Source organism: Dermacentor andersoni, chromosome 8 (genome assembly GCF_023375885.2).
Source record: "Dermacentor andersoni chromosome 8, qqDerAnde1_hic_scaffold, whole genome shotgun sequence".
Taxonomy (NCBI): domain Eukaryota; kingdom Metazoa; phylum Arthropoda; class Arachnida; order Ixodida; family Ixodidae; genus Dermacentor; species Dermacentor andersoni.
The window spans coordinates 33,319,515-33,380,462 of record NC_092821.1 but is presented as its reverse complement, the minus strand read 5'-3'; the positions used below and the strand labels follow the sequence as shown (position 1 = coordinate 33,380,462).

Below are 60,948 nucleotides of genomic sequence, written 5' to 3'. Positions count from 1 at the left end.
GACCCGCCGCGGAGGTGACACAGGCGTTAAGCACTCCCCATACGTGGGCCAATCCCGAAGATATGCAGTACCGTGCCCACCCGCGGTAGAGGTGAAGCAGACATTATGAACACCCCATACGTGGGACGATGCCGAAGACAGTTCAATGCCGGGCCGACCCCCGTTGGAGGTGTGGTCCGCTATTAAGGGGCGCACGTAAAGGGTACCCTTCGCTGGTCATCCTTCTTTACAGAGTGGAAGGGCACTTACTCCTTTCATCAGAGTTCACCCTTTTTATCTATCTTCTAATCAATTTTGTAGACTTTAGTTCGTGATAAATTTCAAGATTTTTTATCTCGTCCGATGTCAACGGCATGTTCTGAAGTCTGTGACTGAAACTTTCCACTTGTCCTTCGCAGTGTTCCTTGATTATATTCAAAAGTGAGAGTGAGGCATTGTTTAATGTTGTGTGCCAGTGTGCACGATGGTGTGCTTGCTTGAGCTGGTGTAGCCTTCAGTTTTAGTCCTTTAATTATTATATTGGTTTGTGTGCAGTGCGTGTACGTCTTCCGATGGAAGGTGCAACTCGCACGTTTTTTAGGAAGTGCTGTAGCCTGTAGAAATTCGATGCTTAGTGGCTGAGAAGGGTTGTTAACTTGCGATGGCTGTCGTTTATTTGGCTTTGGCAGGTAGATTGGCGTGGGTTGTGTTTATGTTGCTCTACAAGTGAAGTATAAATAATGTTTTACAAAGTCACTGTAATATATACCGTGTGTCCCAGCTATCGTTAGCCAACCTGTTCAACAAGAACGGAAATAAATTTAAAGACAATAAAAGAACAATTATAACACTTATGGAGCTTCATCTTAAGAGCTCTGACCACGCAACCCAATAGGCCTGAAATTGCGAATTGCACCATAATTTTTTAATCATTACTTTGACGAACAGCTTGTCTAACGTTAGGTGAGGACACCATGCATATGCAAATAGTTGCCTTCCTTTACTCTATGATCTCTGTTTTGCCCTCTCACTGTCCTCTTTCTTCCCTACACAAAATCTGCCAACTGCTGACTCCAGTTATAGTGTCAGTAGAGTGCGCCAGACAGAGACAATGTGGTCATCTGCAATTTACTTCCGTTCCCGTTTCCTTATATCTTCATTCGTTTATTTTAATAAGCAAACATTTCTATTATGCTACTTCATGACGTTAACAAGAGACTCAACTGATTTTTTGAATGTTTGAAGTTTACTTTCAGAAGCTTATGCGATGCCATTGACACAAGCGTGGTAAATGAGGCTTGCTGGTTTGATTTAGCCGTTTTCACTGAAGATCTAATCTCGCGATTCTTCGTTCCATTACTCGAAGTGCAGTCGTTCATTTTTTTTCAAGCTTCTTTGTTAGCGCCCAAGTTTCTGCTCCATCGTCAAATAATTCATCATCCTAGTCTGCACTAGTTGCGTCAACCCAGCCCAAATGTTTACGGGATGAGAGTATTCCCCTTCTATTCATGAATATTAACAGCATTATCCCTAAATCCCCTGCCTTATCATACCTCATTGCTTCATGTTCAGCATCCCCAGCCGTGCTCACACAAACCTGTCTGGATGACTCAGTTCCCGATAAGCTTATTTTGTGTAGTGGGCCTGAATGTAATTTTTTTCGTTGTGGCCATGAGCACAACTAGGGCGGTGGTGTTTTAGTGGCTCTTAAGAAAGCGTCAAATGCCGCATATTGTCCAATTAATACATTTTTAGTACATATGGGTCACGGTGAAATGTGATTTCAGTTTCTTTCTAGTTTGTGCATTCTATAGATCCACTAATAAGACAAGCTCATTTTCAGACGAATTTCAGAGAGCACTCAGCCTTGTTGTCCGTTGCTTTTCGAATGGAGCCTTGCTTATTTTCGGAAATTTCACCTTTCAGGATATTGGCGGACCGATGTTACCTGTTGCACCAACTGAACAGAAGAACACCATTTTCTTAAATATAGTCTAAACTTTTGTTTAACCCAGCTTATCACTTGTCCTACACGAACAGTGGCTTCATCTGCGGACATTCTGGATCTCAAATTAAAGAATAATCTCGACTCTTGCGCTAACTTGATTCACATTGATGGTCTGTCTGACTATTGCGTCATTACCGGTAACCTTGCTATCTCAACAAGTAGTCGCGAAATCATGAAGTAGATAAGATGTTACAGGAGAGCGATCTTTGTCAGAATAAACTTGCAGCTCTCACCTTTGTCTACCCAATTTTTTTAGGGTCATTTACGTAGATCAGTTCTAAAAATTGGATGTGACTCAAAACTACGCTCATTAATCCAATTCACACGCACATCCTTGTCATCAAAATAAGTCATCATCCCTGCCTCATCAATAAGAAAAAGCGATTCTATAGGAATGCGGATAACAAGCGTCTTTTTAGTTCCTGGCAACGCTACAGATTGTGAGAAAATCACTAGAATCTTTGCTAAAAAGTACGAGACGAAAGTTTTTTTAAGCGACGTTTCTTCTCTGCTTGTTACAAATCCACGAGAATTTGGCTCGTACTAAACTCAAGCAGCCATCCTGACATCGTAATTACTAACGCGAACGGTGACGTGCGGTCCGATCTAGAAAGCCCTGTCATCGAAATTCGCAGTGATATAGCGATGTACGAAATCATTATTACAGAAGCAGGAATTTACTCATTATTAAGCACTATAATGTTACCTTCGGCATCTGATCAGCTCAGGTCCCTCACGAAAATGGGTTCGACCTTTCAGTAACTCACAGTCACCCACCAGTCACTACCTCATTTGTGGTTAGTCGTGGGCTCCCAAAACTGGCTCACCAACCTGTGATTAATTTATAACCCCAGCAATGCATGCGATTCTAGGCAAAGAATGGCATTTGCGAACATCAGCGCCAGCATCATGACTCTTTTTCCAGATTACACGCGCCTCCTCATACTTACTGTGATCCCGAAGTGTCCTGTGTTTCATTATTGCTGCATTCCGCTTATCCTTATTTTCGGACAATCTTGGTGAGTGCTTGAGTCAGTCTTTCTTTAATTTATTTATACGCCGAGGTATCTATATGGCTTGACTCTGGGTATGACTTGCTATTGAATTGTTACCACGTAGTTACTCGTCTCTTCATTAAATATCATAATTCCCAATTTCTCTATGCTAAACATAAGTCATAGATTTGTCGTTGCGTTGTGATACATATTGGCCAGTGTCTGTAAATCTCTTGCACTGCCCGCTACTGGCACTATGTCGTCCGCATACATCATTGCGGGGACCTTCTGTTGCACCATTTGCCCATTACGTGTGTATGGTAAACCAAATCTGCATTGACTGTTTTCCAGTTGAATTTCTATGCCGTTAACGTAAAACGTGAAAAACAATGAAGACAGAGAACATCCTTGCTTCAGTCCTTGTTGAATTTCTACCACTTCATTGCAATGCTGGCATTCCCATACAATTTTTACTCCGTTGTCTCTTTATATCTCCCTCTGCAGCTCCACAAAATCGTCATGTCTACGCATTTGCGCTTGAAAATATCCTACAACATCTCCCTGTCTAAGTTGTCGCAGGCTCCCTTAATATCTAGAAATTCTGTCCATAAAGGTCCATTCTGAGGTGCAGAAATCTCTATGCACTGAGTAACAACAAAAATCATATCTTCTAAGCAGCTGCCTGGTCTGAACCCATTCTGTATTTCCTCCAGCATATCATTTTTTTTTCAACCCATTCCGACCGTTATAATTTTATGACCTGCATTGTCATTCTATATACCACCGATGATACTGTAACTGGCCGGTACGAGCTCGTCCAATATTTATATAGCACGTAACTGTGGGTATGTAACTGCTACATGGTGTGTCACCTGGCGTAATAATATGCAACTGCAATGCAAAGGGTGCACCTATACACGCTATGCGGCGCGCATTTCATATTGCAAGATAAGTGGCACATATGATGCTAATGATGGTGCTGATTATCTTTTAGTATCCCCTTTGAAAGGCGGTGGTGACAGTCACCTAGCCCGCTGGATTTAATGAGGTATACAATATATATGCTTTTTTCTGGCATTCTTGTATACATCTCCTTAAATTTCTTTTTCTTCATCAAACTTCTCTACCTCATACCGCTACCCGTGCATCTGCTACATGGCATTCTACCTGGCCTAATAATATGCAACTGCAATGCAAATTGTGCACGTACCGAGGCTACGTGGCACGCAAGACATCGCAACACAAGCTTCACGTTATGATGCTTATGAAGGTGGTGATGATGTTGATTTATTGGCATCCCCTTTCCACTGCGGCTGTCACATGGTCACCCAACCAGTTTGACTTAATCAGGCACACAATATATATACACTGTGTTTCAGCGAAGACTTTCGAAATGTTTTAAATGTCGCCTGTGGCAGATAGCTCAATTCTAGTTTGTGAGCCGGTTTACACAAAGCGGCGGACACCACTTGCCCAACAAATTTAAATGCAAATTCGACTAATTAACATGAATTCACAAATTAAATTTTTAGCTAATTATCTTGTGACCCATATTGCAATTTACAAATTCTAGCAGCGCTATTCAACAATGACAGTGCTAAACCAGAGCGTCGACGCGTCTTCTCGTTCGTGCGCTGTGAACCGGAGAACCTCGTATTAGACGAGTGACTCAGCTGGCATCTGTGCTGTCCGGACTTGCAGCTACCAGAGTACTTAGGTGAGCTGTCTAAGTGATACCAGGTTCGGGTGATACGGACAAAACATTTCATCGTTTAGTGGTTGCTCAATAACTTCTGGAGCGATAAGTGGCACTCGTACGGGCAGACATGTATGCACACACAAATGTACTCGGACCCACACATTATTATCGCCGGGCTCTTGACGAGGTGATTTCCTTCAACACGTTCTCCATGTCGACAGCCGTGGTAGCGGTGAGTGTTGTCTAGGTAATCAGCTAGGTAATCAGCTGTACGTTTCCTTGCCAGGTACATAGATATCGCGCCTTTGGCAAGTAAAACAGCTGAATTTATTATTTTATCTTAACAGATATGTGAGGGAGAGAAACTAGCTTTCGCTTTGCCGCAGTAATGGAACCGATTGGAGATGCACGTATATGTACTCACCAGTTTCAATGGAGCACGGGGTATAGCACAAAGAGACATGATTCTACAGCTGGCCGCTGTGACGATAATTTAGGGGAGATGACCTACATACAACAAACGTGTAAGCTAAGAAACAGATACTCGCTAACGATATGATTTCATTTCAATTAAAAACTTTGTCGCTGTAATATTGTTATGGTAATATAAAAGAGTATTTCTCTTCGTGGTGTAGTTTGGACATCACAAAGAGCGGATGCGAAGCAAATTGCTTACATGTGGCGGACGGAAAACAGGTAGAGAGGTTAAAAGGCAAAGAGCTTAACCATATTAAGTGTACGATTGGCTACTCTGCACATTGGTATGGGAGAAGGCCAGGAAAGGTGGGAAAACAAGCGAAGATTAAAATAGTCGCAGTTTCGCGCGAAAGGCGAAGCGTTAATTGCGATAGCAAATTAGTAGACAGTTATACGAAGCAAGGATAGTAGTTTTATCGGTCTTGTAAACTAGGAGACGTTCGCTTACTAACTGAATTAACAAGCGTGGTGTCAGTGCTCAAAGGCAAACATGAACACATCGCACTACATGAACTTACACATTCGCCGTCAAAACACTGGCGTGAGCAAGCGTGGCAGCAGCAGCGAGTGAAGTAACCTTCGTACTGTCTATGGCTTCAACGCAAACCGCGGCGAGAAAACAACACACACAAAGCCATGAGCCGTCTGCAGGTCATTTCAATATACAGCACGCGCGGCCTTGCGCCGCCGCGCAGTGTACACAGTTGCTAGCGGAGTAGAAGCCCCCCTTCCTCCCGCGTTGCCTCCCTACTTTCCTCCGTGTCGCGCCCGCGATGGAGTCGCGATCGTCAGTTCTCCTTGCACATGGTCGCGAAATACGCAGTTGCTGCCAGAGCCCAGCGCCGCCCCTCCCTGCCGTCCCCCCCCACGGCCTTTCGTGCGACGGAAGACGGCGCCCTTGCTCTCCGCCTTATTACCTCGCGCGCGCTAGATTGAGCCGCGATCGTTGGCTCCCCTTGCGTGCTTTCACTTGCACAGAAAGCATACGGCGCGTGGTGATTTTGTTATCGCCCTTAGACTTTATACGGAATGTCACGGTGACAACAAGGGCAACGACAAAATGCGCGTGCAGTGTCCATATAATTGCTGTGGCATTAAAAGGAACGCATCAGTTCCCGCATTTTATTGTTTTTCAATGAGCCCCACTTCCTTTAAAAAGCACACCGGCCCTTTTAAAACCGTTCAGGCCGACATCGTCTGCGACCAGGATCCAATGATTCTGCTTTCCTTGAGGAGACGGTTATCAATCTTGCCGAGCGTAGTGCTGAGGACTTTGCTTTGTTATTTGAAACGACCACAATCACACAGAAGGTGCGCTGTCGTCTGTCTGCACCTGAAAATTTCACATTCTGGGCTTGTGGCCATTTCGTTAAGGTAGAAGAACGTAAAAAGAAAAGCTACTTCAAACCATAGGCAACAATTCAGAGTTACCTCCTGTCGTGGTAAGCCATGTGGAAGGTGGAGGTTCCGGTGAGAATGGAGGGAACGACGATGCCGGTTATTAGAGTCTACCGAGTTTGACCGGACTAACGTAAGCTCGCATGCGAGCGCATGGTGCTTTCCCGCTGCATCTGATCTTGACATCGGGGTAGCGATGCAATCGCCACTGCTATATGAAGATCGAGCTGCTGCATCTGCTTGTTCGTTCCCAAGGATACCCCAATGACTTCGGAAATATTGAAGTACGATATTATGTCCTTTCCCAACGGCCCGATGGCAAATTTTCTGTGTTTTGGTGAGAAGTGCACGGCGTAATGCAGAGGGCACACTCTGGAAGGCGACCTTCGAATCGCTGAAGATGAGCCATTTCTGAGGCCTTTCCTGATTGATCAATTGAATTGCTGCACGCAGAGCCGCAAGTTTGCAGCCGTGATGATGTCAAGTGCGATGTTATGAATTTTATCACTGTACATTTTTCTGGGAGAAATACTGCAGCTGCTGAACTGGAGCACATGACCGCCCTATAGGTGCAAACATGTAAGCAGTCACTGCGGACTTCATATACTAGCAATAATGCTACCTCTTTCAATGATGCTGACGGAAATTTGTGCCTTCTTCTTGAAGCCTGGAATTGTAAGGCATACTCGAGGTGAATGCAGAGACCACACTGGAAGCGAAGGCCATGCTGCTGAGACGTAATTCGATGGTACTGATGCTCCATGGAGTTGTTATGAGACGGTTCATAATCGTGTGCGGCATAGTTGTTACCAGGCAAGCAAGGTAATAAAAGGATATCCTTGGCGACATGTCAAATATGTACTCTTAGAGCGTCAACTGCAACGTACATTGCTATATGGGGTCACGCGCTATGGCTATTGCGGCTGTTGTGGATGCACACTTAGGGAGGCTGAAGCACGTCCGTAGAACTTGGACTTGTACCTGTACACTCTGTAGTGTGCGCCTGTTAGTTTTATAGGTGTTACCCAGCACGGGCAGGCTGTGCCTTGCGAATCTCATTATTATTACATGATATAGCTGCATTACAGAATGCGCGGGGGCACCCCAATACTTTTCACCGACAAATTTAAACACATCGATTATCGCAGTCAACCTCTTCTTCATATATGGAATATGTGGCGTCCAAGAGAAATTACGGTTGATGATCATTCCAAGCAAACGGTGCCATGTTTCGTAGTCAATTACTTGTCGATTTATGCGTATAACACATAGAATATTTGTTTTGTGTGTAAATGCTATTAATGGGCACTTTTCTGAGGATAATTCGATGCCTTTCATATGCAGGTTAGAAGGCGTTTATATGACCGCCTTCTGTAATCTCGCTCATATCCGCGGACGCCTCATGGCAGACGCCCAGATACAGATGTCATCTCCGTAGATATATATGTGAAGCGTCCTTGGTAATGATCCAACAATGCCCAAGAGCGCTACGTTGAAGAGCGTCGGGCTTAGCCTTCACCTTTCGGCACACTTTTGCTGGTTAGATGATGGGATGTCATTGAATCCTCGGTAAGAACGAAGTAGGATCTATCCTCCAAATAACTATGGATCTAGCGCAGTGCACAGCCACCAATGCCCACCTCATTCAAAGCATCTAGGATTGCATGGTATGCTACACTATATGTTTCTTTGACAACGAGAAACATCGGCACCGTTAATTGTTTCATGCTATTTTTATGTTTAATAGATGTATCTAAATCAAACATGCAATGGACTGATGACGGACCGTGCCCGAATCACGCCATTGCATGCGGATGTACCTCATTATCTTTTAAGAACCACTAAAGGCACGACAACATCATATTTTCCTTTCATTTCCGAACGCAACTGGTAAGACCGAAAGGACGGTACGATCCCATGTCTAAAGGAAGTTAAAACTTGTCAGTAAATGGTACTACGTGATTGATCTTCCATTGCCAAGGAATAAATGCTTCACGCCAACATTCGTAGTATTTCTCCAAGAGTACACTGTGGGCTTTTTGGCGAAGGTTTCCAAGTGCCTTGTACGTTGAAGAGCGTCGGGCTTAGCCTTCACCTTTCGGCACACTTTTGCTGGTTAGATGATGGGATGTCATTGAATCCTCGGTAAGAACGAAGTAGGATCTATCCTCCAAATAACTATGGATCTAGCGCAGTGCACAGCCACCAATGCCCACCTCATTCAAAGCATCTAGGATTGCATGGTATGCTACACTATTTGTTTCTTTGACAACGAGAAACATCGGCACCGTTAATTGTTTCATGCTATTTTTATGTTTAATAGATGTATCTAAATCAAACATGCAATGGACTGATGACGGACCGTGCCCGAATCACGCCATTGCATGCGGATGTACCTCATTATCTTTTAAGAACCACTAAAGGCACGACAACATCATATTTTCCTTTCATTTCCGAACGCAACTGGTAAGACCGAAAGGACGGTACGATCCCATGTCTAAAGGAAGTTAAAACTTGTCAGTAAATGGTACTACGTGATTGATCTTCCATTGCCAAGGAATAAATGCTTCACGCCAACATTCGTAGTATTTCTCCAAGAGTACACTGTGGGCTTTTTGGCGAAGGTTTCCAAGTGCCTTGTATGTGACTTGCTACAAGTCGCCACCGCTGCTTCTAGCTCCTCAATAGAAAACATACGATTCATGCGAGAGTCCGTGGATGCCGCAACATCATGTGATCCATATACAATTAATGACGGCAGGCTACAATACTTGCGCAGATGTGCTCAGCAACATCACGCTCACGTCGTCTTTGTTGCAGCGCAAGAGACTTAAAAGGTTGCCGCTGTTGCGGAGACGATTGCAGGCAACGGAGAGTTCTTCATAAATGGGACAGAGACTTACGGGGATTCAAGGACTCGCAAAATGATTTCAACTTTAGATATTGTAACTTATGGATGCGGCACTGGATTTTCTTTTAGATCCACCTCACCTGCCTCAGATCATGAATACCTATGGTGCGCAGGTATCATCTTTCGGCTGTTTAGCGAATCGCACGAAGCTTTTCCAATTCACCTTTATATTCTGTATACTTTGGAACCGGTCTGAATCTGATTCTCTAGGAATAACAGGTGGCCTTTTTGATTGTCTTTCGTAAGCTACCTGAACTTCATCCAGCCTGTTCTACGGAGGGCAGTAGATAGAGAGATGACCACTCCGTTGATCTTCAGATAGACAGGAACGTGATCACTTCCGTGGGTTTCTATGTCTGAGAACCACTTTACACTGCTTCGAAGATACCGAGAGACCAAATTCAAGTACAGACAGCTGCTGCAGGTCAGTCCCCATAAGTACGTCGGGCTGCTGTCATTGTGGCGACAAAACCTTTCGTCTGAGGCAAACGCTACTAATTTTCTTTCCTTGGAGTATATCTTCGAACTCCCCCAGAACAGTTGGTGTGCGTTAAAATCGCGACTAAGAATCCAATGGCTATGTGTCGCAGAACAAAGCACCCAGTTGTTGCGTGTCAAAACGAATGGTTGGAGAAATATATGGAGCGACGAGAGTGAATGTCGATTTCCTTGTTTTTACAGTTAAACATACGTATTGGTCGTCTTCGTCAGGGAAAACTCAATGTAGCGCGCGAGTGAGTTTACACCAAGCATAAACGATGACCTTGCTGTGGAGATTTCACCTTGCGGATAAGAAAGCTTCATTGCCCTATAGCTGATTGTAGTTTGAAGATTTGGTTCACAGAGGAGGATGATAGTAAATTCGTTCGACAAAATGATTGGTTGAGAATCCGAAATTCTCGATCTGAGGCCTCAAGCATTCTACTGAAAAAATTATGCTTCCTTGACATCTTCATAGAACGAAAGCGGTGAATGAGTCATGATGCTATTGAATTACCAAATTCATCGTGTCCAGTACTTTAAGTACGCTGCGAGCATTCGGGACTGTATAAGTTTGTCAATAATGTACGCAAGTTCCTCAATAATCTACACTTAACATTCGTGACTGACCACAGCATGGCGAGCACTTGCAAGTCCTGACCTTGCAAGTCCTCCTGACCGGGTTTCCGCAGAACTACTACGTCAAGTCCTGACCTTCTGGGCGAGCTACCGCCGGGCCATACGTAGTTGGGGGTCGAGTTGTGTCTCGTGGTTGGGCGAGTTCGCGTGACCTCGGCCGAGGTGGCCATGCTTCACTTTAAGCAGTGACAGCGGGTGTCCCTCTCTCATCTGCGCTGGTAATGCAAGACATCAGCGGTTGGCAACCAGTCTTCGCCGTGCTGGGCACTACCTCAGAACTACCAGTGTAATTTTTGGACTTGCGGAGCCGGGAACGTCGGCGTCTCACTTTAATTGCGGCTTCTTTATGTGTCGAATGATCTCTAACCATCTGCCTCAAGACTGTCTGTTCAGTTTGTGAACCGAAACGCGCAATCTTCGGTAGTCGTATCGTGCGCACCATTGCAATTGGAGCACTTGAAACTCGTCGCACAACAAATGGCAGAGCTATGTGACTCGGAAAACCGTGGGCATATGCCTGGGTTCATGCACACAGCATCACGTGTCCAATTCCCTGACAATTCCGACATTGTAGGGACTTTGGGACGAAAGGTCGCCCAGTATGTCGAAAATTGCCGGCCTTCCCGTACGATGATAGACAATCACCTTTCAATAGGAGTGTCACGCAAGTTAGTTTAGCAATACGACGAATGTATTGGGGCGGCGCTGTCTGTCATTGTTATGATCAAATAGGGACATCACTGTCACAGATTGAGACACTGATGTTGTGACCACGCCTCCAGGTGTTTCCAAGGTCTGTGGAATGTGGCAGCGCACTTTGATGCTATCCAATTGCGTAACCTTCATCAACGGATGCAAGGCACCTCGGTTAGTAACATTGATATTGAGGACATTCTTGCATTTTTATTTTTGACTTCTATTATCTCACCTAGAACGAGAGCCTCCAGATAAACAGAGATGGCCTGTCAATTGAGCCGGGTGCGATTGTCCGTAGGCGTCGCGGGAACAAAGATAATTGCTTGTTCGAGAGCTCCCCGTGTAGGAGTCAGAGTCAACGTTTGTAGACATTGAAGCATTCGTGGTCTGAAGTGGCATCGCTCAAAGTAGAAGAGCACAGCTCGGTGTCATCGTTGTCGGCTTGGCTCTGAAGGGAGTTCCTCTTCCTTGGAGGAGCTCACGCAGACGCTGGCAGGTCTGGACGGTGCTCGACCAATTCCGCTTTCATCGACGGAAAGGGGAGGGGCGCCCCCAGCGGAACCGGTGAAAATCTATCATATTCCAGAGACATCAAAGACCGTCATGTGTACAACAACCACTCCCCAACGTTTCAAATCGGCCAATATTTTCCAACAGAAAGCACCTGAATCGAAATGTCAAAAGAAAAGAATTGTTTGGCACTGCATGCATAACCGATGAGCTATTCCTCTTCATTTGTTAGCTAATTAATTCAGAAATTAAAAAATACAAGATCAGCAGCACTACTAAATAGCATCATGAATGCGTTTCCAAAATTGAAAATGATAGAGCTCACCTACATGTAAACATACATTTAGGGGATCTCTATCACTAAAAGTGTTGAATAGTTTATATCTGTGTGAAGCAGCTTTATTAGAAGTAGTCTGTGTGCGTTATATCCATTACAGGAAGCAAACTTTTTTATGTTAGATGATGGCTTCGGTCATGTGTTCGGAACATACTAACCTTCGCTGGATTGTAGAGGAGTTAAATGTTCTTCCTACGCATGGACGCGCCCTTCCTTGCACAGAGACCTATGAGGACTGTTGCCGTATAATTAAGCACTATTCCACAGAAACGTCATAACTATGAGCGCGAGGTCTACTCTAACAGTGGTGTTCGATAGTGACGCTGTGGCAGCGAGACAAAGATAAAAAGCAAAAAATTCCACGGCCACTCAGGTAAGTGCGGCAGAATAGAACTACGGCGGCGCAAAACTACCCAACGACGCCATCGAGCCTGCAGCACCTAATTATGTCATGCATTTGAGGAAGCCCGGTGGCAGCATTTACATGCCTTGATCATACCTCAAAGCTCCTTGAAGCAAAAAGCACTCTTTCTTTCCAGCACGTGACAGAGCTGAAAATTATCTCATTGTCCCTATCGATTTGATCGCCTCGGTGGCTCAAGAAACGTCTTCGCGAAATTCAGCATCACCAAAGCGACGAGAAGGAGTACTGTCATTAGCTGTCCACGCGTTAGAGATTTGGCTTAATAGATGGTTTGCCGAGACAATGAGCGCTTGTGAGTGCTCTAAAACCTGCATCGTTGGGCCGGCTGAATGTCGAATGCTCTGACTGGCCTACACAGCGAGCTGCAGCCAGCAGAAAATGCCCCCGAGCAGATTTTCCTCTATGTTGCCCAGAACAACATACGCGAATCACGTGTCTTTCTTCGGCGTATGCATGTTAGAAAACGAGAGGATAGAAAAAAATAGCAACTTTCTTTAAAAAGCAAAATAAGAGGTGCAACCAGGGCGAGATGGAATGCTTTCAATACTGAGCAGAATAAGTAGAGACACAGAGCCAGAAATATTTAGAGATGGTGGAATAGTAACTGTTTAAACAACAATTCAGTACGATAAGCAAGTATCGATTGCAGAATCGATTATTGCGTAGTCTAACACAAACGTCTACCAACAAAGCAGGCATATTGACACGCACACTTGTCTTTATTGGGGTGATCGAATTTCACTGCTTAATAAATATTAGAAGTTACCGCTCAGCGCAAGAAGCATCTTTCTTTGTGCTAGATATTTCTCGAATGATATCGCAGGTTCTGTCCATTGTAAATTTATGTAACCAGATTGTATGCTAGACACGAAATGTGTAGCACTTTCTGAAAGGCAATCTAAGCTCACGGGTGTGTTTTGCTTTTTTTGCATTTCACCGCCATCGAGATGCGACCACCGTGACCGGGATTAGATCCGGCGGCCTCGTGCATTGGCAGTATGATTTTGTCATTGCCTGCGCAGCAGTGAGCAACTTAAACGCGATGCTCGGACCGTATGGCGTCTTGCACATTTTGCGCCACCGCAGAGCTCCGGTTGATTGCCGAGGGGACCCTGAATCCCGCCACAATTCATCGCAAAGGCACCCGCTTTCACTTGATACGAAAATGCATCAGATCGGCGCAAAAGTGTATCGGCAACCACGCTCCTGTGATAACGTGTTTCAATCGCTTAGCATTGTACACAAATGCTCAACACTCTGCAACTCCCAATGCAGGTGGAGGTAGTCTCGCCGAAAGCAAATGTCGTTATCAGCTCTATGAGAATGCTGCACCCTTGTGCTCAGCTTAGCGGGTATGATAAAGACAATCAGCAGCCAACAGCGACGGTAGTGTTATATTCGGTTTTTCATGGTATAGGCAGTGAAATAACCGGCGCATAATGTATGCTTGAGATAAGAGTCAAGCGCCGCGCGCCCTTCATTGATAGCTGAAGCATTTTCTCCGGCAAGGGTACGTCGTAGAATGACTTACTGCTTAGTACGGCTTTCATTCCCGCATTTCTTTCCCATGAGTCTAGTGGTCGCCGGGACATAGGCTTCTATTTGCGCCACGGCTTTTTGTGCCAGCGCCATTGGGTAGCGATGTTGAGCATTGGCGGCGCCCTGCTTGTCGTAGTGGCCATCTTTCTTTGTCAGAGCCTTGTACGATGGGGGGGGGGGGGGGGGGGGTGATCAAGTGAGAATTTTTCTGGTGTTGTTGCAGCGCTACGTGGGGTTGGCGTTCGAGTTTATATGACCCGCTGAGACCCGGCCAACACATTCGTATACGCGACTTCTTTTTGCTAGTTCAGTCCAGTGGTGCCAAGTAAATATGCATGCGAACAATATCTGAACATAACTATGATACTGTATAAATGGCCGCCACTGCCTTAGGAGCATTAAAGATAGAAATTCGTTTAAAATTCAATGACCCAAGAAAGTCGATTGGGAAACGGTGCCGCGGTAGTTCAATTGGCAGTGCATCGCACGCGAAATGCGAAGGTTGTGGCATCTTTCCCCACCTGTGGCAAGTTATGTGTTCGTCCACTTTCATTTCCATTAATTTATCGTTTCTTTATTTCATTTATTAGGCACAATTAATTTTCCCTATGTTGTCCTTGGTGTCAATGTTTGTTGGCTTCTTATGATATGACTAATAAAAATCGGACCTCTCGGTTAACCTCTTTTCGGTTAACTTCTTCTCGTTTATTACATAACGAGGGTGTCAAATCCTGCAACATTGATGCCTTCAGGTAACATGTGTGGGTTTATTGACCAGTTGCCTTCACCCAAAATGATCACGTTCTCGTGAGCTTTCAACTCGCACTGCTACGAGTCGCCAGAAGTGTGTGCCCCCGACGCGCGTCAGGACAAAGCCCATGAAATTCTGTAACAGCTTTAGCGAAGCAGCCGCGCTCCTGTAGTTTTGTGTGGAACGTTAATGAAAACGATGAAGACCCGCGCCGTGATTCTTGTGTGTCTGTTGCTGCTTGACACACACACGTACCCAAAACACAACTGTCAAGCTCATACACACCACGATCAAAACTCAGCTTGTCTCACGAGCAGAATGTGCTTCGAGAAAGGCACGGGCCATAATATCTCATCTCACTTTTTAGAGGCATAGAGCAGCAGGAGTTCAGGAGCGCACTTGCTAAGGCAACGTTGACGTTCGACGAACCAGTCCGAGTGCTCCTTTGCGAGAAACAGCATGTGACTTCAGCCGCACTTTCTCCAATGCGTCTGTGCTGGCCGGGGCCTCTCCTACGTTTTGTTTCCTCCATGCGTATTCCGAATTTTTGTCGCGTTTTGCGCTGTTTGCTTACAATGATGTTTATTTAAGAGCCGCACATTCTCTTCTTTCTTGTAGTCTAGCGCACTAATTTCTTGAACTTTAGTGTCTTTGCTCCAATATTAAAGAACGCGAAGTTTTCTTCATTTTATTTATGCGCTAAGTTGCTTACCCTATAGGCAATATTGCCGTGAGAAAGTCACACCGAGTACGCATTTTCGTTTATTTTTACAGTCAGCGTCGTAAATGCTTCGACGCTTTCGATGGCATGGGAGTGCCAACCATGCCGCTCCGGAGCCTCATCAGCGGCAATGCGAATGAATTCTGGGAACCCGTAAGTACAACATATGTGCTAACATTGTGGAACGCGTGCTTTTTGTGAAGGGTTTATTCAACGCATGTGAAATGACATTCGGAAAACGCTTGTTTTCGATGGGTATGATTACGCTTTGTTCTGCTATTGCTCTATTAGCACCACTTCATTTACATTATATTTAGTTCCATAACATCTGTTTGCAAGTGGGATTACAGACGAGGTGAGTACGCTGAATAAACACCAAAACACAGAAGCAAACAATAGCACTATTTATGTTAGATTATTACGGGTAATAAATGTGGAAGTATTCGGGAACAGCATTCTTTATGATGCGCGTTGAAAAAATAAAGCTTGAATTGCCGCTTACTAACACGATTCAACTGAAACCGTACTTATAGGCTAGCTCCGTCGGCAGATCTTAAACTACCGCGACTGCTACATTTACGGCGCCATAACCTAACGTCATGAGCTTAAATATCTTGCCAATGAAGCAAGTAAAGCGAAACAGCCTAAATCGATTACGTATTGTTGAGTTAATCGTGTTACGTACGAACCAAAAGTGATTGCGTCGAACGCTTTCTTGTTCCAGACAGTCATCGAAAGGCTCGATGAATGGGTGAAAAGATACGGCAGCGTTTTTGGGTCAGTACTTTTGCACAGCAATATGTGCTCACGCCACGTGTAAATATGAGGAATATTACATGGTTTACTTATGCACAGCTGCTTGCGTCGCTTCAGGAGGCAGAAATTTGCTTGAGCAATAGAATCACTCTCTGTAAACATAACTTCTGTGTAAGCTCCTTGATTTAAGGAATCTACACGATTGTAACTGCACTCCATGCTTTGGGCTATGAGGCACGTCGGAAAATTCGAAGCTCTTAAAAGTGGCAATACTTGTTCAGCAAGGAGGTGCGAGCATTGATGTGAAGTGTTTACTTGACGGCCATAATCATGGGGATGCAGCACCGTGAAACCAGCATCTCTTGCTCGGTGTGCTGAACGAAAGATAGCTACTGTTGTACGTCGTCTCTAAAACATATCGTCCATGACGTGTTTCCATGTTGCCCAATTGCTTAGGTTGCGTGAATTCAGCAAGAACTTTGCCTTTGACATCTGTTTAGTTACCCAGGAAGAGAGAGAGAGAGAGCCGTCCTTGTGATATGGATTTGGAGGCCATCTAATAACTGTCCCAGGAATTGCGAGTTTCCTTGTGTAACTGGGTCTTTAAGCGCTGTTAATACACGCTGAGGTCTTCAGATATTTGTGTGCAGAGCACGGATGATTTATCATGAGGTACCGCTGCGGTGTCGTCTTGTGATTAGAGCGAGAAACACGGTAAACAGAGCGATCCAACCGCTGCTGAGAAAGATGAAACCTATTTTCTCTTGGTGGAATCTGTCGAAAACTTGTTGGATGTGTTTTTGGTACAAGTGGTAGTAGGACCAATCTGTAGGCTTCTGTGCTTACGTGCTTCCCAAGAAGTGCTTCATGCACGCGGAGTCGGTTCGTTGCCACGTACAAATGTTGATATTTTTGTAGTTTTCTTGTTCGAACACTTGAACCATTGATTCGTGAATGCGCTTCCCAGATTCTTCATTGGTGATACGCCATTCATGGTGGTCAAGGATCTCGACATGATAAACGAAATATTCATCAAGGAGGCGAACAATTTTTCAAGTCGTGGTGTAAGTAAAACGTCTGCTAATATCGAGGCACTTCGTCTTTTGACTTGCCATCAGCTTTAAGCCAGAAAAGACAGAATAGAGAGATATGCTCGGTTCATTTTCTCGGAATGGATCTAATCAGCATCTTCCTTTTTTATTTCGCTAAATTGCGCGCCGCGATTCGCGTGAAGTAAAGTTTTTTATACACGAAGCTTAGGAGATGTAAGTGCCCTAAATGCGTGCGGCCGGCCCCTTGCCAAGCACAAATGCACATAATGAAGCCCACAGGTAGGAAAAAGTGCCTAAGAACACACTCATACTTAAAGTCAACTCATATAAATAAGTGAAGCACTGCGCATTTAAGTCATTTCACGTAAAAAACAGGAAGAGAAAACAGAAACATAAAGTGTAGTTATAGTGTATAACTAGAATAAAGCCTTGGCGCACATTTAAAGGCAGATAAAGTTCACACGAAGACACGTGAATCCAGGCATAGAATGCAACAAAGGCAGGCCGAATTAAACAATAATCAAGCAGAGTGCAATTACAACACCCGATAAATAGTCTGCCCACTACTTTCCGAAAAGTAATGACCCCAAATAGTGCTACAGAGAACAGTGTCCTTTTCTTATCAGCACCTGTGGCTTGAAATACTGAACAAATCACACGGCGCTTGCGTTATGCATTTGCACAGCCAAGCCCTTGAATATATTACTGCTCACTAAGTTAAACGCCGTTGACCATAAATTTTTTCAGCGAACGTTGTTTGAAGGAATGCGAAATACTGCACAGGCTTTGTGCGCCAGTTACGAAGGCCTCAGTATGAGATTTCGTTTATGTTGCTAGTGAATGTGAATTTAGTCTTCGCATTTGCTTTAGCACCTTTTTAATAATTTGCGAGCAACATGTTATATGAACGTGTTCTAAAACTGTTTAAAACCCTTTCTTCTAAGCGCATGTTTCACATCTACGAGCAAGACCCGCTCTTCGCCAAGTACCTTGTCTTCTCCAAGGGTTCTGTGTGGAAGCGCTCTCGACACTGCATGTCGCAGTTCTTTACGTCGTCGAAGCTCAGAGCGGTAAGTGATCCCACAGGAGGAGCGCTGATGAGGGGCTCTGAGGTGGTGTCACTATTACAGCTTACTGTTATTGCCGCGAACAACAAAATTCGAAATAGAAAGCGGCCTGGTTAGGCAATAACTTGACGCCACTAAAGGTTCGTTTTTAAACCGTTCCAGTGTGTCTTTCTGTCGTATACAACTGTACTTAGGTAATTGGATGACTTGTAGAGCTGGTTAGCACTTCGTTATTCGTAAACACGAGTGCTAAGACGACACGACAGGGCAGAGTGACACAAATACAAGCCCTAATTTTGAGCATTCCTATGGTATATGTCCTCTTTGTACGTCGTGATCCCAGCTCGTTATCAATGTATACACGTAGCAGGCTTTTAAACGTTTAGCAACAAATATTTTCTCTACAGAAAAGCATTATGGTATCCTCCAATGACATTATGTGCATTCTGTTTAGAAAAGCAACAAAGTCACAGAAATTACTTCTCTTAAAGACATAGCTCCTTTAGCACCCCTCAATATATGGAATTATATCTTTTTTTGTTATGCACATGAGTGGTTAGTACGCAGGTGCATAATTATCACCCAGTGTATTTTTTTAGCGACAACAAATTTTGTTGCGAAAATACCCATGAGCACGTCTTTAACGCAACGCTTCCAGATCCTTCGCGAACCTTCGTCATACTTTACGCGGATTATACGCTGCTTTTTGCATTATGCATAAATAATCACCCGCCGAGATTTGATTCTGTTCGGGTTTATCGATGGCCGAATATGCTCGGCGCTATGGGTCTTAGTGTATCGTTGCTTGTTCTTTTGGTACAAGTTGGACCAAAAAAATTTTGTTTTTCGCTCCTTAATAGCAGTGTTGCTGCTTACATATCTGAATTTTGCATGCTTACGTATATAAACATATGCAGACACAAACTCACATTCTTATATATGTATTTTGAAGATTTACAGACTACGTTGAGTCCGCTGTTCTTTCGTAGCCTTTAAAAGTCCCGCAGATTTAGTGCCCAAATACAAATGCATCTCCTAAGTCCCAAACGCAAGAATGTGAGCTTCTTAAAGGCCTCTCATTTAGAGTATTCTGCGCGGACCTTTGCGAAGAAGAGCCAAGAACAAAGTAGTATGAACAGATTGTTTGCAAGGCGAAAGCCTTTCTACAGCTCATTGTCAAGTTTGTGTCAGCAGACCTGACCGCCGGAGTGTCCGCCGAATCGTCATGACGCCATATGGAGACAGATTAAAGACAGATTAAAGAATGAAAAATTATTAATAGTGGTAGTTAGTGAAGGACAACGTTATAATATGGATTGGTAGAGGGTAATGATGACTAGTATTTACTAATTATGACTACTAATGATTTATAAAGACTACTAATGATACCGAAATGAACAATATGTCTAACGACGGCTTGTAATAGACCACAATTGATTACAAATGACTGAATATGCTTACTAATTAGCAGTAATGACTAATAATGACTGACATGACTTGTAATGACTAGTAATGACTATGAAATGACCAGTCTGTCTAACGACAACTTGTAATGACCACAATTGATTACAAATGACTCAAAACGCTTCCCAGTTAGCAGTAGTAACTAATAATGACTAAAATAACTTGTAATGACTAGTAATGACTATGAAATGAAAAAAATATGTCTAACGACTACAATTGATTATAAATATCTAAAAATGCTTAGTAATGACCAGTAGTCACTAATGATGACTGAAATGACTTGCAATGACTATTAATGGACACTAAAGACCACTATGTCTAACGACAGATTATAACGGATACAACTGATTACAAATGACTAAAAATGCTTACTAATGAGGCGAATGATAAGAGGAGGAAGAATAGGTTTTCGCCGTTCACCTCTCAACAGATATCTTAAGAGACCCTGTAATTTTTACAGTATGAACTTTGGCAACACAACTTGTGGAATGAAGTAAGCGTAGCGCGTAGTCGAAAGGCTTTCTTAGTTTTCTCAAAGTTCGTAATTAGGAGGCCAACATAAAATCGTCAGAAAATATTATTTTCGCAAGGTTACTAAATGCGCAGTGTACATGTACAGAGAGGGCAATTTTGCGCTAAGGTTTTGCTTAATATCTCTCAATTACCAAAACGTCAGATCAAGCCAGATGCAGTAATACGCAGGCAATCGAGCTATGCAGCTAAATATAACAACATATATTTCGATGCCTGCTGATTTATTACTTGCCATGGAGGGAGGAAAAATCGAGAACATTATTGAAGGGGGTGATATTGGAAGCTTTTCAAGCAGGCGTGATAAACATAATCTATTTATTATTCAAACAAAATTAATCTAGTAGGTGTTGTCGAAAACATTGTAGTTCCTCAAGTGGCGCAGGAGCAGCAATTAATTTTGCAACATGTAGATAAGGTGACCAGAACAAGGACAATGAACAAGGCTATGTAGCCTGATAAGTGATATAGAAAAAAATCAGATATTTTTTTCCGGAAACGTTTTAGATACGATGTGAAAAGTTCCAAGTATCGTGGCTGTGTTAGTTCATTGCAAAGTTTCATGTTTCTGTAAGAACCAAGGAATCTTTCATGAATATCAACTCAGGGAACGCGGCATGCGCCTTCTCAATCCCTAACGCCATGCTCTGCCAGTGCCAACTAGTTTAAGTTTACTTTCCTATAACTGTTGTCAAATAGAACAGTTTACCAGAAAAAAAAGTCTTAATTCTGTATAGGTAACTGAAACTCATACGTTATAAAATTAGTGTTCGTTACTTCCGTTTCATAAACTTTTTTACAAAATCGTGATTTTTCTTTTTGTTTTCTTCGCATTCCCATATTTTCTCGTGTGTATCCCACCTATTCCGTATTTGGCAAAACGTTTCTTTGTTATGCACTTTGCCCCTCATGCTCGTGCCTTTGTGCCTGCACTATTTAAAGAAAAGGTAAATAAATACGTTACCAACAACATTGTTTGAATGTCTAACTACCAAGAAATTGGTGAAAATTAGGCATTGACAAAGTCAAGAAATTCGCATACCTCGCAGATACGTTAGCGTGTAGTTAAAAGACACTGTATCAATCTTGAACAGAAGAGGGCTGTCGGTGCTGCATTGTCCAATGCTACGAGCGTCTTTCAGTGATCTAACAAACGCGTTATAGAAAGCACGCTTATCGAGACGCTGGCGTATTTAAAGTGATGCGGGTATGCCCTTATTCATGCCCCAGCTGATGCCGTCATTGCTGCACGCCCAGAAGCAGTTCATCGGTGTTCTGGGCGAGCACGCTGACCGCGGCGTTGACGTGGACATCAACAGCCTCTGCGAGCGCTTCACCTTCGACGTGATTGGCAAGGCAGCGTACGGCATCGACACGGGCGTGCAACGGAATCCTGACCACCCATTGTTTAAGAGCGCCCTCGCAGTCCTCACGAATCTGACTTCGGGCTTCTTTTACCACCTTGGCCGTGAGTAAAAACAATGAGGGGAATCGGCGAGCAAAACTTGAGTGACATAAGCCATGGTAGAAATAGGAAAATGATGCCAATTAACCGATCACAACTGAACTCATATTTTCTTTTGAAGTGGCAGCTTTTATGACTACCATGGTAGCATGATACCATGGCTACCACCCATGAGTGATGCGTGGTAGCCAACGCCATCTGGTGGTGTTCTAGAGAACCGATCGGCGCGTCACGTGACTGAGCTCTCCACGACAGGGGAGAGGTCAGCAGTGGACGTGCGCGCGTCATCGCGTCCACGTGAGAATAATAATTTTGGAGATGGAATCGAATGCGTGTGTAGAATAGTGGCACAAAAAAATGGAATCGAGTTGTTTTTGATAGCTTTTCAATATTGAAGTGCCTTTCGCGGCAATAATATAAAACTATCTTCACGTCCTGTATATTCACAACGTTATCAACGTCCTGCCGTTACGTTGTACTTCATGAAGCGTTATTCATTAAATGCACGAATCGAGCATTATAGGAGCTCCATTCTTCGCATGCTCAGGGACGGCTTGAACGAACATTTAATAACGAAAATATTTACGAATTTAAGAACGCGTTCTTAAGTGTTCCATAGACAACGCCTACTCCGCACAAGAACGCGTTCTTAAATACGTTGTTATTTTCATTATTAAATCTTCGTGCAAGCCATCCCCGGACTCAACGGGGAAGGCGAATGGCCGAAGTCTAGCCGTAAAATTGTGGCTCACTCAGCAATGTAAGGTGCGGCACTGCGCAGGTACTCTTGTTTTAAGCCTGCTATCCCCTCGGCCATAAAGTTTGTTCCGTACGTGGAGCATGTTTATGCTTAATTGCGGGCAGCTGGAGATTGGAAACATACAAATCTTTAACGGAAAATATTCGTATTTACACCTCGTTACTATTCGATACGAGGACCGAATAAAATATTTATATTCTTGGTTGGTTATTCGAAAGAATGCAATATTCGCAGTCCCCTAATCACGTACCGACGCGCAGGAGCCGGCAGCGACGCGATTTTGGCGTGACCATACCCCGTCGCTGCATGTCAATCGAGCAATAAATCGCATCGTGCTCTTCCATCTTAACACACCTGATGTAGGGCTGGTAATATCGACGAACGATTAATAGATTAAATGTATCCCCGAAAACGACTAATCTTCATCGATGTCTACCTTTCATTTAATCGGCCTCATCGATTATACTTGTTCGATTAATCGTTTTCGAGAGTTTGACTGGAGTGGCGCGAAAATTTTGAAAGTCGTACTGGAATGGCGGCACACGAGCAGTGACTGTGTGGCGGTACTGTGCCTATCATCGGCATGTGTACGACACGTGTTATCATCACCGGCCGCCACACTCCTGTCCTCTTCACCGTGATTGCTCATTACCCCGCACCTCCACCAGAATGTTATGTGTAGAAAGCCACAGACGAAAGAGGCTATTTACAGGCTATTTACACTGGACTGCAGCCAGAGCGTCAGGCCGACATTCAGACCCACTTCGTCGTAGTTCTCGCGGCGGCTCGTCCCTTGTGCATCGCTCGATGATATCGTAATAATAATTAACTGGGCCGTGGTCGCCTCTGATCATGCCTTAGGTTATGTCACTCAATTATCATGGGTATCTCTTATCAGCGATACAACCTTCTGGAAGACCAAATACTGCATTCGTCAAAATCGAAAGCGATGGCGTTGTCACCTCAACTGCCAACTTGCTGATATAGGTTATATAATAATATACAAGCGAAAGAAACTTATCTTGAACCCGCCATGATTGCTCCGTGGCCATGGTATTGGGCTGCTGAGCACGAGGTCGCAGGATCGAACCCAGCCGCGGCGACCGCATTTCAATTGGGGCGAAATGCGAAAACACCCGTGTACTTAGATTTAAGTGCAAGTTAAAAAACTCCAGGTGGTCGAAATTTCCGGGTTCCTCCACTACGGCATGCCTCACAATCAGAAAGTGGTCTTGGCATGTAAAACCCTATAATATAATTTTTAAAATTTAGATTGTCAAAAACAGCCATGCTTTATTTCTCCTTGGAGGTTATTAACTGTTATGGGAGGCTTTTCTTCTATGCTTTCATCTATGTATTCGTACTGCGATCCCCAGCAAAATAATGCGGTACTTATAAAAAATACCCACAGAAGTGCCGACAGTAAGGCACTGGCTCCCTTCAGCACGTGGAGCCCCTCTGCATGAGGACCACTATACATACGAGCCAGCCGTTGTCCACTTACGAACTGGTTTAAAGATTGGGTAGGCCATGATCTAATGGCACAGGAGCACTTACGGAAAATATGTTTTTCTGTGTGAATGCGGATTCGCAGCTAGTACTGACCCTATTAGCAGCTGTGCAGGCACCACTTACGGCAGATAATGTTTGTGAATATGGGCTCTGTTGTTCACGCTCTTATGAGTTGATGACAGACATTATATAGTACGAAGTCTGTGTCAGGAGTTCATGCAGTGAGTCAGCAAAATAACGGGGAGAGAATGAAGTGCCATCGATCTTGCTTTCTCTACTCAGTGGGGCCTGGTTGACATATACTACGAGCGGTACTGCTCTATGTGAAACGAGAGCACTTTAAGGTGTACTTTTTGTACAACACATATCTAGCTTTTTATCTAAATGTACAGTCACGTGCAATATGACCTGCAACACCAGTACCCGTGGTCGAAGGGGCTCCAAGACTGTACGGCTGCGCAGACACAGGGTAAGTTACAGACCTAAACACAGCTGCAATTAAAGGTATTAAAACGCTATTTCGCACGTCAGAGCCGCCGTCCAGCCCTGGAGCCTTTCGACCACGAACAAGGGTGTTTCAAGTCATATTGCACATAACTGTACATTCGCAAACACACAGAACAAAGGATCAGTAAATTATTTCTAGTGAAGCAGCGAAACAAAGAGCTGAAATTCTACAAAACATGCAACAGGCCTATGAAAACAATGCCCTAAAATAACGAATTGTGTTTAACTGAGTGCAACCTTGTCGTGAAATCCGTGAAGACGCCAACAGTGACAGAGAATTAAAACATCCATCGTGTGTGTTCCTTTAGGCTCAGCGACGGCTCAATGGCTGTTAGAGTAAAAGCAGACGCACTTACTTTGCGAAAGTTGTCCACTCACCACATTTTCAATTAGAATTTGAATATTACAAGGATTTGCGCCAAGATTATGCTGTAATCATGACTTGCGAGCTAAACATCCGAAAAATGTAATGTTGCATTCATTGGAAAGAATACGACTGCGATAAAGAGGGTCATCACCGGTAACGAGCGCTTTATTTACGAATGCGACGTCCACGTCGAAAAAAGAGAGCCTAAGTAAAAAAAAAAAAAAATGGGGCGATGAACAAAGCAAAAGTAAAACACAATTTCTTAGTGTTTTATGACTGCCACGTAATCAAGCTCAAAGTATTTCCATCGCAATATGAAATTGTAAATACAGCTTTCTACGACGTGTTGAATCATCTAAAGGATATCGTGCAAGGTGCCCAACCAAATTTGTCGAAAGAGTTACGCTTGATTATGCACCACGATAACGCTCATGCGCAGTCTGTTTTGATATTGCGTGAGTTCTTGGACCGCAGTTCCCCATCACTGTGCTTGAACACCGTTCCAACTCGCCGGAGTTAGCCCCTGGCTGCTATTTCTTGTTCCCCAAATGGAAACAGGTCCTCCAGAGATGGCGGCTATCGGAAATGTGAAAAGGTAACGGCAACGCTTCTGAAGAGCTTAACAGAAGAGGACTTGTAAGGGTGCTTCCACCAGTCAAAAAAAAAAGGTGCAACCGTTTTAACTGAATGTTCGTTAAATTAATTTTTTTCTAAACATACCGCACCAAAGTTTGGGATGTACTTCGTACCTCGCTAAGGCAGAGATTACCTGGGTCATTCCTATAATTTGTCTAGTTGAGTTCAGCTTAAATAGAAGGCACATAGCCTAACGCAATGTTTCTGAACGCACACTAATACTTATTTATGTTGCAAAAAGAGCACACTTTTGCTAAAAAGCTGTCGTTTTCAAGTAACTGCGGCAACTTTCAGCCGAAGTTATTCCTACACAAATCGGAGACTCACAGTCGCGGTAGTATCTAAACATTCGTGTTTTTTTTTTACCTTTTCAGCAACCATGTACTTTTTTCCTAAGTTTGAACACATGCATTCTAACGAAAACAAGATAATAGTAGACTCCGCCCATTCAACCTATTTGCTTGAGGCAGTTTTTATCTATGCTGCCTCACATGTATTTGACATAGAATTTGCATGGTTCGCTGATCATTGGCACAAACATTTTGCTGAAAATAACAATCTATAGGAACTGGCATATGACCTTTTTCAGAGAACCTGTACCACTCGGAATGGCTCCTGAAATTGGCGTTCAAGGTCATCGGCGCTATCAGCAGCAATCCCCTTGCAGAAATGACCAAAAAAGTCACAGAAGTCATTCGATACCGACGAAAAAATCCGCAGGTGCGTAATCTAACCTAACTTGGAATATGGTAGTGTGTATCAGTTGTACAAGTAGATAGCAATTCTGAATCACTGCTAGATGTGACGTCTCTCGGAAGCCTAAATTTCTCCACAGAGATTTCATCGGTTTAGAGCCAGTGACATTCACCAGGTAAAACCTAATTATGCTCAATTTATATTTCTTTATATTCCTGTGATTATTCTGGTATACAGAGCCTAATGCGTACCAAGCAGACTTGTACACAATCAATCAGATGTAATTATTTACTTGTACTCAATTACGTTTCGCAATACCTTTGTAATTTATTAATAAGCTGGTGTACTCATTAACGCTAGCTGTATTTCAATTATATTTTAAGTAACCAATTGCATGTAACGAGTTACATTTCTGATAAAACAATTTCTGCCACGTAGCGCATCTGGGAACAGGTAAATTGTCTGCAGAGTGCGAAGGGATCAAATAATGTAAATTGCTTAATTACTACCTATGCACATCTAACGTCCTGCAGCTACACCTCAGTCACCTGAACATGGAATGCTTTCAGCCTGCAGATTAGGATTATTCTGTAGGTAGTCTAGCGCCTGAGTTTTTCTCTTATAATACCGTTCTCTCCCTCTCTCCCGAAATTGCTGACAGACGGCCCTCATAGGCGGTAAGAGCTGCGTCTCCATCGGTCTTGGATTAGTGCAGTCTATGAGATCTCTGACATAGGTAAAATTTTTTTATCATTAAACCCATATTTTTTTACCTGTGTTATATTATATGACCCACATGCATATATTTTTCTTAGATTTTATGACACAGACATACTTTTAAGGCTGTACAATATGCACCATTATATTGTTACGGAGCGATCGATGGTTGGATGAATACGCAAAGACGACGATGAGGACGATTGCACGCGGGCCGGATCAGACATCTTACCTTGCCCTAGCTTTCTTTGTAAATATTTTGTAAATATATGTTTCGCCCACATCTTGCCTCGGTCACACATTGGTGGAAGTGCTGGGTACGTCGCGCCTCACAACGGAAATCCGCAGCGGCCATGGTGTTGGATATCTGTCTGGAAGGGTGGAAGACGCAGCGCCTACACCCGAGCCCGCCACTGCAACGGTCGCTCTGGGCCTAACTTTTGGGCAAGGAGGCTCGTGTGAGAGTCTTGTAAGTGACTTGTCATTGTCAGGGCAATTGACGAAGGGAGGTCCCTTTGTCGATACGTTGGCTCCAATGAAATTCATTGTTTGAGCATTGTTCATCACTTCGATTTTGTTCGTGTCTTTCGGCTCTTGTTACGCTTCACTGTGTGTGGTGATGAAGGAAACGGATGCCAAGACACGACATGCCTAATCGTCGTCTCCCTTGTCAACATGAAAAACTTGTCCACCGGGCGTGAGCGGCGGGATTACGCGCCGGTGCAAATGCTACTCTCCTTTAATCTACTTTCATCCCCTCTACGCCACGGAGTGGTTTCTCTCCGAATTCCTGCGTACGGGCTGGCCTGTGTGTCGACCCAGCGTTACCTACGCTCCCCACACTTACGCAAGCCAGTAGGTTTTCTCGGTATTCCTTTGTGTGAACTGACCAGTGTGCTCACAAGGCCTTCACCCAAGAAGCAAGAGAGAAAAGCGTTGCCCTGATGGTGCAAGGCAGAAGGCCAGCGAGAGCCACGGACACATCTCTGCCCATTCCTGCAGGAACACGCACGCTGAACGTTTTTGTACTTTTTCGCTTGGAGCGCACCGCTCACCCGCAACGGTGCATTAAACTTCTGTTATTGTCTTCACGTCGTCTTGTCTTCCCTGCTGAACCCTTTCCGATGGTCAATCTGATTCAGTCTCCAAGCAAACGCTGTTAAAGGTCGCCGAAATAGCTGCCCCGTAACAACTGGTGATACCAGCTGTAACCACTGGTGGCAGCCGTAACACTCTGTTCTTCTTTGTAAAACGCTCTCTACCGGAATCTACTAATTTTTGCTGCATTGTGGTGGCAAGACTACGCCAATACTCTTGCACCTGCAGTCGGTAGTCGTAAATGCATGAGACGAATGGTCAGCTCTACAAATGCTCTCTTAGCTTGTCGCTTACCGCCAAGGCGTCGGTGTAGAGAGAGCTGTATATTAACCGGGTGAGTACAAATACTGGAATTACGAAATTTAATGTTTGGCTATTTAGGCCCACTATTGCGAATATAAAAGATAATTTAGGAAACTACTTTAACTATACTGTAATCTAGCTTATCTATTAGTCTTGTTGACAATGCGATGACCGCCTGCCTTCAGCGCTACATAAGGGCTGTGTATGACACAGATTTTACGTTTAAGCGTAAAAATACACGTCTACGTTTCTTATTTAGCCGCCTTAAGTCGAACGACGCGAATATGGAACATCGAGAACTCATACAGCGCATCGCTGAAGCAATAAATAAAGATGCTTGTTTAAGAAATCAAAAGTGGGTAAAATGAAACGATATCCAGAAATTGTTTGCCCATGAGTGCAGCGGTGGTAAGGAATTGCCTTAGCGTAATCATCTCGGTAACATGGAGAGATTAAAGAGCTTGTGCGTCTGTAGATGCAGATATTTAGTGATAACCATTATTTCCGGAAGACTGTGTCGAAATGTGCCTTCTACTCTATTCCTTTTTTCAGGCGAGAGTACCGGACATGGCACAAATTCTTCTGGACGGTCTTGTAGAGGGAGAAGTTTCCGAAGTCGGGATGTATGACGTCAGTGTAGACAACACAGGTATCACGTCAACTGTTGACCTAACCTACTGGACGAAACTTCTTATTAGAAATAAGGTAAATAACATAGAAATGTGCGAGAAAGAGAACAAGACGTCATCATGTCCACGGAAAGAAGATATTGAGATTGCTGAAAACTCATTCCTAACCCTGATACGTTTTGGATGCCCAGCCCACTCTTTGAAGGAGGTCGCAAGCAGCAGGTTTTACAAGGTTGAAGCATCATTTATAAAGCCACATTAACAACTTCATACAGGTGTGTATAGCACATCGAAAATACCTCTTTGACCGTACTTTATGTTCGCTTTAGCAACACCTACTTTGGGCGCATTCGACGGTCCAAAATTTTCTGCATATTTTATACCTTTATTAAGCTCACTTTTTCGCAACAGGCTCAGCGTAGTGATAAGAACTAGCTGAATTCTTATCATGTGCTCACCTTATCATGGTACCAGACTATAGCTACAGCACGTGACAAACTACGCGGCAAGAAACCGTTCAAAGGCCTGATTGCATTTATATGATATTATGCGCTGACGTCGGCCTCTGCATTCGTGCTGCTCCCACACCAACGCCTGCAAGCGCGTACATCTTTAACGTTATCTGTTGGTAATTAATGACTATTGGTTAACACCAGGCATATTCAAGGGAAGCACCACAATATATATGGGCCTTCAACAAACCTACACAGCTTGTATAGGCAGAATGTTTCATAGAGCTATTTCGACTAGTGCGTTTGCAACGACAGTTCTTATATGGCAAACACAGTATTGTGCTCTAATTCGCTATGCAAGATGCCAAATACATAAATTATGATAGCCTATCCTCATCACTGTAGTCAACTTCTAAAAAGGAGTATGACGTGTACAGATTTTCCTGCTCTATTTACTCAAAAATACCAGTCAGTTTATTGTGGGAACCATACAAATTAATCTTGTTGGCACTCATTGTATACCAAGCCTCACTCAAGATATACCAAGCACCAGCTAATTCATTTTAGGCAATAGCCGATTTAGTCAAAACACTATGAATCTACTCCAAGTGTAGTAAAGTTCACGAACCTTAACATTACAGGTCAAGCGAAATTTTTTTCATTTTTTATTTTTCAATGTTAGGGGATCCCATTTCTCGTTCGAAACGAGAGGGCAAGATGCGCGTACGGCAGCTTCTTCGCACCTGACTACCGACATCATTTGGGAATTATGTCTCAGACTTTTTTCCGAGATTTACGCAGCACACGCCAACTCACGCAAGCGGTTGAAAGCGACATTGACACAGAGGAGCCATTTGTCGAATCCGGCATGCTCGACTTGTTTCTATTCTGGAAACCTTAACGATAGCAATTTTGACGGGTTGTGGTATTGACTCCTATATGAAGTGTCCCACGCAACTTGAGGCAATACCTAAAGATATGCAAATGCCAAGTAGCTGGACATAATTAGGGTAATGTTGTTTCTCGTCTCTTACAGGCACTCAGATTATTTTTGCATCCCACTTAAACACGTAATTCGTATATTTGTCAGCTTATCAAAAGTTATAAATAGCTGAAAAGTGTCAAAGAAAGAATTCTAGAGCAACATTAAAGAAACCCGATACAGCTTTCTGTTGCTCATTACGTGCTACGTAAAAGTGTTTTCCAAGCATGAAGGAAGCCCGCGAATAAGCACGAAATGCCGCGAGAGGCCAGTCGCCTGGCAATTTTGCGTGTATTCGTGGGCTTCTCTCATGCTTGGAATAGCAGCCGTGCATGGGAATCTGCTTTATTACGAAGCAAAGCAGCCCGAAAAGAGCGAGGAGAAGGCTTATGTTGAAAGGGAGCGTTTTGGAAACAAGGTGAGTTCGCGCTACGCTTGCGAGCTCCATGCGACGCACACGACGCCAAAATTTAGCTGAGACGTTCACAGCAGCATATGCTATCCGCAGAATGCGTGTTTTTGCCAAGCCTGAGTGGTGTCTCAAGGTCCGTTTAATGCTAGCGGATAAGCCTTACTCGTTTGTAATCACCAGCAATTGTTCTCCGTTGCATGTTCTATTTTCCTGAACATCGAATGGGCATGGTTGACTGGATCGCTACACCTAAAGTGCGCTCGCGTCGACATGACATGAGTGACAGATCGACTGAACCAACCACAGAAACGATGCAGGTTTTTTTTAGGCTGCATTGTGGCCATAGAGGTAATCAGATTTTGCTCTTAACTGCACAATAAAGCACCTGCTATACAATATTTTTTTATTTACCGGCCCTTGCTTAACAACCAGTATCATTCAAATCACGTGGAGGACGTTTTATTAACTCCACGATGACGCAAGCAAGGATTACACTTTTCAATGCCATTTGAAGTTTTGATTGTGAACATTACTGAAAAAAAAATTATTTCGGCTTTTGTCCTTTCTGGCAGAAAAAACCCAAAATGTACGAAGATGTGAATGTCAATCGCTTTTGGGGAAATAATCTCTGGCACAGCTCACTAGGTTATAGTTTTACGAAATGTTTAACGGGCAAAACAACACACTGAGAAATTATTGCTTGTGCTCAAATCTCCTCGTAAGCTGCTTTATATTAACACAGATGTAGCGCCCAGTTTTTTAAAGTAATTTCTTATTGTGTTTGTTTAATGTATCTTTCTAGCTACATTACAGGAAAACAAATAAAGTGTGATTAAGCATCAAGGTTCAAGCTGACAACGCGCGTTATAACTGCACCGAATGCTAAAATTATATATTTCTTTACATTTTCTAACCTCGGTCATGCTTTCTCCAAAGCACCCCGCCCTCCAGAGACGCTAAACCAGCTGTCTTCAAACTGCATGGCCATTTTTATTGGAGGGTAAGCATCGCTGTCACTCTAATAGGAGTGCGGAAATATTAGGCAAATACGGTGTCTCTTTTTAATTGCAGATACGATACCACAAGGATGACTTTGACTTTCTGGTTTTATCTGATGGGGAGGTATCCGGAGGTGCAGGAGAAAATGCGTCAGGAGGTCCTTGACGCTTTCGATACAGAGGTTAGCTCGTATTTTGAATATTTTGTTCGCTAGATAATTATCATGTTTCTAATTTGTCTTAGCGGTATGTACTCACCCGTTGAATGTAGGAACAAAAAATGCGCTTGCTTCAGTTGAGGAGTTGGCGAAACTTCTCTAAAGCGTTCAGAAACAGCACCAATCTCAGTTGATCATTTCAGTTTGTGTCCCGAAAGCAGCAAAACGGTGCCGCGAGATGACGGGACGGAGGCTTTCTTAACAATTTTTTCCCACCATGGGACCCAGGGCACAATGCTCGGCGCAAGAGTGATTCTACAAGGTTCTTTCGTGGTAGTCGACAGACACCATATTATGTAAAACAAGTTGTACTGTACTGTGGCTCACATTACTAGACCAAATAAGACCATACCAGGATTCGGGATACAATACCTGTATAAGACAAAATTTGAAAAATATAAACACAACCATCTCAAGGTCGTGATAAAAAAATCACGATAGTTCTGTCTCAGTTCTCGATGACTGACATCTGCATGGACGTAAAGCCGCGTGGACAGCTGACCGTTGCTGGTTCAATACTGAACTCTTTCACTCTTCAAAACGTTTTAGTGTTAAATAAAAGTTGCAGTTTCTCGTCATGTTCCAGCATAATGGCTAAGGTACGGGCAGTCACTGGAATCTGCAGCGTGTCCCTTGTCTTATTCCGCTATTTCGTGTCGATTGTTTATAAAAGCTTCGCGTAGACCAGTTCACACAGTAATTGGGACCTGCATCATTTCTTTATCGATTTTTATACTTCTACTTTTCTGTCAGCTACACGTGACTTCTGCATTAGAGTGATGGGCTCCCCAAGCAGCTGGTACTTAACCCTGGCATGCTGTCGATAAAATCTTGTCAGTTATTCATCGAGGCAAGGTTATTTCTTTACCGCAAATACAATTTTTTCAACACGTGGTCACCTCAATGAGCGGCACAGAAGAATGTGTGACCCTGTCGGTAAAATACGAGGCATAAGAAGTGGCGTTGCTCTTTCCTCAACCTACAACATGTGTTTAGAGACTCGAGGCCTAAAGAACAAGTTCCCGTGTAGGTGCCCAGATGCATTACTTTTATTCAAGTCACCATAAATTAAACTTCTACACATCAATCGTTGCTCAATTTCTATCTTATGGTAATTTTGTAATAATACTAAAACTCAAAAATGAGCAGAATCTTACACAATAATCATTAAAAAAATTCTTTACTGTGAGGAGTCGTCGCCAATAGAGATGATACTAATGACTAAGGCGCGAACTATTAATATACTCTTATAACCTGTACAGTCGCGTGCAATATAAATTTCAATGCGGTAGGCGAGATCGAAGGGGCCCCTAGACTACGCGGTGGTGCCGACATGCGAAAAATTCTTTTATACAATACCAGTAAGCGTACTGGTGTTGTGTCTCCGTTTCTTCCTCTGTCGGCAGGGGAGTGCAGTCCTCAGGCACCTTCAACCACTGGTACCATGCTGACGTGTACACAGCACGCGATTTCTCCGTACCCTATGTATCAATAAGCAGCGCGAATTCCTGTGTCCATCACTTGAATGTTGCCTGTCGCTACTTATTTGAAGAATTCAATTGTCACTAATAACTTTATGATTATTGAATAATATTTATAGTTTTGACGATGTCGCTTCAAGAAAAGGGAATCATTGTTCTAAAAGATGCAGTGATCTTCAGCAATTCGTTCGGTACCTCTGCTGATCTTAGCTCCGGTGTGCCAATTGCGCATGTGTTCCTTGTGCCTTTTTCAGGGAGACCACCTATCTCTTCGCACTGTTAGACTCTTCCTTACGCAAACCAAGTCATTTCTGAGACCCTGCGGCTGTATCCGCCAGTAATCATGTAAGAAACCTTCATTACCTGTTTGAGAACCAGTTTCCATGATTAGGGTACGGCACAAGTGAGCTAGCAGGTGTTTTCTTTTTTTTAATTAAGTTTGTCTTAGAAGCTACTAGCTAAACGGGCACTCTACACGAAAAGACGGTATTCGACAAAAAGTAAGGTGCCAATGTAAGTAGTGTTTATTAAGGGCGTGTTGTGTTGGTTAAAATTATCCCACGAAACATGCAAAATCTTCTCTTCAAAGGAGTAGGGTCGTACACGGTGATGACCAACAACCTTTTCAGTTCAAAATAGGTCAGTAAATCAATTATTTGGTATACTACTCCCACTTACCTACTACAAACTTACACACACGTTTGTGGTGCGCTCGTTATGTACCAGCTTTTCATCTCCAATAAAGAAAATAATCGAGCACGGAATCGTATTTTTAGAGAACAAAAGTGCGCGTAGTCGGCAGTCAATATTGCTGTGCCTGGAACTGTTTCTAAGCTTCACTAATGATGTCATTTGGCAATCGCAAAATTGCGTAGACCTGATGTTTTGACTTCCTCTTCATGGTGAGTTAATGGCAGGCAAGCACTTTAATGGTGCTGGCAGCGAACTCCCCGAGTTCGATACGTTCGATCTACAGTATGGTTATTAGGCAGTTATTTTATATCAGGATCATTCAGTATGTTCAAGAAAATGATCTTTCGCTTTATGCGGGTTTGCTATGTTCTCGTTTAACTGCACTGACACCTAATTACAGAATCGTATACTACTGAATTGTATATTACTGAACTGTATTACAGAATTGTTGCTAGAATGAACGTAGGGAGACATTTATCTTGATTTGATGTTCAAATATTTTTCGCAACATTTGACCTGGCGTAACCGATATTATCGTGACTTAATGACGTCAAATCGTGCATATTTCGAGTAGCAATGAAGTTAGTTATGATTACGCTGCTCTAAAAAAAGTAGTGCTGCACATGTTTCTTAAGTGACCAATCATTCTTGATCGGAAGAAGTCCGAAAGCTGAGGAATATTCGTAGACGGGAAAAAGTGTCATCGCCTACAGTGTTGCTGATCCTTACATACAGAACACAACTCAAATGTTTAAGCAATCCTGCCTCAGTTTCTTGTTTAGTGGTTTGGGCTACACTCGGGCTGATGACACTTTTATTGTACAAGCATTCTCTGGCGAGTAATTCTCAAAATCTGCCCGGGACGCGAAAAGCGTAATTGCTTGAATCTGCACAAAAATGCGTAATTTTCTAAGAGATTTCGTCGTCTTAATAGTGTAACTGTAGATGATTATTAGCTTTTAAGTGATAAGGAACAATTTGAACCAACAAAAAATTAAATTGATATGAGAGCCTACCCATACGATGAGTTGAGTTGAGTTGAGCTGATTGGTTGTAGGCTACTGGTGGGATTAGCCTTGCAGTTGCTGCCGGCAATTGCTCCACCGTAGCAACACCATACGATGAGATTTATGCATTCCCGTAGGCATACATAGGGTTCCACAGAAAAGGCATGATGGCACCTATAGCAAGGACGGACAAACTGAAAACTGTGTGGGGGGAGGGGGGAAACTTGAAATATGGGAACGGGCCAAATGAAATTTGAGTGGGCGAAGTTGAAATTGGGGCGTCGGCCAACTTATATTTGGGTGTTGTCCAAGTTCAAATTCGGTAGTGCGCCAATTAACATAGGGGGTGGGCCAGCTCAAAATTTGGGGGTCGGTCAGTTGAATTTTTTCCCTTTCACGTATCTTGTGGTTGCGTTTCTTTATGGCAACCGCAGCAGCCGTAGCAGCAAACCCTGCTATCATGACGCCACGATTCAAGCAGTTTCTCGGTGTGAATACAGAAGCCGGTTCGTGGAAATAAGTAATACAGCTGATTGTGGGTGGTGATATGACGTTTTCCAGGTTTATTTCTAGGCCCTGAAGTGTTCGACCTTTCATTTAACGCAAATAAAAGGTAGAGATAGAGACTTTTGTGGCAGTACCCTTTCGACGTTTCGTTCGTTACGCGGAGCCCTTAAAGCGATGTTTGTCGTATAAATCCGGCACGTTAGCAATTGTAACCAGCTTTAAACGAAGAAATCGCAAAGAAAATAAATTTTGCGAATTCCGGTTCGCAGAACACTTTGAAACAATTTTTGTGATCGCAATAGCGGGCGACCGAACCGATACAACTTCGAGAGCTTTAACAGAGATAACACTGTCGCCGCAAGTTTTACGACTTTTTGAACGCTAATATTGAATATTATGGGTAAAAAAGCTGCGTTAAATCACGTGCTTGTTATTACGCTGCATTTAATTGTAATTGGCGTAAATGACTGAAGGTTTGTTGTTTGAGATCAGGCAAAAATGTTTACTGAAGTCTCTTCGCACTGCGTTGGGAGCCGCTGTTGAACCAGGGCCGAAATGAATTGGCGGTCGCATGCTGGCAGTGTGTTTGATAAAAGTCTTACCTGAAGCTCAAGTGCTCTTCCAAACCCACATGATGAATGCAATAATTCTTCGTTATCCTATTTTAAGCACAAGTAAACACCCAATCAAAATTATGAAGCAGGCTTTAAAGGGCAATGACGTTTGCAGATTGAACAATCGTGTCTTTCGGCTTGGCATTATGGTAAGTCAGACGTACTACACACAAGACAGCAACGTCACGTTGATTCATAGTGCAATATTTCTATAGAACTTTTAATTACTATTTTTTTCGACAGGCAACTAATCGTGACAAGCATGGGCTCTCAGGTTACAATTTGGCGGAAAAGCTATATCTACTAATTCAGAGCGCATTAAACGTCCCGCTCTTCGTATGCGGGCTCTTGTTATTTTAAGAATGGCAAAAATAATTTAAGAACTGAAATGTGAAGGGTTTCCTTTCGAATTGGTATTAGAATTCTGAAAATAAAGTGGTCCCGAATTCACATTTTATTGTCACTCAAACGAATAATACTGCTATGTGTTCTCGACGCGTGATAAAAAGCACGAGCTTAAGTGACCGCTTCATGCACGCATCTTGCTGTAAGAGCACCAATTTAAAGCTCTTTATGGCACTCGCGCGCATTATTGTTGCAAAGCTTATTGAAGTCGGTATGAGGTACTCAAGCAGTCTTTCAGAAAAAAAAAAGAAAAGAAAAGACTGCGAGCCCGTGTTGCAATGTTGCAAGGAATCTGAACTGCTGTATGATTGAGATGCATACAATCTTTAGATTGGCTACACATTCACGTTTACGAATCTCCAATTCTTTTTCGCTAGATTTACTACACGATGTGCATACGACGACTATCGTTATGGCAAGTACCTCATTAGGAAAGGAACCTCGGTTCTGGTGCCTACGTACCAGCTGCACCATGACCCGCAGTACTGGAAAGAACCTGAAAAATTTGACCCGGAAAGGTGAGCACACGCTGACGTTGTTGGAGGGCCACTCATTTCAAAGGAACGCAGTTGGCTTTTTGCGGAGAACACTACTAGAGTGGTTTAGCTTGTCTATATACGTCATTGCCGTTCAAGGTATGCTGGGTTTCCGTAGACATAATTGTGAGCTGCCGGGTTGGTGGCATCTTTATTTTTTTTTACAGTAGGGACACATATCTAAAATTGAAGTAACGAACCATGTAGTACCTATGCGCTCGTGTAAAGCGTCGGCAGCGATGCAATCGGCACCATGCAGTACCTTTTGTTGGATATTGCTTCGACGTGAGCACCAACGTAAGGCAAGCACTTTTCACGTATTGATGTCGGACAAAGCGACACAAGATGTCGATAACAGCGTTGCTAGTATCATCCACGTTTACCGTAGCCCGGTAATGACGTAGAGGGCGATACATATGCGGACCGCCTAATACGCTCTGATGAAGGCAATCAAGCAGATAGAAAAGCAAAGACTTACGCCAGAGCCACAATTATTGCTGGTATAATGGAATGTGTGCTCACTATTCGCGGAATGAATATGACTGCCATAAAGTTTCGTACTCTCTAATAATTATTACATATCCTGAGGGTATTGCTATATGTCAATGACGAATGTATATATCAATACACAAGGTTCGCTGTGTATACATTATACTGCACATTGCCTTTATTATTAATAAAACAACTCGGGAGCAGTTACGTAAAATATTATTCGCGGATGCGATAAAATTTAGGCGTATTTTTCTGGCAGCTTCCGAAAAAGTTTACACAATCTGACGTGCTCCGTTGTGACCTCAAAGACGACGATCGGCAACGTGAAGTATGGTTCTAATATCTCCAGTCACAATCAAAAGATGGTACGCTTGATCCATATGACAAAGCACCACACGATGTCATTTTTCTCTTTATCTTTTGACAGAGAAAGGTGGCTTTCGTCGAAAAGAACATGGGGCGCCCGCTGTATTATTCTTGTACATGGAGACGCTGCTTTTGCCGTCTAACTGTTGGCCCGCTCAGCGAAGCGATTATATTCCTGAGCTGTCTTCGGGTGGGCCATCTCCTTGATAAGACGATCTAATTTAACGGCGGGCTGTTCTGGCTCCACCACATTACATTCTGATGTGTGGATTCTTGTATAGAAAGCGATGATATGTTCTGGACAGTCAAGCACTGTTATTAAAGGAGTGTAGTGGCCGCTTGTATATGATTAATAAATTTCTGTTATGTAATTACCGCAGGAAGAGTGCTCTTAAGGGAACTTAGTGGTGGCTATTAGAATTTCATTAAATGTGCGTGATAGAACAAATGCGTGAAGAAGAATGCAGTGGCGTTCTGCAGAGGCTTATTAAATTTCTGCGACGGAATGAAGGTAGGAATACTATTTGAAAATGTAGCGGTTACTTGTATCGGTTTAATAAATGTCTACTATGGAATGAAGGCAAGAAGAAAGCTCTAGAAAGGATTGCGGGTTGTGATATGTAGAGACCCAGTGAATGTCTGCGATCGATCGAAAGCAGGGAGAGAAATGTATTGCCAACCTGGCGAGGTTTAGTAACGGTCCGTCACAGAATCAACGCATGAAGAAGCCTCTTAACGTAATGTAATGACTACTTCCTCATATTATTCAGGCCAGTGAATTCCCATTATTTCTACGACGCTCTAACTGCGCTGAAACCATACTCAGAATAATATTGATTTTTTGGGAGATGCATATACTGTTACTGTTGGGTTTTGACAGCGTACATGGGAACAAGCGCGACGTTCGGAGCTGCTTATCGCTTCATGCATTGCCAGAAACTTCAATTGTGCTGTCTGCACCTCCGCTGCATCGTCCGTCGTTGTCTCTGGGGCGCGTTATTTTGACCAACGAGACATCGGTCTCATGTGTACCGTACGGTGCATTCCAACAGGAAACACCCAAGTTAGTATATAACTGAACATAAGGCGCACATAGACTTCGTAGGGGAAAAATTCTTCAAGAACTGCCTTATGTAGACCCTTCATTGTAAGTAAACAATGCACATGTCCTAGCTTTTAAACTGAACTTTAATCATTCCTGAAATACCTGTTTCTCTCCCTTTACCAGAGTATTGTACTTACCATGATCAGTTGCACGCAGCTTCATGGCTATTGGTGTTTACCAACACTCCCTGCAAGTGAAGCGGTGGAAGTGAGCCCATTACTAATCTAATGACGGTAAATAGAATGAAATCAAAATGAAAGTACCAGTACGCAAAACAAAATTTAACATAACCTTAATACACTGTGCCATCGCTCGTTCCCATGAATTGTCCTTTGTTTGTTCTGTCATTGAACAGAACGATGTCAGGCAAAATCCGCAAACAATTAGTTTATCGTAGGCGCTGCAGAGATGCCAGTATATTATATATAAGGGAGAAGCGGTCATTACAATATTGTGCCACTCAGTGATTGCACATTGCTATTTGTGGAATATTGCTACAGCGCTGTACAAAGCATTGAGAAAGAGAGCAGGAGCTCGGTGCTGAAGACGACAAAGTTTGGGAATTGTCTGCTGTGCCATTTATTTGTTAGAGGAAGGATTGTGCAACATTTTGACGAGACCCACAGAAGAGAAACACACACCACCAGAGCGCTGCTTGCAAGTATCATTGTATTCCCCTGTCAATGGAATAAATACAGGAAGATACTCGGGGGGGGGGGGGGGGGGGGAGTGTTGTGAGAAAAGACAAATAAACAAAACAATTTTTTACAAACATGGCCATATACCAATGCCAAGCCGGCTTTGTCATGTGATAATTTTTGCTGCACTCGATATCGCAAAAAAGGACCAGGATACAAAATTTCAGATTAGCGCGTGAGGAAATCTATTTCCTTTGAACTAAGGGAGACTCATGACATGCTCACACACATACTTCCCAAACGCGCCATGTCGGCGGCTTCGATTATCTCTCGCGTCATTTGGCTGCCATCTTTGCTCACAATCTTGTATTTCATAAAGAATGGCCGACATCCGCAATGTCTACAATGTATCCCACGGTGTCCGGCGACTGCTTTTAAAACGTTATAATCATGCTCCTTTAATCTTTCGTTCAAGCATCGTCTAATCTGTCCGATGTACTTTCTGCCTCACTGCAGTGGAATAGAATATACCACTCCCTCAGTGCAGTGGACGAACTTTTTCTGTGTTGTGTTTCACAGCCTCGTTTCTATGTGGCACCTGGGTTTACCGTTGCACACATGCTCAGCAATTTTTCCGGTGCGGAAAACACCGCTTTTAGAATGAATGTACGGCATCACCACTATTTTTTTTTCCTGTGCTTGGACCGCAACATTCCTTCCTACATAATGGTGCCCTGGTTCCGATTACTTTGAGCGAACATTGGCCCTCAAATACTAATACAAAGAAAGGATAACCTATCTCCATGAACCTGCGCATTTGCTCCCCAAAGCTGTCAGCAATGCTATGATGGCAGGATTTTTGCAACGCCTTTCTGTTACATGACATAACTGTGGCTCGTTTTACGACTTTCGAATGCACAGATTCGAAGGGAAAAAGAGGTTTCTTTGCACGCGGTTCGTATTGCCAACAGCAATGACTGGAGCCCAAACTTATAAGTCAAGAAACCTAATTGATCCACCGTATGGCTCTTCACTTGTGATCACCAATGGCGCTAGCCCCTCTCTGAAAATTCTTTCAAGGTGTGTCAACGGCCACTGAGTAATGTTTTCAACATTTTCCTCTAAAACTAAATAATCATCAACAAACCTGAAGACACGAGCAACCCGTGAACTCATGAGGCGCGCCGCTAGTGTTCTGTCAATGTTGGCTAGGAACAGGTCGCTCAGAATCGGTGCCATAGACGAACCTATACATATTCCGTGTTTCTGAAAGAAAATGCCTCCATTCCAAGACATGTAGGTGGATCTTAAATACAAAGACAACTCTAAAAAGGCTTCAACATGAATCTGTGAATCATATTGAAAGGCAACGTTTCCGTAATTGTCAATACATTGTTCAATGCACAGGAAGAGCTCTTTGTGAGGAATAGAGTAAAATAAGACTTTGACGTCAAAAGAGTAAGCCAAGTACCCCTTGTCAGAATTTACTCGTAGGAACGCAATAGCTTGCTCAGAATTTTTTATTGAAAAGGGGTCGTTAACTTCCAGCAATTTCGGTGCCATAGACGAACCTATACATATTCCGTGTTTCTGAAAGAAAATGCCTCCATTACAAAACACGTAGGTGGATCTTAAATACAAAGACAACTCTAAAAAGGCTTCAACATGAATCTGTGAATCATATTGAAAGGCAACGTTTCCGTAATTGTCAATACATTGTTCAATGCACAGGAAGAGCTCTTTGTGAGGAATAGAGTAAAATAAGACTTTGACGTCAAAAGAGTAAGCCAAGTACCCCTTGTCAGAATTTACTCGTAGGAACGCAATAGCTTGCTCAGAATTTTTTATTAAAAAGGTGTCGTCAACTTCCAGTAATTCTAACCTGCTCTGCAGCAACGAGGCTACCGGCAACTGCCAGGTGTCTTTAGCAGTGACAATTACCCTAAGCGGGCAGTCCACTTTATGGGTCTTTAATGTGAAGAACGTTTACAAGCTTAATTTTCTCTTTTTATCAAGAGACTAATTCAGAAATCTGGTTTCTATCTCGCGCACAAGTTCTTAGCTTCATTGTCTTTTACTTTAGAGAAACAGATACTGGTGCGGCAGTCAAAAGTCGCTCTGATGGCTTCTACTGCTCTAGATAAATACATTTCCTTAGGTAACACCAAGAAGCCTCCTTCTTTATCCGCCGGAACTAAAGCCAGCGAATGCTCCTTTAGAAAGGACACTGCTTTTTGACAGGAACAACGTTCATAGGTGTCTTGCATCTGACCAAAACGTCGATGCCTTCCGACAAACAGCGGTCAGTTTCACTTTCCGGAGCCAACTTGGAGACGAGCTTGACGATGCCCAGAAGAGCTGCCGGTGAGAGCTTAGGTTGAACGGCAAACTTTGGTCCCTTCGAGAGAACGTCCCTGATAGACTAATTTGTTGTTGCAAGTACCTAGTAAATATATTTCCTTGTTTGCTTGCCCTTTGTGCCACAATGGATTACATACACCTTTCGGCACCGCGCTAAATAGGCCTGCCGCGGTAACTATCGCGAAATACCGACCAAAAGAAACGGCATTTACCGGTAACTTACAGGCAGACGTCTGTCTACTGAAGATCGTCTGGTTCCATTAGTGAGGTTTCTGTTTCGGCAGTGGTTGCAGCTTCCTCGACTATTTCTGGTAGAGTTAAATATGTACTGTAGGGCAATAGACAATCATAAAATGAAGCCGGTCCTTGTTCGACACTTGTCAACTGAGCATAATATCGGAGCTAGCATTGTTAGTCATTCTCTTTAGGATAATACACTATTGGTCCAATTACCTTTGTTGCACATTAGGTGAGGAAGGTTTTCTATTGTGAGGGGGGGGGGGAGCAAACAATACGTGGAACGGCAAAACTGCGAAATGCCTTTCATATGGAGAACGTTCATTAAATTTCGGCGGTACTTCTTTTCCCTCCTTGAGCGTGACTTTGACAACGACGCAGAATAAGGGAAATGACATCTAATGTTTTATCGCTTGCGGTTCACTTGCATTGCTGTCGAAATAAAGCAGTACCAACCCACTGTTTCGATATCTCTTAAATGCAGGTTCAGTCCGGAAAACAAGAGCACCATCAACGCGACTGCCTGCCAGCCTTTCGGCCTGGGCCAGCGCATATGCATCGGTCAGCGTCTAGCGCTTATTGAGCTGGTCTCCGCTCACGTCACGGAAAGTCATTTTATGATTGTTCGAGCCACTTCAATTGATTTTCGCTTTTTATGAAATGATGCTGAATAGAAGGTACTTTGTTGTTGTTTTTCGTATATCCTTCACTTTATTTATTTATTTATTTATTTATTTATTTATTTATAGAATACTGTCAATCCCCCATGGGGATTTTTACAGGGGTGAGCAACAAGTCACATCAATTAACACTACTAAAGCATTCAATAAATGAGTACATAATGATTGGAGACTATTCAAGAATAGCAGTAGTACATTCATACATAATGATACACACAACGAAACCAATGTACATCAACCAGCAGGAAAAAAAATGCAGTGTAGAAGGCATCATTCAAATACAGAATGCACAGAACAAAAAGTGTAGGCAAGTGCTTTCCTAGCACAAACTGAATCGGGATGGATTGCATGACGAAAGCAATTTGGTTACTTATATTAACAACATATTAGGCTAATGCAGCATGCTCAATTAAATCCATAAACTTTGCTAGTGTTGGCTGCTGTTTTGTGACTACATCCAGTGCATTCCATTCACGAATTGAGCGTGGGAAGAAAGAATAACGAAACGTACTATTAATAAACGGATATTCTACAAGTTCCCATGCCTGCCGTCTTCTGGTCGGTCTGGTATCACGAAATTTAAAGTAAGAGTCGGGGTTTATACGGAATGATCTATGCAATAGTTGGTGTACAAATTTGAGCCGAAGAAGCTTTGCTCGACTTTCAAGGGTAGCTACACCAGCACGCTGTAACAGAGTAGTAGGTGAATCAAGGCGTCCGTAACTGTTAAAGATAAAACGCACCGCTTTCCGCTGCACCCTTTCCAAAATGGCGATATCGTTCGCAGTGTGAGGGAACCAGATAATACTGGCGTATTCCAAGACTGGGCGGACAAAAGTGACGTATGCAAGAAGCTTTGTTTCATGTGTAGAATATGACAAGGCCCGTTTAATGAGGAACAGTTTATTTAATGCTTTATTTGACACTTGACGCACGTGCTCTGTCCAGCTGAGATTCGACGATATTATGAGACCTAGATATTTATACTGGTTTACACTTTGAAGTGGCACATCGTTGAAGTGATATGGAAAATCAAGCTTAGACGCTTTATTTGTAATGGACATGAATACGGTTTTATCAATGTTTATTGTCATTTGCCAGTCTATGCACCATTGAGCTATTTTATTCAAGGCAATGTTTGATTTCACCTGGTCATTGCGGTGTCGTACTTCATTATAGAGCATGCAGTCATCAGCAAAGAGCCTGAGTTTCACGTCAGCATTGTTAGTTATGTCATTTATGAATATTAAAAACAAAACTGGAGCTAATACAGATCCCTGGGGAACGCCTGATAACACTGGAGCAAGGTCGGAGGAGTGAGAGCCGTACTGTACAAATTGGTAGCGGCCAGTTAAGTAATTAGTAATCCATTGGTAAATTGGGCCATCACTTAATATGTAATAAAGTTTAAGGAGTAGTTTAGTGTGCGAGACGCGCTCAAACGCCTTCGAGAAGTCGAGAAAAATGACGTCAGTTTGAATGCGCTCGTTAATGCCGAGGGCCAGGTCATGCAGTGTTTCGACATGCTGTGTAACAGTGGATAATCCAGATCTAAAGCCATGCTGATTCATGTGGAGGATATTGTTCGACTCAATAAAACTTATGAGATATTTTAATACAATGTGCTCTAGAATTTTGCTGCAAGTGCAAGTGATAGAAATAGGCCGGTAATTAGAAGGAGACGCTGCATTACCCGATTTGAGTACGGGAGTAATTTTAGCGATTTTCCATTCACCCGGAAGGCAACAGTCTTTCAAAGGTTTGGAATATATGAGATAAAGATATCTGCTGACTGGCTCCGCGTACCGTTTCAAAAAGCTGTTGGGAATTGCGTCTGGACCACTACTTTTCTTTTCATTGATGCCTAATAGGAGTGAAAGAATACCTGCCTCCGATAAAGCAGGCGTGCCTAGCAATCGATTATCCGAATTGTAAAAGGAAGGATTCATTTTCGCAGTACCATTATCAGTTGTGAAAACAGAACAAAAATAGTCGTTAAATTCATGAGCTCTAGCCTGATCTAGCGCATCTGGTGAAGTTGGATTAGTCCGCTTTGCATTCATATACTGCCAGAATTTGTGAGGCGCGTTCTTAATAAACTCGTGCAATGTAGAGCCACAGAATTTCTGTTTAGCATTACGTACTTGTTCCTTAAGTAATCTAGTAAGGGAATTTACTTGAGAACGGTAGCCTGCAACATTCCGTTGCTTGCTAGTTTTTCGTAACCTCTTGATTTTACGTTTAGTATGAATTATTTCACGCGTGATCCACGGATTGCGTTTGCGAGTTGATTTGTACACAGTTGGGACGAAATTACGCATACAGTGCATGACGTGAAACTTGAATTTTAACCAAACCGCATCGTTACTATAACGTTCATCGGTACAAAAGTAATGAAATTCAGGGTACTCGTGTGCAAGGTACGTCATTATAGCGTCATCATTGGCTTTGTTAAAGGCGGGTATTTGCTTTAATTGGCCACATATTGTAGGTGGGCTAGTGAGTGGCAATGAGCATAAGACCATTTAGTGGTCGGATAGTCCATCAAGTATGTCTACTCGCGACTCATTTAAAGGTAGACTGTTACTCACAAATACAAGGTCCAGGAGGATGACGTTCCCTGTACACGAGTTGGGGCGGCAACAAGCTGATCAAGGTTAAAGCCAAGCATAATGTCCCGTAGTATGTTTTGAGCTTTTGTTTCAGGGACAAGGGAACACCACTCAATCTCGGGAAGGTTAAAATCACCAGCAAGTACAATCGAGCCCCCGTGCACGTGCGATTGCATATAGTCAAGTAAAGATTCAAGGCACACGCTTTCAGCATTCGGGGGCCTGTAGAACACGCCCACTTTAGCGATCGTGTCTTGAAGATGCACGTTGCACCACAGAGCTTCACTATCTTTTACGTCGGGCATAGTAGAAAAGTGGATCCCTTCCTGAAAAAGAAGCGCGACACCCCCACCGCGTCTTTGCGCACTATCGCATATCCTGGGGGTACAACTTCCTTATCCGAAATGCCGGAATGCAGCCATGTTTCTGTGATACTGACGATATCAGGTGTATGTGCCAGGAGTATTGCTTCTAGCTGATCTACCTTATTAATGAGACTGCGAGCATTGATGTTGACTATTGTTGCTAACTTCGGCTTCTCGTGATACGTGGCTCGCTTGGTAGATCTTTTTTCATTGCCTTCTGCTTGGCGTTTTTTTTGTTACCGCCATCATTTTATTGCTGTTTTCGTCCCAAGAAAAGAGCCTTCCCTCTACTTTAACCTTATCATACACAAGGCGTACTTTTTCCTGTCGATCACGATTTGCTTTCGTGTGAGCCCACAGCTTCCTTCTAATTTCTCGGATAGGCTGGGAAAAATCCTCACCGATGGAAATTTTGGAGCCTTTCAATTTTGAGCAGTTTTTCATAATGTTGGTTTTATCTTGGTAATCAACAAGCTTCATTATGATAGGCCTGGATTTTTGCTCATCGCCCTGCTTTGGCCTACCAAGACGGTGGATGCGTTCGACTCCCGATATCGTTACGCCAAGGACATCCTCGAAAATTTCCTTAACTACAGTTGTTTCAAGTACTTGAGTCGACTCGTTTTCTCGTTCCTCGACACCATATACAATCAGATTAGAACGACGGCTTCTGTTTTCGAGGGCATCTAGTTTTTTGGCCATAATTTCAACACTACATTCAAGTTCAGCTACTCTGTTGACACAGTCAGTCACTTTAGTCTCAAGGCTAGCAATTTTCTCTAGCTTTTTATCAAGCGCATTGAGTTTTTGATTCGTTTCTGCTCAGCCATTTTTATATTTCACCCGTGATAAGCTTCAATTGAGCGGCCAGCTCTTCAAGTGTGGGTCCCGGATCGGACTCGACATCGCCACCCAGAAGCAGTAAGAACCGCATAGAAGCGCAGGAATTGCCAACCAAGTCGCACAGGAGCCGTGGGCACGGCAGCAAAATAAGGAATACATCATTACTGCGGAAGCATTTTCCAAAATTTTTTCTCACCTGGATACAAAATAGAAGCGGATTGTTAGGCGGCATTCTGACGCTGCTGCCGTGCCCATTGCCAAGCGACCCGTTGCAGGCCAGCTTTATACCAGGCAGAAGTGTTGACGCTGGTGGCACTGTGAGGACTTCCGGAGGGAGGGCTGAGGCAGTTCCAGCGCCGCCACCGATGATTTTTGAGGCCAGTAAGTTGATGGTCGATTCACGAGTTATGCCGTCGATATCCAGAAGCCATATCTGCTGCGCATCTGTGGTCGATGGGGCTCCCGTTGGTGCCGTTGGTTGCAGCAGCAGAATCAGGAGCGTCTGGATACAAAATACAAGCGGATTGTTAGGCGGCATTCTGACGCTGCTGCCGTGCCCATTTAGATCGACGAAATTATTTGACAGAACGATTCTGGCTTTCTTAACTGTCGCGCAGCAGGAGTGCTCTATAGTATCCTGCTTATAAGCTATTACTATGAAAATATTTCTTTACCTTTTTTTTTGCAGCGTGACCTGGAGATTGGCACCTACTCTATTATGGCCGCACCTAAAGAGAAAGTGTTGATCCAACTGCGTAAGTTGAACGGGCTGAAGTGAGTTCTCAAGTGGCTCTACTGTGGAAACGCGTATTTTTGAATCGCAGGACATGGCACACGTAATACAATAGTTTGCAGCCCAACGCGGTTAGGTACAGTTGATAAGTCACTGTTATTTGCATGTTATAATTATGCAATGAATAAAATTGAATTGTGGAACAATTATTATGAAATCTGAAATTACTAATGCCGTTATTGAGCATCGTCTTCGTGTACAATGGTGGCGAATAAAAACTATTGCGTGCGCCCATGCAGCGTACTGTGAGTGAAATGGTCTATGAAATAAAACACGGAAGGTTTGGTCGCAATGTGTCTCTTTTACGTAGCCCCTCTACAGCGAAAATAATCGCCTTGCAACGAGTTACGGACAGCTCTAAAACAAAACTTTTAACCTCAAAATTTATATTGTTGTAAAACAAACATACACGATCCATTCATACAACGATTGATTTGTTTTTCAGAAAGTTTCTGACGGCGCTATAAAAACTTCGAAGTAATCAGTAGTATCGGGGACACCGCCGTGGTGATGTACGTGAAAGGTCTTGAGCATCATGCTGAGGGCATATGGGCACTACTGTACTCAATTGATGCAAGCAAATGCAATAAATACATTTATTCACGCATTACTAAGCTTACATGACCAACTTATCATATAGTTAAGGGGATCCTGCGGTCAAACCTTGCATTCGTGCATTCGTACTCGTTCCCTAATTGTTGTAGGCTGGCCGCGGTGAAATTTGGTGGGCGCGTATTCTAATCCCTCTACCTTGCTGCTCAAGCTTCTTCATGTCGTTTTTTGGGTTCTGCGTGTAGAATTCGGGGGCGCCATAGCCAAGCAAACGTCGAATTTCTGCAACAAATTGCACAATTGTAAGTCTTATAACTCCGGATGAGCACAAGTTGGAGTTTGACAAATTGAACCTACTACGGCAAAGTGAGCTACCTCGAACGTGCCCACTTACGCCGGTACGGGCAAATGCGCTGTCAAGCTATACGCGTCTGTAAACGCCGCGCGAGAGGTAAAATTATTTCCGGTTGCGTCGTGTCCTACGTGACAGCGGTGCAACGTGTGCACACCAAACATGCAAGATCCAGTTTCCAATGGTCCCCTCTACACTACGGTTCCAAAGTGAGGCAACTATGGTAGCCCAATTTGCAATGGTAGAAGCGTGCTAGTGCTACATGTTTTCATTACGTAATGTGACATGCGGTTTTCGCAAGTGTCCCACTGTGCTGACCAAAGCCAAAGAAGTTTCAAGTCCGAAGTGCCTTTTATTGAGCATTATTTCGTTCATGCAACTTCGACTCCAAGCACTAGTTATTCTGCCTCTTCCTCCGCATCTGGAATTGGTGTCTTGCCGAGTAGACATTGTGGTGGCCTCACAAACACGTGTTGTGGAGATAATAAAAGCAGGAAGACCAGTTTTAGGACAAAGACAAATCATACTTTGTAAAACACGAAGGGATTCTTGCTGCAGAGACACAGCGGGAGGTGCGCGTCGCATGGGTTGCGTCGCGGGTGTAAATTATTGCTGCCGTGTTCGCCAGAGTTGTTGAAGTGTTAAATAGGCATTCACTATGTTTTATAATTCTATGCGTGAACCGCTGGTAACAATGCTTCCTTGGCACTCGCACAACTTCACATTAAAATGTCTATTATCGCTTCATCCTGATTGCTTGCCATAGAATACGAAGAAGAAACTTTATTATAGACTAGTCCGGCAGTTTTTGTTGTGGTGGCCTCAGGTGGCGGCTCAAAGTCCTTGGACCCGGGAGGCATCTTAGGCTTGCCGAACGGCCCAGAGCAAAGCTACCTTGCCCAGAGCCGGTCTGCCAGCTCTGAACTTTTGAGAGCCGCCTCCCAGCGACGGCGACGCCTACGGAGAAAGTCCCCGACGGCTCCCGCATCCGACAACGCCACCTAGGTGGCTTTGATCCGGGGCGGCGTCGGGAAGAAGCGACCTCGACCCTTCCCGCACTCTGGCAACGGACGCGATTATGGACGCGTCGCGACAGGAGCTGGTTTGGTTACCGTTGTTGCCGGCAAATTCCCAGAGGATTTGTCGCAGCGTTGCTCTCTGTCCGCAAGCTTTACACGTGTCTGTTGGATATAAACACGGGTAGCAGTGGTGTAAGATATCGGGGCTAGGGTAGGTGCTATTTCCCGCAGCCCACGCCTCCATCGCCAAGAGAGCGTTTGCTGCCCTTCTCGACTTTTTTGTCGAAACACAACTGAGAGCGCGGCTATAAGCCCCGCATTGCTTCTTCTTTTTCAACCCTCTTGTCTTTTTTTTTCCGCTCTCTTTCATTCTCTCTCTAATCTTTTTCTCCCCACTTCCCCTACCCTGTGCAGTGCTGTTGAGGTGTCCTCCTTTGAGAGACAGTTACGGCACTGCACTTCTCTCTTCCCTTCACCTAATAATCACTACACACACACACACACACACACTAGGGTAGGTGTGTGTCTGGAGCAAGCGTAGAGTTACGGCCTCATTCCTGTTCAATTTATCGTGTGGTGGCGGGAATGTGCACCTTTCGAGTCTGTGGTGTTGGGTGAGGTCTCTGAACGTGGTAAGGCAATCGCCCCACGCCCACTGTGTTTCTTGTTGCTGCATTTCTGTCGTTGTGTCCCAATCCGACAGACCCGATGCCCCGCTCTCGGGGGCGGAGGCGGCGGCCACATAATCAGCGGCGCCTCGGCGTGTGAGAGCTCGAGCCTCGAGCCGCGAGCGGAAAATCAGTGTGTGCCGGGGTTTAGAGGAGGAAGACCGTAGAGTTTTGGGGTTTCGAGGGCGATGATGAGTCACCGTCGTCAGAAATTTGGAGTATGCGGGCCGCTTCCCGCGAGACGCGACCGCGCGCGAAGCCGCGGATTGCCGCCGCGAGTCGCTGATCACGATCGCAGCGTTCGGCACCGCGGCGAGTTGTAGGGCTATCGCGGCTTCTTCGGCCGCCTCCGTGTGTCCCGCGGTCACCGTGGGGCTCGCGAGGCACTTAAGTGTGCGGTCTGCAACCGCGATCGCGTGTGCGCTTCTCCCTCTCCATATCGCGCAGCGTCTACGTACACTGCGTCGTTGCTGTTACCAAACTTCTGAAGGTCGCTTGTTGGTTTGTTGCGTCGCCCGGTGTGGTGCGTCGGGTGCATGTTTTTGGCAAGCGGCGGGATGATCAGGCGGTCGCGGACCGAGGCTGGAACCGCCATCTTTTCTCCATGCTTACTATAGTACGCGATGCCGAATGACTCGCGGATGCATCGACCTGTCTTTGAATTAGATAATCGTTCGTATTGCGCAAAGTCGGGCGCCTCGATTAACTCATCAAGTGAGTTGTGAAGTCCAACCTCTAGAAACTTGTCGGTGCTCGCGTTGAGTGGAACGCCGACCGCCCTCTTGAAAGCCTTTCGTATCATGCATTCGACTTTGTTTTTTTTGGACCCTATACAGTTCAGGTAGGGGGCAACATACGTTATGCGGCTTATCCATTATGCGTTATGCGTTATGCGTTATGCGGCGTTATGCGGCGTACGCCTGAACGAGACGGATCGCGCACTCTTCACGCATATCATGGTGTCTATTCGTGATGCGACACAAGAGTCCGATCGTACCATCTACCGAACGACGAAGTCTTCGCACCGTCTCTTCGTTATGGCCATTTGCCTGCAGGTGTAACCCCAGGATTCTTATTTTGTCTGCGTGCGGTACGGGAGTGCCATCAGCCAATATAATGCGTATTTTGGAGTATTCCCGTTCCTCGTCGCGCAGGGTTTTACGACCCCTCCTTGTAGGCTTGTAAAGTAAGAGTTCGGACTTGGTAGCCGAGCACTCGAGGTCCGTTCCACGCAAGTAATTTTGAACCGCATTTACTCCTGCCTGTAGCGTTCGCTGGAGGTGACCGTCACATCCTCCCGCGGGAACCTAGAGGGGGATGTAATCCGCGCAGAGACTATGATTGAATCCTTCTACTTCTGTTAATTTCTCTGGTAGACCGAGAGTAAGGGTGATATGACGGATCCTTGCCATAGGGCGGTATTTTAATATCTCTTCCTCCAAGAATACCTTACTTGGCTGGTTTCATAGTTCTTGTATACTTCCGCGTTAAAAAAACAAGACAGTTGCTAGAGCAGGGGATAATAATTGGGCAATATCGGGCATACTATTTTATCATTTCCAACTCTGCAAAACTGAGTGTACCATTGCCTCAGAATGTATGCGCCAGCATTTGTGTCTTGTTGCTCAGCCAGGTATTTCGTGCTAATGCTGCAGATTGTCTGCAATACAGAAAGTACGGTACGCTGTGATCTGTGGCTCGCCGCTACCAGACAGCGACGTTGCAACAGCAGAAAAAGGGCAACCAGGAAGACAAACTCGCCAAACCAACCTGCGCAGCCTTCGGCGATCTGCGTGAGCTCTTACACCGAAGGTGTCTTTGGTAATGTGCCAGAAACCCTTTCGTTCAAAACGTTCGAAAAGGAGCATGCTGCGTGGTTTCGGTTTCCGATTTGCCGCAATTTGGGCACTGGTTGTTAAGAACTTGCCCTAAATTACGCCGAGCGCCGACAGGTGGCTAACCATTCCCGCGTTCGCAGCCACTCCAACTCGCCAACTTGGTAGGGCAGACGGCTTTTTTCGCCATCAACTTTATTGTTTTTTGGCTTCACTTCCATGGCCCGTTCGCAATTTATGTTTCCTCCGACAAGCGGCTGCCTGAGTTCAACCATTTTGATCGAAAGGCCTTTCGGGCATCGCTGCGATAACCATTTTTTCTAACTACTCGCAGCTTTGCAAATCACCGTAGGTGCCTTCGATTGAAGGCCCTTATGTGATCACGCGGTGAAGGTCCCTCTCCAGGCGCTGCTGGAGTAAAACAACAACCGGCTCCTAGGGCATTTTACATCTTGAAACAGCTTTTGTGGTGATTTGACTGTGAGTTCTCTAGTAAATGAGCTTACTTCAGGCAATGCCAGACTTGAACGGTTTACTGGTAATTGCAGAAAGTTTGTTTTCGTCTTCGCTGGCTTGTGTCCCCAAAGAAAGTGACGGGTGAGTTTGGTGAGACCTTTTTGCCATCTTGCAGGAACTAACCCAATGCGTGCGGCGTAAAACGATCGGGCACACGCATCGGTTTAAATGAATACCGCCGAGGCCGAGAGGACGACCGTTAAGTTTGCTGCTCCCTTCTTAGATTGGTCTCCTTCTGAAGTGCCAATTCCCATGTCAGTTTCGTCCCTTCGTCCTACTAAAACATCCAACGAAGCACACGCATGACATTTACATGAGGCATACCCCGGGGAGTTGATTTTAAATATACAAAATCGTAAAATCTTCCTATTTTTGAATTCAATAGGGCTTCGGACGATTCACTCAATTCATCAAGCATATAAAATAATGTGAAATCTGGACCTATTCGCTATGAATATCAAGATATGCCTGCATCTGCCGTTATTTTAAACGTACCGCAGCACCTAATAGCGCAAATAAGCGGAAGAAACAACTTGCCAACAAGTGACACCAACCACCCCCTTCGGAGCTTCGACATAGGCTACACTGCTTGCAGTTTTCTTGTCGATGTCGATTCGATGTCGACCACGCAGCCGCCACCGCACGAGAACCATTGTGGAATTCGCCTTTGCAGGTTCGCTACAAAATTAATATACAGATGTGCCACAAGGAACATTACATCGAACGTCATCATCATCATCATCATCATCAGCAGCAGCAGCAGCAGCCTAGTTACGCCCACTGCAGGGCAAAGGCCTCTACCATACTTCTTCAACAATATACACCGGTCATATACTAATTGTGGCCATGTTGTCCCTGCAAACTTCTTAATCTCATCCGCCCACCTAACTTTCTGCCGCCCCCTGCTACGCTTCCCTTCCCTTGGAATCCAGTCCGTAACCCTTATTGACCATCGGTTATCTTCCCTCCTCATAACATGCCCTGCCCATGCCCATTTCTTTTTTTCTCGATTTCAATTAAGATGCCATTAACTCGCGTTTGTTCCCTCACCCAATCCGCTTTCTTCTGATCCCTTAACGTTACACCCACCACTCTTCTTTCCATAGCTCGTTGCGTCGTCCTCAATTTAAGTAGAACCCTTTTCGTAAGCATCCAGATTTCTACCCCGTATGTGAGTACTGGTAAGACACAGCTCTTATACACTTTTCTCTTGAGGTATAGTGGCAACGTGCTGTTCATGATCTGAGAATGCTTTCCAAACGCACATCAGACCATTCATATTCTTCTGATTATTTCACTCTCACGATCCGGATCAGCAGTCACTACCTGTCCTAAGTAGCTGTATTCCCTTACCACTTCTAGTGTCTCGCTACCTATCGTGAACTGCTGTTCTCTTCCGAGACTGTTAAACTTTACTTTACTTTTGTGCACATTAATTTTTAGACCCACCCTTCTGCTTTGCCTCTCCAGGTCAGTGAGCATGCATTGCAATTGGTCCCCTGAGTTACTAAGCAAGGCAATATCATCAGCGAATCGCAAGTTACTACGGTATTCTCCATTAACTCTTATCCCCAATTCTTCCCAATCCAAGTCTCTGAATACCTACTGTAAACACGCTGTCGATAGCATCCGAGAGATCGTATCTCCCTGCCTGACGCCTTTCTTTATTGGGATTTTGTTGCTTTCATTATGGAGGACTACGGTGGCTGTGGAGCCGCTATAGATATCTTTCAGTATTTTTACGTACGGCTCGTCTATACCTTGATTCCGTAATGCCTCCATGGCAGCTGAGGTTTTGACTGAATCAAACGCTTTCTCGTAATCGTCGTTAGCTTGGTGGCGAGAGGCAACTCGGAGGTATGCATGTAATGCCGGGTGCGTTGCTCCGAGTGCGTACTGACGATGAAAGAGTTGTCTGGGTTGCGTACGCGGTCATCGGCACGGGCGGCGGCATACTCAACGCTGGCGCTAGAACAGAGTGAGGCAAGTAGGGCCCCATTGGTGGTTGTGCGGAGGTCGAGGCCACCTCCAGGGCTGAAGACGATCTTGTAGTCTTCCGCTGGGAGACGAGGCAGTGGGACGAGGCGGCGTAGGCGGTGAGTCTTCAGCGATGGCGGGGGTACCATGGCGGACTTGAGGTGGGCGTTCGTGGCTGAAACGGCTTCCTTGGGATAGGCCGCACGGTGGGCTTGGAGCATTCGGGTGCAGCGGGGGTCTTTATCAAATTCTTGTTGGGGGATGAGTGCACCGTTGACTATATTTTTCATTTCGGCGGCTTTGAGGCAACGTGAGCGAGTGCCGGCGCAGCAGACGCCAGTGCGACGCTAGGTGCAGCTGCGCTCTGCGGGCGAGGTGGCGTTGCCTCGAGCGTTGGGCTTAGCTCGACGACCCCGTGGCTGGTCAAAGATGAGGCCCTGGTGAAACGGTGGTCAGCGGGTCCGGGCAAATGAGGTGTCAGGACGGTCCTTACACCTTCGCGTGCTCGGTAGCAGAAATCGGAGGATATCCCGAGCGAGATGCCGAAGCCAGGAGAAGAAATCGTGGAGCCCATGCGAGGCACGTCCGAAGAACGCCGAGCGTGGGATGCGTCCTCCGCAGCGAGAGCGGGCCGCGCGTCGTGCGTTAGGCCGAAGAACAGGCGGCGGTTCATGAACGCCGCCGGGAACTCGCTCGAGAAAGGGCTCGTCGTCGACGTGCCGACCTCGCCGTAAGGGAGCGCGTAGCCGTGGCGACGACAACGAAGAGCCCCGAACTTCGCTTCCCGGCATGGTAGGGGTTATCATTTTTTATGCTGACACGTTTATTACTGATAGTTTGCACTGTTTACTTATACGTGAAACGGCAAGCAGAGGACGGTGCATTGCGCACAGCAGCATAAACAACCAGCTTTTTAAGTTCCTAACAGTGTCTGCACTGCACTCACATGCATGCTTTCCCGAGCCAACTACATGCCATGTATAACTTAAGCACATATGCACGCAGTGTGTTCTCTACCAAGGGTTTACGAAACGCGCAAATTTTAAATATGATGAAGTTAAAGAAAAGCGAGATCCGGTAGGAACAATGTAGCTCATATGTATATTATGCAACGTTTTACATTGTCTCATGTCAGCGCTGCGCTGTTTTCTCATTATTTGAAGCAGGCGACAAGGTGTCAACAGAACTGTAAACAGAAATGTACTGCTCTCGTAAGTCGGTATAATCCGACGCGGAAAGTTGCTTACTAAGCTTTCTTGGATCAAATATGCCAGATCACCAGGTTATAAGATTATTAGTGAAAAGAATATAACTAGCGAGCTGCAACTGCGTAGATAAGCGACAACAAATTTCACCGCATTCGCGACGGCAGACGAGCATCAGTGGGTGATTGTGATAGAGTGGCTGTGCATTTATTGGACACACCGTTGAAGACTGCTCACCAGGTCTAGCCATATTTAGCGGACAAGCACAGTGTATATAATGCATGCTAACGATCGTGTTCCCTGCGCAGTGACCCCGTCCAATTCTCCCCCCAACTCGCCCAACGAGACCCTAGCTTTCATCATATTCAAGCGGAAATTGAATCGTCTTGCAACGTTTTCAATCTGATAATCTTCTCGTTTTTGCGTTCGGCACACGGCCCCGTAACTCGCCTTCGCAGGGGCACGCCTGCTCTTTGTTGGCGGCGAAAGCCTGACCACCAACCACACAAACGGCAGAACAGAGAAGGAGAGAGATATAGAAGACAGGAAAGGTGGGGAGGTCAACCACACGCACATCCGGTTCGCCGAAAGAGCCAAGGAAGCTGTTCATCTCATAAAATCCAGCCAGAGCATGCATTGAGCGGGGAGCGTTCGCAGTGGAAAGAGAAAAGCAGAAGGAGATTGTTGCCACTTCTGATTGAGATCCACCAGTGTAAATTTTTTTTTGTCCGTGCACATTATAGCCATTGGTAGAAAAGTTTATTTGAATTCGGTAATGCTGCTGCACTTAACAACTCCGATGGTACTGACCTTTATGGTGAAGCGCTCGAGTTGCAGCGCAGTTCCTTTGCGATCGACGCCGCGTATTATTTGAAGAACATCCTATGAAGCTTGATGCCGTTAACTTCCCCAAGATGCCAAATGAATACGGCAGCTAAAACCACGAAATACCTCCACCTATCAGCAATGAACTACAATGGCGCTAGAGTACCCAAGAAGATTGTTCTCACCCGTTGAAAGTAAATATCTTGTGCTGTTAAATAAGCCCTTGCTGTACATACCCACGCTGATATTATTTGTTTAATAATCAGAACTGCTTCTAACTACGTTCGAAAATTTACTTTCGCGTGTGACTGTGCTGAGCGCCTTTTTTTTTATTTTCCCTTCTCATTCCATCAACAAAGTGCGGCGGTCAGCGCAAGCCTGCTAGGACCCGCGTTCGCACCAAGGCCCGCGGCGAAAGCCCTGTGGCTATGGCGTCATGTTGCGGCGCTCGAAGCCACGGGTTCGATCCCAGCCATACCGGCCGAGTGTGGATGACCGACGAGTACAAAAATTGGAGGACGCTTAAGCTTCGCCTTCAAGAGTGGAACGCGACAGCGTTCCCGTCGACCCGCCAAGGGGTGTAAGACGCGCTACGGCGCAGCGACTACGCGCCCCGCATCGGACGCGGTGAGCGTCGAGCAACGCAGCGTTCGGCGCGACAACGAAATGTGCGCCTGAGCAAGCGACGCACGCCTGAGCCTTAGAAACAGCTCGTTTCTAAGGCAACACCGCGTTCACTGGAGGCGCTTTTGTACCGCTTTGAAGCATCGAACTCGTGGCTCAGTGGTAACGTCTCCGTCTCACACTCCGGAGACCCTAGTTCGTTTCCCACCCAGCCAATCTTGCAAGTTGTTTTTTATTCATGAAGTGCCTGCTGGGATTTATCGCTCACGGCCAACGCCGCCGACACCGACGACACCGGCTTTTCTGCGACACGAGCTCCTTTACGCTGTCGCGTTAAAAGGAGCTCGTGTACGTAGATTTAGGTGCGCGCTAATGGCTCCCGGTGGTCAAAAGTACTACGTAGTTCCCTACCCACAACGGCATGCCTCGAAATGAAATTTCGGTTTTGGCGAGTAAAACTGCGAATTTAATTCGATTATTATTTTTAAGGCACCGCACGTACTTTCCGGCGGCTAAATATCTATCTATCTATCTATCTATCTATCTATCTATCTATCTATCTATATGAGCATTTTCCCGCGAACTCGGCCCCTTGGGTGGTTCGGGTCCAGTGGGTTGCGCGTCGGGCTTCTGCGCGGAGGCAACAGGGTTCGAAACCAACCGTTGTTCCAACTTTGAGTCAGTGGGTATGTGACACTGTGCACCTATGTGCCGGTCTTCGACACCAACGTGGGTCGCTGGGGGCGCAGGACTGGGTATGTGGCATGCTCATGTACCACTCTTCAATGAATTTCATTGAAGAGTTGTACATACTGTGTATGCGTCACTCGGTTTGTAACACTCTTCAGTGCACCTCTTCTATATCCATTTTGATCACAGGGAATTTGCCAGTAGTTGTGCGCCGCTCTTCTATGAACACCTACTTCGGAAACTAAGTAATTGCTACTGGGAATGCACTGATGTACAATGACAAAAAAACAAATGCGGCCGAGCGCATCTCACAATGAGTATCGACGGAAATGCGTTATCATTGAATAAATATAAGGAACCAACGCACTGCCACCGTCGAAACGAGTTACGTATGCCGTGTGCACTGCAAAAGGACTCCTCTTTCTCGGTTCCATAGGAACCCTCTCCGCCACCTAGCGCCGCCGCAGCGAAGCGAGTACGTGGCGTCCGAAATATATGGCGCACCGGTGCATGCGAACGCTCACAAACGCATCATGCGTCAATCGGGCTATTCTCTCGAGCTTGTGTTGTTTTTTTGTTTTGTTCTGTTGTTGTTTTTGCGCCACCCAGTGACGCCGCAAGGAAGCCCGCGCGTGCGCTCAGAGACTAGAAGCCTGGCGTGCTCGTGCCTGCGAACGCTGAGAATTGTTCGCTCGCTTGCTGCACGCTAAGTGGGCCACACTCAATGACCCAAGTTGGCGAAAGGCTTCGTTTAAGAGCGGGACGTACGCGGTGCAACAGTGGCGCATCTCGCTTAAGAGTTGGCGTGAAAAGTGTCCTTTTGTAAAGCGGCGCACATCGAGTGTATATATGGCTCAGCATGTTAGTACATCCGCTTGCTGTCCGAGAGGAATCCTTTGGCCTGGGCTTGTTTACGCATAACATCGCTAAAATTTAAAGCATCTTCTTCGTCACTGTCGAGCGGCACAATGGCACATACCTACCTAGCCAAGTTTGCGTCAAAGACGTTCATTGAAGAGTGGCGTACACTTGCTCGCACACGACCAGTGACACAAGTTTGCATCAGAGAGATTGACTGAAGACCATCACAGACTGGGAGGCAAATACCCAATGCTCCAACTCGGCGTAACAGGGTTTCTTCGAACAATGGTACCTACCAAATCGCGCTCCTCACAGTGATGCACGTTGGCGTGAAAGAGCTTCGTTGAAGAGCGGCACGCATGGACACATAGACATGTTCGTCTGACGGTTGCTTTCGAACCCTGCAACCTCAGCCCGGCAAAGAAGCCCGTGCGTGCGGGCTTCTTTCGTGCACGCACTACGCAGCGATCGAGGTATGCAGAAAAACGGTTAGGTGCAAATATTGTGACATAGCCGCCGGAAAGTATCTGAAGTTCACTAGGAGGGCTAACGCATTAAATGGTTCTTTTAATTTCTCCGATACCGTAGCAGTGATAAAGCCGTCGAGGGATTCGGCTGCATTTCGAGCAAGTGATTTTGCTATAGACGATTCCAACCAGTCGGATGCACCGCTAGAGAACCTTTTGAAATTTCCGCCACGCTGCGAATCATCGAGCCCACTTCACGCGGCTTCCCCGTGGACGGCAGCCCGACGCTTTTAGCAAGCTTCTCCACAAATGCACGGGGCACGTGCCCCTTCTTTCAATGAGGGTCTTTCGAGCCAACGCTTTAGCTGGCTTCACCGTGAGTCCACTGGTTGTGCGCTTCTCTTTCCATCAACCTCTCGCTAAGGTGGGTCACTATGTGCCACTGGATGTGCGGCGAGAAACGGAAAGAAAGCTCAGGGTTCGCACGTACCAGTGCGCCACACATCTCGCGTCGCATGCCGGGCACCTACTTTTTTTTGGCAACCCCACTAAATGGCGCTGCGTTTCGAGGTTTCGAGATACGAGCGCGGTAGAGCAGTCCGTGGGCCACACGATGCATTTTTAATCCGCGCGCCATGTATATAGGAGGCCACGAGCAGGCTTCGCAGCACGGCCAGTATATGGGGCAGATTATTTATTGGCAAGCGCGAAGGAGGCAGCACCTGATTCCTATGTTAGGTGTTTCGACGGTGCCAACACGATGTGTCGCGACATTGCTTCAACCCTATGCGCAATACTGTAGACAATCATCGTGATGTGGCTTCTGCCGATCTTTTCTAAAGGTCACGAGATCTCCGTTGGTACAAAGTTTCGGCATCAGACGGCCTGTCGAGGCTACAAGCATTACATAGCGCGGCCATGTCCTCCGGTGCAGCGGCTGAATGCAAGGACTCTGGTAAAGTGATGGTCAGAGATCGATATATATATATATATATATATGTAGGCAAAGAGGGATTCTTCAGGCTACCTTTCAAACGTAAAGAACTTGAGTGGTGCTACAAGGTAAACAGAACAAGTATTTAATGTCGACAGTTTCGATCGGTGGACCGATCTTCATCAGGGTTTACAAAAAAATGGCAGTTCGGCCCTGGTAGTGAAGACACCAGACCGGGTGCCCGGTCGTTCTTACATACATCAAACCGAGAGGAACAGTTGTGACAGTGATTGATTTTCGGCGCCTTGGCAGATTTACAGCGGCCTTTGGCAGCTATGCAGGGCAAGAGGAAGGCGGAGTCACATGTATGTAGAGCAAGGAGGTCAGTGAGGCAAAAAAAAAAAAAAAAAAAAAAAAAAAAAAAAAAAAAAAAAAGGGGGGGGGAAAAGAAAGAAAAAGGAAAGAAAAAGAAAAAAGCACACAGGAGGAGGGAGACGTGAGT

General features: G+C 44.7%; 1 protein-coding gene across 1 annotated transcript; it reads left to right on the top strand.

The window, feature by feature from the left end:
• Positions 1–18,312: 18,312 nt before the first annotated feature.
• LOC126526465 (probable cytochrome P450 6d4) lies at positions 18,313–43,218 on the top strand. The gene is made up of 9 exons (XM_072290154.1): positions 18,313–18,442; positions 21,665–21,902; positions 26,271–26,401; positions 29,048–29,144; positions 31,907–31,970; positions 32,042–32,150; positions 33,922–34,012; positions 37,271–37,411; positions 43,113–43,218. The coding sequence occupies exons 1-7, from the start codon at positions 18,320–18,322 to the stop codon at positions 34,006–34,008; spliced, it is 849 nt and encodes a 282-aa protein (XP_072146255.1). The 5' UTR covers positions 18,313–18,319; the 3' UTR covers positions 34,009–34,012; positions 37,271–37,411; positions 43,113–43,218.
• The last annotated feature ends 17,730 nt before the right edge of the window (positions 43,219–60,948 follow it).

What these genes read in the sequence shown, in the direction of transcription:
- LOC126526465 (XM_072290154.1), top strand. Translation starts at nt 18,320, where the DNA reads ATGTTTCACATCTACGAGCAAGACCCGCTCTTCGCCAAGTACCTTGTC. An exon ending in ACCGACGAAAAAATCCGCAG is followed by an intron (nt 26,402 to 29,047) that starts GTGCGTAATCTA and finishes TCCTTTTTTCAG; the next exon opens with GCGAGAGTACCGGACATGGC. An exon ending in CGTCAGTGTAGACAACACAG is followed by an intron (nt 29,145 to 31,906) that starts GTATCACGTCAA and finishes CTTTCTCCAAAG; the next exon opens with CACCCCGCCCTCCAGAGACG.